General features: G+C 43.6%; 2 protein-coding genes across 2 annotated transcripts; both read left to right on the plus strand.

Annotated features, from left to right (window-relative positions):
* Positions 1 to 27877: 27877 nt before the first annotated feature.
* LOC132344717 (zinc finger protein 280B-like) lies at positions 27878 to 38936 on the plus strand. The gene is made up of 2 exons (XM_059884362.1): positions 27878 to 27987; positions 37128 to 38936. The coding sequence occupies exon 2, from the start codon at positions 37199 to 37201 to the stop codon at positions 38828 to 38830; it is 1632 nt and encodes a 543-aa protein (XP_059740345.1). The 5' UTR covers positions 27878 to 27987; positions 37128 to 37198; the 3' UTR covers positions 38831 to 38936.
* A 4322-nt stretch (positions 38937 to 43258) lies between these two features.
* On the plus strand, positions 43259 to 43786 carry LOC132344718 (testis-specific Y-encoded protein 1-like). Its single transcript, XM_059884363.1, has 2 exons — positions 43259 to 43382; positions 43455 to 43786. Exons 1-2 carry the CDS (start codon positions 43259 to 43261, stop codon positions 43784 to 43786), a joined length of 456 nt encoding a protein of 151 aa, XP_059740346.1.
* Positions 43787 to 72089: the final 28303 nt, after the last annotated feature.

A 72089-nucleotide genomic window follows, 5' to 3' on the forward strand; every position in this document is an offset into this window, starting at 1 on the left:
CCTCAAGATGCAAGGCAAATGCAAGGAAGTAGGAAAGGGGGAATTCACAGTACCACAATTATAATAGGGGACTTTAATACCCCACTCACACCTATGGATACATCAACTGAAAAGAAAATTAGCAAAGAATCATGAGCTGTAAATGTACTTTTGTGTGTTATCTGTCTTTACACTTACTATAGTGCCTCTAGTATGGCAGGAGGAGATACTATATAGTTGTCCATATTTCCTACTGTCAGGAAGTTACCTAGAACAATTGGTAGAGTTGGGAAATTGATAGAAAAGTCCTAATACAAAGATGTACCTTCTAAACTAGTGCTATCTTCCTTTTTCATAAGTGGAGAAGTACTCACCAAGAAAGTGAAATCCCAGATATCAGGTTATATGATCTCATAATGGGAATTTTCCGAAGATAGCAGTCTACATGCATATAAGTAAGTCCTGGCTCAAGCCCAGTTAATTATGCTAAATGTTAGAACATGTCTGATAGAACACATCTCCTTCAAGTCTTACACACCCTTCCTAAATTAATATCTTGAATTTCTGAGCTATGACTCTCTACTTGGTATAGTATCATAGGCTGAGGCTTTAAGGTTGTAAAAGCTCATAGAGGACAGAGACCACATTAATTTATTACATTTGGAAATATCTCCTCAAGGCCTGCAGCCAGGTCTGGGGCAGCTGCCATCACCCTAAATGTCCAGAAGCTAGATCTGAAATCTGCCCTCCATTCTCCTCTCCAACTTCCTCCATCTTATCACCAACCTGTGGTGTTGTCTGTCCCTTACCCTGGAAAGATACTTTGTTCTTACAGTCTTCATCATCTTCCTTGAGTGCCTACCCATTGCCTATATTTCATACTGTCTGCTGATTGAATGAACACAATTTATGAATGGAAAGCAGAGGCTGAAGACAGGCCTGCACAGAAGCTTCTGAAGTTACCTAGTGGGAATCTGCATTGACATGTGGCTACGTTGAGTGTTATTACTGACTTGAATCCTGTTCACTTGGTCATCTGGGAAATGCACATTTTCAGTCTGAAACTGGCACAAAAGGCTTTTTTTTTTTTTCTTATTTCATTTTTGTGTACACCTTCTCTATAGTGTCCTATATCTGGTACTGTTACCTCCAAATATTCCCAGTTGAATGTGCCTTGGGCCTGATATGCACATATTCCGTCTTTTAGGCTTAGCTAAGATGGGAGGTTCAGAGGTCTTGTTGACACAATTTCTCAAATTGGTAGAGGACTTACAATCTACAATCTTTATCCATTACCAGGACACGTCCTTTGAAGGGCTGCAGGTGTTAACAATGAACTTGCCTGGACCCGTGCTTTTGTGGCCCTAATGGACCTTCATAGAACTGAGGACCATTTGATTATCCTTAGGCACTTCAGTTTGGACTGGATTTTATCCTTTTGTTTGTTTTTTAAGCAGATGTATACTTTGCAAGCTAGAGTTGGTCTTGTGGGGTTCTCACAAATCCAGAGGACTGGCAGTAAGACTGGTGGCCATAGATAAGAATTTTTGCCATGGAAAGGTGACCTCATCATACCTGCAAACCCTCTGTGGGAAAGGCCCAGGTGGCTCCAACCATTTACAGGAGACCTTGTGATCCTGTAAGCTCCCCAATGGCTAGTGCAGCCTATTGTCTTGGTTAGGGGAGGTTAACGGAGGCATGATTACCATAATGTGCCTGCTTTGTGTCATCACTAAAGTAATAGGCAGAAATTGTTCTAGATAACATCCCTTTGCAATGACCATTCCTCAGGATTGGTGAGGTCCTGTCATCAGGTTTCAGAAGGAAATCAGTGTGAAGGATTAAAGGATCATACTATAAGTTTTTGACAAGGTCATGCTGACTTGCTGATGTGTGTACTTTCTTCTACAACTTTCTGTAAATTATGCCCCTTCCATTATTTCCTAGGGGATATTTACCCATATAATGGAAAGAATGGCCATCCTTGCTGAATCTCTGAAGAAACAGTTAAAAATCTTAGGGGGCATTAGGAATCTGTGAGGATTATCAATTGATGGGTAAGAAAGTTCTTTACCATTTTCATTTCGCTGAGAACCTAAGTAAGTTTGGTGAGTATCATTAAGTCCGACTCTTCCTGATCCCATGGATTGCAGCATGACAGGCTTCCCTGTCAATCACCAACTCATAGAGCCTGCTCAAACCCATAACCACTGATTCCCTGATGCCACCATGCATTTCATCTTCTGTCGTCACCCTCTCCTCCAGCCTTCAATCTTTCTCAGCATCAGGTTCTTTCCCAATGAGTCAGCCTTTCATTTCAGGTGGCCAAAATATCCAGGATCCAGTTCCAGCATCAGCCCTTCCAATCAATATACTGAACTGATTTCCTTTAGAATTGACTCCTTTCATTTCCTTGCAGTCCAAGGGACTCTCAAGTGTTTTCTCTAACACCACATATCAATAGCATCGATTCCTTGGAGGTCAAGATTCTTTAGGTCCAATTCTCATCTCTTTACATAGTTTTGACTAGACTGACCTTTGTCTGCTTTATAATGTGCTGTCCAGCCTGGTTGTAACTTTTCTTCTAAGGAGAAAGCATATTTTAATTTCCTGAACAGAGTCACCATCTTCAGTGATTTTGGAACCTGCTCCCCCCAAATAGTTTCTCACTGTTTCCATTGGTTTCCCATCTTTATGTCACGAAGTGATGGGACCAGATGCCATGAATCTCATTTTGAATGTTGAGTTTTAAGTCACCTTAATCACTCTCCTCTTTTACTTTCCTCAAGAGACTCCGTAGCTCTTTCCATGTTCTGCCACATGAATCGTGTCATCTGCATATCTGATGTTATTGATATTTCTCCCAGCAAAGTTGATTCCAAACCCTGTTGCATTCAGTCTGGCATTTTGTGTGATGAACTCTTCATGTAAGTTCAATAAAGAGGTTGACAGTACAGCCTTGAAATATTCCTTTCCCAACTCAGAACCTGTCTGTTGTTCCATTTCCTTTTCTGACTGTTGCTTCTTGAGCTGCATACAGATTTATCAGGAGGCATATAACATACTCTAGTAGTCCCATGTTTAGAAGAATTTAAAATGTTTTGTTGTGATCTACACAAACAAGTCTTTGGCATAGTCAAAAAGGAGTAGATTTTTTTTGGTGCTCTCTGGCTTTTTTTTTTTTCTTTTTTTTTTTTTGTATCAAATATTTTATTTTATTTATTTTTTTATTTATTTTTAAAAGAAAATCCATCCTGAACCCTCCTCCCTCCTCCCTCCCGATACCATCCCTCTGGGTCATCCCAGTGCACCAGTCCCAAGCATCCAGCATCGCGCATTGAACCTGGACTGGCATCTCATTTCATACATGACATTTCACATGTTTCAATGCCATTCTCCCAAATCTTCCCACCCTCTCCCTCTCCCACGGAGTCCATAAGCCTGTTCTATACATCAGTGTCTCTTTTGCTGTCTCGTATACAGGGTTATCGTAACCATCTTTCTAAATTCCGTATATATGCGTTAGTATACTGTATTGGTGTTTGTCCTTCTGGCTTACTTCACTCTGTATAATAGGCTCCAGTTTCATCCACCTCATTAGAACTGATTCAAATGTATTCTTTTTGATGGCTGAGTAATACTCCATTGTGTATATTTACCACAGCTTTCTTATCCATTCATCTGCTGATGGACATCTAGGTTGTTTCCATGTCCTGGCTATTATAAACAGTGCTGCGATGAACATTGGGGTACACGTGTCTCTTTCCCTTCTGGTTTCCTCAGTGTGTATGCCCAGCAGTGGGATTGCTGGATCATAAGGCAGTTCTATTTCCAGTTGTTTAAGGAATCTCCACACTGTTCTCCATAGTGGCTGTACTAGTTTGCATTCCCACCAACAGTGTAAGAGGGTTCCCTTTTCTCCACACCCTCTCCAGCATTTATTATTTGTAGACTTTTGGATCGCAGCCATTCTGACTGGTGTGAAATGGTATCTCATAGTGGTTTTGATTTGCATTTCTCTGATAATGAGTGATGTTGAGCATCTTTTCATGTGTTTGTTGGCCATCTGTATGTCTTCTTTGGAGAAATGTCTATTTAGTTCTTTGGCCCATTTTTTGATTGGGTCATTTATTTTTCTGGAGTTGAGCTGGAGGAGTTGCTTGTATATTTTTGAGATTAGTTGTTTGTCGGTTGCTTCATTTGCTATTATTTTCTCCCATTCTGAAGGCTGTCTTTTTACCTTGCTAATAGTTTCCTTTGTTGTGCAGAAGGTTTTAAGTTTAATTAGGTCCCATTTGTTTATTTTTGCTTTGATTTCCAATATTCTGGAAGGTGGGTCATAGAGGATCCTGCTGTGATGTATGTCAGAGAGTGTTTTGCCTATGTTGTCCTCTAGGAGTTTTATAGTTTCTGGTCTTACGTTGAGATCTTTAATCCATTTTGAGTTTATTTTTGTATATGGTGTTAGAAAGTGTTCTAGTTTCATTCTTTTACAAGTGGTTGACCAGATTTCCCAGCACCACTTGTTAAAGAGATTGTCTTTAATCCATTGTATATTCTTGCCTCCTTTGTCAAAGATAAGGTGTCCATATGTGCGTGGATTTATCTCTGGGCTTTCTATTTTGTTCCATTGATCTATATTTCTGTCTTTGTGCCAGTACCATACTGTCTTGATAACTGTGGCTTTGTAGTAGAGCCTGAAGTCAGGTAGGTTGATTCCTCCAGTTCCATTCTTCTTTCTCAAGATCGCTTTGGCTATTCGAGTTTTTTTGTATTTCCATACAAATTGTGAAATTATTTGTTCTAGCTCTGTGAAGAATACTGTTGGCAGCTTGATAGGGATTGCATTGAATCTATAAATTGCTTTGGGTAGTATACTCATTTTCACTATATTGATTCTTCCAATCCATGAACATGGTATATTTCTCCATCTATTAGTGTCCTCTTTGATTTCTTTCACCAGTGTTTTATAGTTTTATATATATAGGTCTTTAGTTTCTTTAGGTAGATATATTCCTAAGTATTTTATTCTTTCCGTTGCAATGGTGAATGGAATTGTTTCCATAATTTCTCTTTCTGTTTTCTCATTATTAGTGTATAGGAATGCAAGGGATTTCTGTGTGTTGATTTTATATCCTGCAACTTTACTATAATCATTGATTAGTTCTAGTAATTTTCTGGTGGAGTCTTTAGGGTTTTCTATGTAGAGGATCATGTCATCTGCAAACAGTGAGAGTTTTACTTCTTCTTTTCCAATTTGGATTCCTTTTATTTCTTTTTCTGCTGTGATTGCTGTGGCCAAAACTTCCAAAACTATGTTGAATAGTAATGGTGAAAGTGGGCACCCTTGTCTTGTTCCTGACTTTAGAGGAAATGCTTTCAATTTTTCACCATTGAGGATAATGTTCGCTGTGGGTTTGTCATATATAGCTTTTATTATGTTGAGGTATGTTCCTTCTATTCCTGCTTTCTGGAGAGTTTTTATCATAAATGGGTGTTGAATTTTGTCAAAGGCTTTCTCTGCATCTTTTGAGATAATCATATGGTTTTTGTTTTTCAATTTGTTAATGTGGTGTATTACATTGATTGATTTGCGGATATTGAAGAATCCTTTCATCCCTGGGATAAAGCCCACTTGGTCATGGTGTATGATCTTTTTAATATGTTGTTGAATTCTGATTGCTAGAATTTTGTTTAGGATTTTTGCATCTATGTTCATCAGTGATATTGGCCTGTAGTTTTCTTTTTTTGTTTGGGATCTTTGTCAGGTTTTGGTATTAGGGTGATGGTAGCCTCATAGAATGAGTTTGGAATGAGCAGCTCAAGTGATGAGGTGTTTGGTGAGCGCCAATGCTGCGACTTATCGCCTCCCCGCCACTCGGTTATCTGGGTATAAAACCGGCGCACCTTCTCAGGCAGATGTTAACCGTCCAGACCCCCAAGATGTTTTAGTTAGCAAAGAAGCCTGCTTACAGTTTTATAGATAATGTCTCTCTGGGGCTGCGATTGCCCCCTTCCGGCTCTGGCTGCCTGTCACCAGAGGGGGAAGGTCTGCAGCCGGCTATCTCTGATCAATTCTTTGTTCCGTGCGCGGGCCTGGCGGTGTCTTAGGTTGGGGCTGGCTTTTCACGTGGTAGATATCCCACAGTCTGGTTTGCTCGCCCAAATAATTTTGCTCAGATAGTGCTCAGGGTATTCAGGCCAGATTCTTACTCTAAGCGATGCAGCCCGTGCTGCACCTCCCTGTCCAGCCCCGCTTGTTAATGGCGCGTGCAGGCGTCTACGCTGCTTCTCCGCTGGGGGAGTTACCGTAGGACTCGCAATCTTCGAGTTTTAATTGTTTATTTATTTTTTCTTCCTGTTATGTTGCCCTCTGTGCTTCCAAAGCTCGGCACAGATTCGGCAGTGAGAAGGTTTCCTGGTGTTTGGAAACTTCTCTCTTTTTAAGACTCCCTTCCCGGGACGGAACTCCGTCCCTCCCTCTTTTGTCTCTTTTTTTGTCTTTTATATTTTTTCCTACCTCCTTTCGAAGAGTTGGATTGCTTTTCTGGGTGCCTGATGTCCTCTGCCGGCATTCAGAAATTGTTTTGTGGAATTTAGTCGACGTTTAAATGCTCTTTTAATGAATTTGTGGGGGAGAAAGTGTTCTCCCCGTCCTACTCCTCCGCCATATTGGCTCCTCCTCCTCTGGCTTTTTTGATAACCCAATGGGTGTTGGTAATTTGATCTCAGGTTCTTCTGACCTTTCTAAATCCAGCTTGAACATCTGGAAGCTCATGGTTCACATTCTATTGAAGCCTGGCTTTGGGCATTTTGAGCAGTACTTTGCGAATGTGTGAGATGAGTGAAGTTAAGTAGTAGTTTGCACACTCGATGGATTGCCTTTTATTGCGGTTGGAATGAAAACTGAACTTTTCCAGTGGTCTGGCCACAGCTGTGTCTTCCAAATCTGCTGGCATATAGAGGGCAGCACACTCACAACATCATCTTTTAGAATTTGAAAGAGCTCAACTGAATTCCACCACCTCCACGAGCTTTGTTTGTAGTTATGCTTCTAAAGTCCGACTTGACTTTGCATTCCAGGACGTCTGGCTCTAGGTGAGTGATCACACCATTGTGCTTAACTGGATCATGCAGATCTTTTGTGCATATTTCATCTGTGTATTCTTCCCTCCTCTTCTTAATAGCTTCTGCTTCTGTTACATCCGTACCATTTCTGTCCTTTATTGTGCCCCTCTTTGCATGAAATGTGCCCTTGGTATCTCTGATTTTCTCGAAGAGATCTGTAGGATTTCCCATTCTATTTATTTCCTGTATGAACTGGTATTGATAACTGAGGAAGGTTTAATCTCTCCTTGCTATTCTTTGGGACTCTGCATTCAAATGGGTATTGTTTTCATTTTCACGTTTTTGTTTAGCGTCTTTGGTCTTTTCAGATCTTTGTAAGGCCTTATCACTTTGTTATTTTGCATTTCTTTTATATGGGAATGGTCTTTATCCCTGATTCCTGTACAATGTCACACCTCCACCCATAGGTCTTCAGGCACTCTGTCTATCAGATAGAATCCCCTGAATCTATTTATCACTTCCACTGTATAATCATAAGCGTTTTGATTTTGCACCTGTAAAATATGCTAATCCCCTATTTCATGCAGAGAAATCGTCACCCAGACTTTTTTCAAAGAAATACAGAGAACTCTTTTTGTTATTAAGGAAATACATGAAATATAGCTGTACCTATTTGATGTTTTAGCTCAGATATCAATTTCTGATTCATTGAAAATTCTCTATTTCATGTGTACAGCTCAGTTCAGTTTAGTTCAGTCACTCAGTCATGTCTGACTCTTTGCGACCCCATGAATTGCAGTATGCCAGGCTTCCCTATCCATCAGCATCTCCCGGAGTTCATTCTAACTCACTTCCATCGAGTCAGTGATGCCGTCCAACCGTCTCATACTCTGTCATCCCCTTTTCCTTCTGTCCCCAATCTCTCCCATCATCAGAGTCTTTTCCAATGAGTCAACTCTTCCCATGAGGTGGCCAAAGTACTAGAGTTTCAGCTGTAGCATCAGTCCTTTCAAAGAAATCCCAGGGCTGATCTCCTTCCAAATGCACTGGTTGGATCCCCTTGCAGTCCAAGGGACTCTCAAGAGTCTTCTCCAACACCACAGATCAAAAGCATCAATTCTTCAGTGCTCAGCAATCTTCACAGTCCAACTCTCACATCCATATATGAAGACTGGAAAAACCATAGCCTTGACTAGACGAACCTTTCTTGGCAAAGTAATGTCTCTGCTTTTGAATATGCTATCTAGCTTGGTCATAACTTTTCTTCCAAGGAGTAAACGTGTTTTAATTTCATGGCTGCAGTCATCATCTGCAGTGATTTTGCAGCCCCCAAAAATAAAGTCTGACACTGTTTCCACTGTTTCACCATCTATTTCCCATGAAGTGATGGAACCAGATGCCATGATCTTCGTTGACTTAATGTTGAGCTTTAAGCCAACTTTTTCACTCTCCTCTTTCACTTTCTTCTAGAGGCTTTTTAGTTCCTCTTCTCTGCCATAAGGGTGGTGTCATCTGTATATCTGAGGTTATTGATATTTCTCCCAGAAATCTTGATTCCAGCTTGCACTTCTTCCAGCCCACTGTTTCACATGATGCACTCTGCATGTAATTTAAATAAGCAGGGTGACAATATATAGGCTTGCGATCCTCCTTTTCCTAATTGGAACCAGTCTGTTGTTCCATGTCCAGTTCTAAGTGTTTTTTCCTAACCTGCATATAGGTTTCATGTGTACAAATCTAGAAAAAGTTTCATATGTGAATAGTCGAGATTTCATATTTCATATGAGAACATTTCTCCCCAGATTGTTAAATGTGAAATACACAGAATTCCAAGTCTCATATCAGAAGACCTTCATTCAAGCTTTCTTGATGGAAATATACAGAATTTCAGAGCTCAAGCATGAAAATCTGTGGGAAAATTCTACATTTCTTGTAGGAGAATGAATGCACTTTTTTCAAATGTGAAGTAGACAGTATTCAATATTTCATGAAGGAAAGACAGCACAAAGATTTTCAAATGAGAAATATGAAAAAATTCCATATCTCATGTGAGAAATCCTGTGACCATATTTTGATATGTGAAATAGACATTTTCATATTTCCTGTCAAAGAATCTGCATCCTGATTTTCATATCTCTAATGTGAAAAATTCCACATTTTAATAAGAAAATATTGTATGTATACTTTCATGTGAGATGTACAGAGAATTCCACATTTCAAGTTGGAAAAATTGTCCCCAGATTTGTATATGTGACTAATAGAGAATTTTATATTTCACATTCTGGAATATACATCTAGATTTTCAAATGTGAAACTGAGAATTTCATCTTTTATGAAGGACTATGTCATTTCAGATGTCTGTACTTGAAACAGATAATACCTTCATCAAGAGGCGCCTTAATTCCTATTATTCTTCTGTCATTTGGGTGTTGTCATCTGGATAACTAAGTTATCATATCGCCCACATAAATTTTGTGTCTAGCTTGAGATTCATCTAGGATTTTATTTTTTCATGAGGTCCTCTGCACAGAAGTCAAATAACCAGGGCAACACTAGATAGCTTTGACTTATTCCTTTCCCGATTTTGAATCACTTCATTGTCCCGTGTCCAGGTCTAACTGTTGCAAATTTAATAGCGTACACATTTCCCAGGAGACAGGTAAGGAATTCTGATGTTTTTTCTCTAAGAATTTTCCAAAATTACTTTTCTTTTTCAATGGTTTGTGTGTGATTCACAGTGTCCAAGTCATTAGCAGAAACAATTAAGCAGATATAGATGATTGTATAGTCTATACATCAATTTATGTGTACCTGTTATGACTGAATCACTAACTACACATTTCTGTGTTTTTTTGTTTGTTTATTTTTTGGTCATTGTTGTTATTGTTGTTTTCTCTCTTTATCAAGTAGTCAAGTACCAAGTAGTCAAGTCAAGTATGAACTTGCCAACTTATTCTACAGGAATTAAATTATGCCCATGGCAGTCTCTGACCCTTGAGACTCGCTGAATGGAATTAAGCTTTGAGATTTGAAATCAGACATCGGTACTCTGGGAAAATGTCAGGAACATTCAAAATATAGCTAGATATATTAAAGTGCTGACTTTTTGAGCCCAGTTATGCTATTATATTTTATGTGGAATGTTCTGCATTTCTTCATGCTGATGACAATTTATCATTAAGAGAAATTTTCTAGGGGGAAAACAACAGCAACAACAAATGTGCTTGATTGCATGTTGGAAGTCAAAGTAATACCAGTTACGTGTGTACGTAAGCAACGTCCCATCAAACAGAGTAATTCATGTCCACTAATGTTTCATGTTTTGCTGTCAAGGAAAAAGAATAATAGAGCTTTCCAGGAAACACTGAGAAGTTCAAAGAAGGCAGAAATGTAGAAGGATATGAAATGCACCTCTCTCAATGTATAGATCAGAAGTAACACTTCTACATGGTCAATAGTTTTCCCAGAGCATCAGATAAATACTAGCAGAAGACCCTAGTCCCCAGAGTGTTCCATGTGGGTTTCAGACATACCTGGGTGGGAAGGAATTAAGATGGGAAAAGAAGTATAAGAGGAAGCAAAACAAAACCTGAGCCTTGTGGTGGGAGATGGAGAAGCAGGGAAGAGATTTCCAGAATGAGGCAAGCCCCTTCAGTAAAGGGTAAATTGCTTTGGACTGAAAGGAAGCAAGGTAAGACAGCTGATGAAATATTATTTATATAGAGCAAAAGTTACACAGATAATGTGTGTCGTGGCTCTATATGGCCCAAACTGCAATGCAGCTCAACCAGTGTGCATGGGGTCTGGAAGCTGGACACAGGATTTAGAGTGCCATCCTGGGAGAGGACTGTTGTTGGCTATGTGGAGATGGCCTGAAGGAGAAAGGGTGACAGAGAATGAGATGGCTGGATTGCATCACCAATGCAATGGACACGAACTTGGGCAAACTTCAGGAAATGGTGAGGGACAGGGAGGTCTGGCACACTGTGGTCCATGGAGTTGCAGATACAACTGGGCAAATGAACAACAACAATTTCTTGAGATAAAGCTGTTCCAGGGGGAGTAGAAGAGGAAAACATTTGTGAGAACAATGGAAGCGCCAAGTTCTCCCCTAGAGACGGAGGAAGTGGGAAGAGTCTGGCCACCTGGATTAGTGCTCTCCTGAAAGGTGTGCCTTCTGGCCACCTTGTAGAGTCCACTTCTCACACAGCCCTGATCTGTAGTCAGCAGGCACCAGCATGTGTCCTGAGGGCCTGACCTCCTACTGGGTACCAGGTTCTCGGTTGGTGTGAGATGCCCAGCCCTGTTGGTGGATGCTCAGGCTGACCACATGTCACTCCACAGCCACAAGCCCAAGGGAGCTTCCTCCTTGACCACAGCAATGGACCTGAACTGGACTCAGCCTTGGGGTTGTCTATGGAAGGAAAGGTGGGAAAGGTCATGTCTGTCTTTTGTTTGTTTTCTATTGTTGGCCAGCCAGTGCAGCTTGCAGGATCTTAGTTCCCCAACTATGTATAGAATCCATGCCCTCAGCAGTGAAAGTGCAGAGTCCTAACCACTCCAGGACTACCAGAGAGTTCCTAGTAGGTCATTTCTTGAGCGTGGCAGATGGCCCAGAAGTCTGACGTTGGCTGCTGAGAGGCAGCCTTCTATGGGTGAGGCTTGGGTGAAGTCACAAAACATCCCTCTCTCCCTGATCTCTGGGAGCCCTATGACCATGGCCCATATCATAGAAACTTCTGGAGGTAGAGAGAACTGAAGGACGACATACCCCCTCCCCACTCATATTCCTTTCCTGGCTACAGACCCAAAGGCCTTCCAATAAATTCATCTGCTCTCAACCCATCTACAGAAAGCATGCTGTCCTCCTTCCTGGAAACCTTCCCTGAAGAAAAGGTTGAAATCATGTCCTCTGCTTCTTCCTAACATAACATGTGAAGGCTTTTCTGTACATCCAGTGTTAAGCTTATGCTAGACAGCTATGGGTTTTCTTCCTTTTTTTTTTTATTTTTTGTTAAAACACATACTCCCCTTCACAACCAGGATGGTTTGAGCACAGGCCTTGCTCTGTTCTCAAGGCTCTGTCCCTCACAGTCTAGGAGAGAAGTAAAGAAAGTTGGGGCCAGAACGAGAGTTGGGTGGGGACTTTTAGCAGCAGTGGTCTGCAAGAAGGGGTCCACAGGAGCAGGCTGTGTCCTGGAAAATCTGGGTGGGTGGGCATTTGTTGATGTTTAGAAGTCACCTGGGAGCTGAGTCATCACCTGCATACTCCCCACCTGTCCTTGAGGTGAGCCCTCTCCAGGGACTCCTGATCTAAAGAACGCATTAATGTACTAAGGTGGCCACAAGATATACAAGAGACCTAAACAACAGGAAATTGTTTTCTCCCAGTTCTGGAGGCTAGAAGTCCAGGATCAAGGTGTTGACAGTGTGGTTTCTCGGGAGATCTCTTTCCCTGATGCACAAACAGCTGCATTCTTGTGTCCTCCTGTCCCTTTATGTCCATGCATCCTTGATGTCTTGTGTGTCCTAATTTCCTTTTTTTTTTTTTTTTTCTGGCCATGCTGCTTCACTTCTGGGTCTTAGTTTCCAGTCCAGGGATTGAAATGGGGCCCTTGGCCGTGAAAATTCTGAGCCCTAACCACTGGCCTTGCAGGGAATTCTGCTCTCTCTTTTTATGTAGAGAACCATCAGATTGGACTAGGGCTTACCCTAGTGCCTTCGTTGAGTTTAACTACCTTGTTAAGAATATCATCTACAAATATAGTCACATTCCAAAGTGTAGGGGGATAGGACTTCTACAGATAATTTTTTAAATGAATTAATTTATTTGATGGCACCAATTGTTAGTTGTGGCATGTGGGGTCTTTGGACTTCCTGGCAGCACGTGGGATCTAGTTCCCTGACCAGGGACCGAAGTCCAGCCCCCTGCACTGGGAGTGGAGAGCTTTAGCCACTGGATCATTGGGAAAGTCCCCTCAACATATGGATTTTGTAGGACACAATGAAGCCCAAAACAGGGTTGATGGTAGGGTGATGTGCCTGGCTACACATTGTGGTGTAGTTTCACGTTGCACCCTACCTGCTCCTTACAAATATCTGAGACGCTTAGTAACGTTGACTCCCTGGTCCCATTCCTGGAGATACTTATTCTGTGGGTATGGAGTAAGATCGGCAAAATCAACCAGAACTTTTCAAAATCAATCAGTACTTTTCAAAACTCTCTAGTACTCACTGTTTAATATGGACACCTTAAGCAGCCTAGGCAACACCTGGAGTTTGTGAGAAACTCAAGACTCTCAGGCCCCACTCACAACTGTTGGACGAGAATATGTTTTTACACAAGACACGTAGGGAAATCCTTAGATTCACTGAGGGTTACAAAGCACAGCCCAGGAGATTTGCAAGTGTGGCCCAAACTGAGAAGTTTGGATCCAGATCTCTGAGCTTTGCTTATACCCTAACTTCCTTTAGTACGAAGGACATCCAGAAGCCCCAGGACAGAGTGTGGAGGTCCTAGAATCTCTGAAGAGTGGTGGGGAGGATGAAGCTCCCAGCTCAAGGTACAACATCTGATTGGTTTATTGAATTACCAATAACACGCTTCTCCCAAGGCAGGTGCTCAGTGTGTCACATGAAGAAAAAATTAATTCCTGACCCTCAACCCTCAGGGTCTCCTGAAGGAGTAAATTCTTGGATATTTTAAGCATGTTTTTACTGTTGTTTGGGTTCCCCTTGTGCCTCAGCTGGTAAAGAATCTGCCTGCAATGTGGGAGACCTGAGTTTGATCCCTGGGTTGGGAAAATCCCCTGGAGACAGGAAAGGCTATCCAGTCCAGTATTCTAGCCTGGACGATTCCATGGACTGTATATAGTCCATGGGGTCAGGAAGGGTCAGACACGACTGAGGAACTTTCACTTTCACTGTTGTGGTTTAGTTGCTAAGTTGTGTCTGAGTCTTTTGTGACCCCATAGACTGTAGCCTGCCAGGCCCCTCTGTCCATGGTATTTCCCAGGCAAGAATACTGGACTGGGTTGCCATTTCTTCCTCCAGGAGATCTTTCCAACCCTTTCATTGAAACCAGGTCTTCTGCATTAACAGGTGGATTCTTAACTGCTGAACCACCAGAGATCAATCTTTCCCAAAGTATTGGATGATTTTACACCCTGGGACTCACGTCACATCAGAATCAAGTGAGGCAAACATTGAACTTTCAGATGCCCAGGCCCCCTCCTCAGGCAATTTTAGTTTCTTAGGTATGATATGCAGCCCTGGAATCTCTATGTTTAATAATGTCCCAGGTGATTCTGAGATTTGAACAATCTTTAGAAGCATATGAAAATGAAAGTGTTAGTCATCCAGTTGTGTTTGACTCTTTGCAAACCCATGGATAGTAGTTCCCCAGGCTCCTCTATCCATGGAATTCTCGAGGCAAGCATACTGAAGTGGATAGCCATTCCCTTCTCCAGGAGATCTTCCTGAACCAGGGATCAAACTCCAGTCTCCTCTACTGCAGGCAGACTTTTTACTGTCTGAGCCATTAGGGAAGCCTAGAAGCATAAATATGTAGTCAACATTTTCCTTCCTTTCCCCTAAGTTTTTGCAAACATTTTAAAATTGACATCCAAAATGTTTTTATTGTAAGTGTAAACACAGCAAAGGATGTACCTTTGGGCATACAATAAAAATAAACCCTTTAAGTAATCAAACTAGGAATTCCCTGGCAAACCAGCGTTTACTGCTCAATGCTATCACTCTGGTGATCTGGGTTCAGTCCCCGGTCAGGAAACTAAGATCCTGCAGGAAGTCTCATGGTGTATCCATAAATAAATAAAACTGTTAATATCATGCTTACAAATACATCCAGAAGAATGTAAAGAGCATAGAGTTCAAAAATATATATATTTTTATTCATTTATTTGGCTGCCTCGAGTCTTAGTCATGGCATGCAGGATCCTTTGTCCTTTCTACTGCCCTCTGGTATATGGGATCTTAACCACCATGTATTAAACGCACATTCCCTAAATTGGAAGGCAGATTCTCAACCCATGGACCACGAGGGAAGTCCCTAGCCTTGGGTTTTGATACTCACCAACATTGCAGAAGGCCATGGCAAGGCAATCCAGCATTTTTGCCTGGAGAAGTCCATGGATAGAGGAGCCTGGCTGGCTACAGTCTATGGGGTCGCAAGAAGTCAGACACAACTGAGCAACTAGGCACAGCACTCACCATCAACCGTCTTAAAAGAGTCTAAAACGAGCTCTTTCTAATGGTCAGTTCTGTATTTTTTTCCCCTGCTTCATTGAGATGTAATGGACACATATTGTGTAAATTTAAGGTGAACACATGTTGATTTGATAAGAACAGTGTTTTTGATGTTATATCTGGTTACAACACTTGAGATCACGTTCATCAGTGAAGTTCATTTTTGTTCTAATTCAGTGACTCTGTTACCTTATAAGGAATGGAAATACACATATTTCTACTCTGAAACCCTCCCTCCCTCTATGTATCTGTGTGCACAGGGTTGTAAAGGCAGTGGGAAGGAAAGCTTGAGATATAATCTTGGTGGTGCAAAGGGGAAGGAGAGAGAAGACGGGGAGTGAGTGAGGAAGGCAGAAGGATGGGGACCAGGGTGTGACCTGACACCCCTGACCTGGTTTAAGAAAGCATGAGCCCCTGCCTAGAAAAAGCTCCTGGGGTTCAGCATGAAGATCCACAGTGAGGACCCCTGAAATCCAGCAGGTGCTGAGTCTTCAAGTGCAGATCATTTGGGAGTAAGCTTGCTTTCTGCTCTCCTCACCATGCCCACCCGCCCCCAACCCACCACCCTTGCTCCCAGAAGAGGACAGGGGTTTGCTGTTTGCAGCTGGAGAATTTTCTGGTATTGGAGGTGAACCCCTGATTTTTCCATTCCTGATACCAGCCCGAGCTCTGTTGGAATAGCTATGTGGACCACCTTCCCCTGCCCTTAAGCTATTGAATCCCAAATAACTAAAGATGCAGATAAACTGGAGATAAGATGGTGGGCCTCTGGATGCCAGAGAGGGAAGTGGGGACTCTCACCACCCTGAGACCTGGAAAACAGCCCCTGGGTGGGGCCCTGCAGCCGCACCCACATTCTTTCCTCTCTTTAACAATTTGGTAGAAAGGTTTCTAGTTGAAAGATCCCATGGGGAAAAACTGGCTCAGAAACCTGATTGGAGCACCATTTGGATACTATGGATTGGATTAGAATGGGCTTTCAAAGGCTTGGAATCTCCTGATCCAGCCTCACTGAGAAAAGGCTTTTGGAGAGCCAGGTAGGAGTTTCATGGACACTGGACACAGGAAGCAGTGCTGATATTTCCAGAGAAATCTTTCTGGGGCGTGGAGACAGAGATACTCCAGCTTCATCCTCCAGTGGGACTCAGAATAAGAAGTGTTTAGCTGCACTGAGTCAACTGGACTTCAGGAGCTGGTGAGCCATGGGGTTTGGAATGCTTCATTTTGTTCTCTACAGCCATGAGTGTGCAAAATTGCTCTGTAAAGGCCTAGAGAGTAAACGGGCATTAAGCGCCAATGCAGTCTCTGCCATTAGCAGAGTGAAATAGCCTCGGGTACCCACTCCAGTGTTCTTGCCGGGAGAATCCCAGGGACAGGGGAACCTGGTGGGCTGCTGTCTATGGGGCCACACAGAGTCGGACACGACTGAAGTGACTTAGCAGCAGCAGCAGCAGCAAATGATCATGGCTGTGTTCCAATAAAACTTTATTTGTGACACTGAAATTTAGATATCCTATAATTTTCACATATCGCAAAATATTCCTTTGTTTGCCCCCAAATTAAAAAAACGTAAAAATATTAAATATATTTTTAAAAGTTAAAAAAAAAACCAAAAAACTAAAACCTAAAAATCATTCTTAGCTTGCTCGTTGGGAGAAAAAGCAAACAGGAAGCAAGCCAATTTGTATTCCTGTTTAAACCATTTGCCTATATAATGCAGCTAGCATCCCATTAGTGACTTGTGACATGAATTTAGTAGGCTGGATTCTGCTTATGAAAAACAGAAATTTCCATTAAATCTAAGATGACATCAGCTGTAAAATACAGCATTATTCCTTTTCTTTTTTTTTTTTTCTGCCACACCCAGTGGCATGTGGGATCATAGGTCTCTGACAGGGATTGAAGCCATGACCCTGGCCTGGAAGTGAGGAGTCTTAAATACTGGATCACCAGGGAAGTCCCACAGAATTATTTTTCATACCACTATAAAATATACACATATATACATATGTATGTGAGTGTGTTCAGTTGCTTCAGTAATGTTTGACTCCTTGCAACACTATGGACTTGGAGAAGGCAATGGCACCCCACTCCAGTACTCTTGCCTGGAAAATCTCATGGACGGAGGACCCTGGTGGGCTGCAGTCCATGGGGTCGCTGGGAGTCGGGCACGACTGAGCGAGTTCACTTTCACTTTTCACTTTCATGCATTGGAGAAGGAAATGGCAACCCACTCGTGTTCTTGCCTGGAGAATCCCAGGGACAGTGGAGCCTGGTGGGCTGCTGTCTCTGGGGTCGCACAGAGTCGGACACGACTGAAGCCACTTAGTAGCAGCAGCAGCAGCAGCAACGCTATGGACTGTAGCCCACCCGGCTCCTTTGTCCATAGGATTCTTCAGGCAGGAATACTGCAGTGGGTTGCCATGCCCTCCTCCAGGGGGTCGTCCTGACCCAGAGATGGAACTTGCATCTCTTACATCTTTTGCATTGTCAGGAGAGACCTTTACCCCTAGGGCTATCATTTATACACAACCAAACAAACTATAATATGCTGCTGATGAAATGTGATCTGGTATCAGAAATGGTCAAATGTAAACTGTAGAATGTCCCTTAATGTCAATGAAACATGTTAACAGCATGGAAGCTATCAACAAATGTATTATATGGAGAGAAATTGTGTTACAAACCTTTTATTTCAATGACCACTACTGCCCCTGTCAGCATCCAACTACATACTGGCTGACTTTCTCCCTTGCATGATACTTTTAATTCATTAAGATTTGGAATTCATTAAATGCTTGGAGAAATTGCTTGTCAGCTTCTTTGCTAAGATCAAGTGTAAGAACCTGGGGAGCCAGGAATTAGTGGGTCAAGCCTGTGGTACAGATAAAAGATTGTATTCATAACAGCTACTGTTTATTTATGCAGCAGACATGTAGCACTGACAGACACCAGAACTTGTTCTAGAAACAACAATACAGCAACCCAATAGCTCTGGAGTTGAATATGGCATGTGAGTTGGGGGAGGCTGTGATTTCTGACATCAGGGTCAGGGAAGCCTGGCAGAGAAACTGTGGACTGAAGCAGGTCAGGAGTTGGGTGACAGTACTTGAGACAGTGTCCAAGGCAGGGGGAGTAGCAGAAGTCCTGAGAAGGCCCTGTCCTCTCTCCTTGGTACCCTTGGGAGATTGGGTCTGGGAACCCTGCACCCACAGATACCAGAATCCATGGATGCTCAAGTTCCTTATATAAAATGGTATAGTCTTTGCACGTAACTTAAGGGGATGCTCCCACATGCTTTAAATCATCTCCACATTCCTTGTAATACCTAATACAATGCCAATGCTGTGTAAATAGTTTCAAGTACAATGTACATGCTATATATATACACATATATGTATATGCATATACATGTATGTGTATATATGCATATGTATGTATTTTGTATGTATGTATGTGTGTGTGTGTATGTATGTGTATATATAGTTGCCAGCATGAGGCAGGTTCAAGTTTTGCTATGAGAACTTTCTGGAATTTTTTTTTTTTTTGATCCATGTATAGAGTCTGGAGCCTTCTGGACTCAGAGAATGGAGGGAGTGAGGGGCACCCCCAAGGGACAGCTGGGGGCTCTTTTGGACATTTTATGTTGGTCAGCATTTCTGAGTGAGATTGGAGATCTATAAGCAAAGTGGTGCCTACCAGCTCTCCTGTAGAGTTTAACAGGAGCACTGGGGCCACTATGGGGAGACAAGGCAAAAGTAGGGTCTGGAGAAGGAAGTTTAAAATGATCATGTCACTTAACTGAGTTTGAGATGTTTCCTTATGTCTAAGGGTGTTAATAGTTATCTCAATGTTTCAGCTGATGATTAAATCAGGTACTAATTTTGTCTTTTGGAAGAAATATAATCATCACCACTTATCTGCAGAGAATAAGTTCCAAGACCCCCGGTGGACATCTGTAACCACACATAGTATCAAACCCTATATACACAATGGTTTTTTCTATACAAACATACCTGTGATGCAGTTTATTTTATAAAAGAACAGTAAGAGATTGGCAACTTCCTAATAATAACAGGAAAGTGAAAGTGAAGTTGCTCAGTCGTGTCCAACTCTTTGCAACCTGATGGACTGCAGCTTACTATGCTCCTCTGTGATGGGATTTCCCAGGCAAGAATTCTGGATTGGGTTGCCATTTCCTTCTCCAGGGATGGAACCCAGGTCTCCTGAATTGTAGCAGACACTTTACCATCTGAGCCACCAGGGAAGGTGTAATAATAACATAGAACAATTATAACAACATATTTTTATAACAGTTTTGTGAATGTAGTCTCTATGTAAAATATATTACTGAACTAATTTCGTGATTTTTTTTTTCACCCTAACTATGCACTATGCTCTGTGGCCATACCTTTTGCAGTTTGCAGTTTGACAGCAAAACTAACCCAGATTTCTTTTCTCTGCTTCACATTCACCACAGATATTAGCAACCTCAGCATACTTTTTTTTCTTTTTATATCAAATTGAGAACTTTGATCTTTTCACTTAAAGGTAGCACTTAAAGGATTCTCTCTGGCATGTCTAAATAACCAACATCACTCCACTTATGGTTTGGGGCCATTATTGAGTAAAATAAGGGTGACTTGGTCACAAGCTCTGTGACATCTCAACAGTCATTGTGGTAACCGAGTGACAAATGGGTGAGATGTGCAGGACTAAGTTCGATTCACATTTCTGGGCAGGAGGAAGCAGGATGGTGTGAGATTCCAATCCTACTCCTCAGAATGACATGCAATTTAAAACTTATGAGTTATGTATTTCTGGAGTTTTCCATTTAATATTTTCAGTGAACAACTGAGGGTTAACTGAAACCACAGAAAGTGACACCTGAGATCAGAGGGGATGACCTTGTTCTGTGGTTGCCTTTAGGTGGAAAATACACTGGAAGTGGCCACTTGAAGCCAAAAGTGATTGTAAAATGGCCCATCTCTTCCTGTGTGAGGAAGCACAAGCACGACCACAACCCGAGACAAAGACCGCAGGGTCCAAACCCAGAGATGAGGATAATGATGATGCTGAGGTCATCTTTGTTGGAGTGCAGCATGTCAATGAGGATGCTGAAACTCTCTTTGTCAGAGTGATTTCAAGTTCAAAGCCAGTCATTTCTAACATTTTGAACAGAGTGACCAGGGATGCATCTTCAAGAAGAAAGAAGGGCCACGTGAGTCCAGATCCCTCCTGCACATTGCAACCTGCAAATCTCAGGACCCCAGCATCAGAACCAGTGGCTGTATCATTAGCTTCTCAGTCTGAATGGGGAGGAAAAAACAGTCCTGTTATTTTCGAGCCTTCATCTAAACCTGATTATAAAACGAGCTCTCTGGAAGCTGTGCTTCACAATTCAGAATTGCTCTCTCTGCGGCCTCATTGTCTATCTGGAGCTAGTCTCTCAATAGCAGGCAAGGATGAAAGTCCTCTTAATTCAAAGCAATGTCCCACTTCAGATGTAAAATGTAACAGTGGGAATCCCAAAAGACCCAAACTCAGCAATGGAATCCCAGGGGGACCTGCCTCCACCATGGCCCCTGTAGGTATTTCTCCTACAAAGGACACGATTATGACCTTGGAAGGTCTCCTGACCTCACCGAGCCATGTTCACCGCGGGGCATCATTTTCACAGACTCACGCAAATGACCAGGCATGCTTCAGTCTTATGGATCCAGACAGAACATGTAGTTGGAGGGGCTGGAGAAAACGGACTTTTTGACTCTTGCAAGTCAGAGCAAGACTGTTGATCCCATGAAAGGAAATCTGATCATGTTACTTGATGACTTTTACTATGGACAGCATACAAGAGATGGGCAGTCAGAACAGAAGACTCACACAGTCTTTAAATGCCTCAGTTGCTTGAGAGTTCTAAAAAATGTCAAGTTTATGACCCATGTGAGGAACCATCTGGACCTGGAGAGGCAGAAGGGTGACAGCTGGGAAATCCACACTACCTGCCAGCACTGCCACCACCAGTTTCCCACCCTGTTCCAGTTGCAGTGTCACATTGAAAGTGTCCATGCTTCCCGGGAGCCCTCCACGGTCTGTTATATCTGTGAATTGTCCTTCAAAACAGATCAGGTTCTCTTATAGCACATGAAGGACAGTCACAAACCTGGCAAAATGCCCTATGTGTGCCGTGTTTGCAATTACAGACTGTCAGCCTTGGCCAATGTAGAGGTACGTTTTAGAATATGGCATGGAAACATGAACAATTTGCTTTGTCTGTTTTGCTTCGAAATTTTCAAACTGGTGACATCCTTCATAAATCACACTTGGAGGCACTGAAATAAGAGGGTCTTTCCATATTCCAAGTGCTGGCTACAGTGTTTGAAAATGAAGGAAAAGACAGAGCACCAAACAAAGAATCATCAGTCTTTCAAAAAGCCAGAGCAATTGTGAGGGTTGCCTCCTGAAACAGAGGTCATGATCCAAACTTCAGTTCAGCTGGGACTGAGAGAGACAGCATCCATCATTGTGAGGAACACTGACTCCCAAGTGTCACCCAGAAAAACTACAAAGAAGATTGACTACAAACACAAAATATTCCAGACGTGTTGCAGCAAGGGATCTGGCTAAAAATTAAGTTCTACCCACCTCCAGAAATTCAAAAAAGCCCTATTGAGGTTCAGCCAGCTGTACATAGAGACCCTGCCTGGCTTTTGTTGTTCAGTTTCTCAGTCGTGTCTGACTCCCTGTGACCCTATGAACTTCAGTATGCCAGCTTCCCTGTCCATCACCATTTCCCAAAGCTTGCTCAAACTCGTTCCGTTGGGTTGCTGATGCCATCCAACCATCGTGTCCTCTGTCATACCTTCTGCTCCTGCCTTCAATAGTTCCCAGTATCAGGTTTGTTTGTTTGTTTGTTTTTTTTTCCCAATGAGTTGACTCTTCCCATCAGGAGGCCAAAGTATTGGACATTCAGCATCAGTTCTTCCACTGAATATTCAGGGTTGATTTCCCTTAGGATTGACTGGTTGGATCTCCTTGCAGTCCAAGGGACTCTCAAGAGTCTTGTCCAACATCACAGTTCAAAAGTGTCCAGTCTTTGGTGCTCAGGCTTCTTTATGGTCCAACTCTCACATCCATACATGACTACTGGAAGAACCATAGCCTTGACTCCACTGACCTTTGTTGGCAAAGTAATGTCTCTGCTTTTTAATATGCCATCTAGGTTTGTCATAGCTTTTATTCCAAGGAGCAAGCATCTTTTAAATTCGTGGCTGCAGTCACCATCTGCAGTGATTTTGGAGCTCAAGAAAATAAAGTCTGTCACTGATTCTTTGTTTCCTCGTCTATTTGCCATGAAGTGATGAGACCTTTGACTGTGTGGACCACAACAAACTCTGGAAAATTCTTAAAGAGATGGGAATACCAGACCATCTGACATGCCTTTTGAGAAATCTGTATGCAGGTCAAGAAGCAACCGTTAGAACTGGACATGGAACAAGAGACTGGTTCTGAATAGGGAAAGGAGTATGTCAAGATTGTGTACTGTTGCCCTACTTATTTAACTTATATGCAGAGTACATCATTAAAAATGCTGGGCTGGATGAAGCACAATCTGGAATCAAGATTTCTGGGAGAAATAGCGACAACCTCAGACATGCAGATGCTGCCACACTAATAACAGAAAATGAAGATCCTCTTGATGACAGGGAAAGAGGAGAGTGAAAAGGCAGGCTTAAAACTCAATATTCAAAAAATGAACATTGTGACATCTGGTCCCATCACTTCATGGCAAACAAATGGAGAAAAAGTGAAAATAACAGCAGATCTTATTTTCTTGAACTCCAAAATCACTGTGGATGGTGAATGTAACCACAAAATTAAAAGTAGCTAGCTCCTTGGAAGAAAAGCTATGACAAACATAGATAGCATTAAAAAAAAGCAAAGGCATCACTCTGCTGACCAAAGTTGTTATAGTCAAAGCTACAGTGGCTCAGACAGTAAGGAATTCACTTGTAATGTGGGAGACCTGGGTTTGACCATGGGAAGGACATCTCTGTAGTCCAGTAGTAAGACTCAGTGCTCCCCAATTAGGGAGTCCAAATTCATTCCCTGGTCAGGGCATTAGATCCCACATACTGCTGCTAAAAATACTGCATGTGACAGTTAAAAATCCTGCCTCCCACATGCTACAGTGAAGACTGAAGAGTCCTTGTGCTGGAACTAAAACCAAGCACAGCCAAGTAAATGAATAAATATTTGAAAGAAAGAAAGACAAAGATATGAGAATTCCCTGGTGGTTCAGTGGTTAGGACTTGATGCTTTCACTGCCAATGGCCAGGGTTCAACACCCTGGTTATGGAACTAAGATCCCACAGGTTCCATGGCATGGCCAAACAAAACCCTAGAAAGATAAATACGGAGGAAATAACTCCCAAAGTTTGAAAATGAAGCAATATAACTTCACCCAGGCTGAGGATAGATTAAGGATTGCCAGGAACCCAAAGTGCAAAAGTGGCGCCTCTGTAATTCACTACTGCTTCTAAGTCACTTCAGTCGTGTTTGACTCTGTGCAACCCCATAGGTCGCACAGCCCACCAGGTTCCCCCATCCTTGGGAACACTGGAGTGGGTTGCCATTTCCTTCTCCAATGCATGAAAGAGAAAAGTGAAAGTGAAGTCGCTCAGTCATGTCAGATTCTTAGGGATCCCATGGACTGCAGCCTGCCAGGCTCCTCTGAGCATGGGGTTTTCCAGGCAAGAGTACTGGAGTGGGGTGCCATTACCTTCTCCATCTGTAACTCACAAGCTTCTTTAATATTGTGGTTTAGGCTCCTCCTACTCCTGCTTCTGAACCTGAATAACTTACTGGTCCTGAGAGAAATTGTTATGGGAAAAATAAAATACTTAAGCTGAATGATATTGAAAACAGAAAATTTCTGAGATGGAGATAAAGCAGTTTCATGTGTTAATGTGCATTACATTTGAAAAGAAGAAAGGTTGGCAAAACAATGATCTAAGTCAGTGCTATTCCCAGAAGTTTCTGCAGCAATAGAAAACTTTTAAATAATTGTTACATGTATGCCCTAATAAGGACAACAAGCTTTTCACATATATAAATGCGTATGTTTCTCTTCTCTGAGGTTACCTGTTTATATCCTTTATCTGAATTTTCAGATGGAGTGTTCATCTGGTAGGATTTTTTTTTTGGCTTTGCTGTGAGGATTAAGGGATTTAGATCTTCAACCAGGGATGGAATCTCTGCCCCCTGCAGTGGAAGCACAAAGCCCTAACAACCAGATCACTAGGGAATTCTCAATGAATATGTTTTCTATGTCCTTGTCTAATATGCCACTTTGGAGATGTTAAAATGTAGCTAGTGTGACTGAGGTATTAAATCTTTGTGTGTGTTCAGCAGCTTCAGTCCTGTCTGACTCTTTGTGACCTCATCAGTGTAGCCTGCCAGGCTCCTCTCTCCATGGGATTACCCAGGCAATAATATGGGCAGGGGTCGCCATTTCCCTTTCCAGGGGATCTTCCTGAACCTGGGTGTCTTTTACATCTCCTGCATTGGGAGGCAAGTTCTTTACCACTAGCACCACCTGGGAAACCTCTTAAGTCTTTACTTTAATTTAATTAAATTAATTTAAAATGAAAAGATATGGCTAGAAGAACCAGATCTTCCTTATAAATGAGTTTCAATTAATTTGTATACTCAGTAACTTGTGTTTCTCTTAGATATTTTCCTCAAGATGAGAGTCCATGCCCCTCCCCAAGTGTAGGCTGGGTTTAGTGACTTGTTTCTAAAGAACAGAATATGTCAGAGGGAAGGAGATAACTTTATAGCAGAGGAACTAGTGGTAAGTCATATTGATAGTATGAATCCTTGATGGGAAGTGATAAGAAAGATATTTTGCCTTGGAGGTATAGTTCTAAAAATATATAAACCCCAGTGCAACCAGGAGAAACATATCAAACCCATATTGAGAGTCATTGTGCAAAATGCCTGTCCCTGAAGGACTCCTGAGAATTGTCAAAAGTCATGTAAAGCAAGGAAAGTTTAGGAAACTGCTATAGACCAGAGTAAACTAAGGGAGGTATCTGTAGCTTTTGGCTATATATCCTCATGCAGTTCAGTATCCTGTATGGGAATATGAAACTGGAAAAGAACATTTTTGGAAAAGCTGGTAAAATTTGCATAAAACCTGGAACTTAGTTAAAGGTACCCTACTGAAAGATGCTGGAATAATTGTGAGGCTTAATGGAGGTCATTTCACAGATATATATTTTAGACATTGCAAGTATTTTGTCTACATCACACCCTCTTCATTTTGACTTCACTGGAATGGAAATCTAAAGTATGGTACACTTAACTGAATTGAAATCTTCAAATACAAAGGATCAATAATATTTATATTGTGTGATCTGACCATATGCAATCATGAGAAATTGACAAAGAAACATCTTTTAAAATGCCATTCATTTGGAAAATATCACTAACTACATTAATCCATAATATATATCTCCATGGAATTTTCAGGCAAGACTACTGGAGCAGATTGCCATTATTTTCTCCAGGGGAATCTTCCTGACCCAGGATCGAACCCAGGCCTCTTGTGTCTCCTGCATTGGCTGGAAAGTTCTTTCCCAGTTGAGGTACCAGGGAAGCCCATACAATATATAATCTTTGTCTTAAGAAGAGAATATTAGGATATACTTGAAGTGAATGATAATGAACAAACTATGCAGCAAAAATTGTGAGACACAGTTAAAGTTGTATGGAGAAACGATGGAAACAGTGACAGACTTTATTTTCCTGGGGTCCAAAATGATTGTGGGTGGTGACTGCAGCCACAGAATTAAAAGATATTTGCTCCTTGGAAGAAAAGCTATGACAAACCTGGACAGCATATTAAAACACAGAGACATTACTTTGCTGACAAAGTCCATCTGGTCACAGCTATGGTTTTTCCAGCAGTCATGTATGGATGTGACAGTTGGATCATAAAGAAGGCTGAGTGCCAAAGAATTGATGCTCTTGATCTGTGGTGTTGGCGAAGACTCTTGAGAGTCCCTTGGACAGCAAGATTCAGCAGTCAATCGTAAAGGAAATCAACTCTGAATATTCACTGGAAGGACTGATGCTGAAGCTGAAGATCCAATAGTTTGGCCACCTGATGTGAAAAGCCAACTCATTGGAAAAGACCTTGATGCTGGGAAAGACTGAGGGCAGGAAGAAGTGGGCAGCAAAGGATGAGATGGTTGGATAGTATCACCAACTAAATGGACATGAGTCTGAGCAAACTCCAGGAGATAGTGAAGGACAGCGAAGCCTGGTGTGCTGCGTGCAGTGCATGGGGTTGCAAAGAGTCCTACATGATTGACAGACTGAACAACAACAACAACAAATTAAAGTAAACTTATAGCATTACATATAAGAGAAATAAGAGTTACAAATAACTATCTCAAAAAGTTGTAAAGATGCGCAACAGAACAAACTTATAGCGATAAGAAGGAATGCAATTAATAAAGAATGAAAAATGAATATAATAGAGAAGAAAATATTGTAACAAAACCAAGACTTTATTCCCCCATATGACTACTAGGAGACTTCCAGCAGAACAGAGCATTTTAAAAAGACTCTGTAAAGGGCCCAAAAAGAACTATTTTAGGCTTTGCGAATATGATCTTTGACGATTGATCAAGTTTTCAGTCATAGACAATAACCAAAGGAACTGGCAAGTCCCTGTTTCAACTTTAAGGACACCAAAAATTGAACTTCACACAATTTTCACGTCAGAAAATAATATGCTTTTCGGTTTTCCTCAGCCATTAAAAAGTGTAGGCTCTAAAATTAAAAAAAAAGAAAAAGAAGTAAAGCTCATTCTCAGCTCACTAGGCTGCTGCTAAGTCGCTTCAGTCCCGTCTGACTCTGTGCGACCCCATAGACAGCAGCCCACTAGGCTCCTCTGTCCCTGGGATTCTCCAGGCAGGAATACTGGAGTGGGTTGCCCTTCCCTTCTCCAATGCATGAAAGTGAAAAGTGAAAGTGAAATTGCTCAGTCGTGCCCGACTCTTAGCGACCGCATGCGCTGCAGCCTACCAGGCTCCTCCGTCCATGGGATTTTCCAGGCAAGAGTACTGGAGTGGGTTGCCGTTGTCTTCTCGGCTCAGCTCACTCTAGCTGTGCAAAATCGGGGGCAGGCTGCCCTGCATTGAGCAAAATGGAATTCCAAGAGAAGGGGCTTCAAGATCCAGGTGTACGGTCAAGTTTCTTAAGCAAGGGGCAGGTCACCCCTGAGGGCTGTGAGTGCTAGACACCATCATTGAAGTCCCCTGGTAGACTCGGAGGTCGTTCTCAGCCCTGTGCCCTGGCGACTGTGCAATCTATTTTCTTTTTTCCCCTTTGGTGAGCTGCGCAATCTTGACAGACCCAAGACACTTCAGATTCAGGTTTAGCCTGACTACGCCCCCAGCAGTTGCCTCCAGAGGGGGCCACCGCGCGCGCATGCGCGGAACTCGGCCTAGCGGCCAATCCGATTGCAGGCGTCAACACCTGGCAACCAATCGTCCTTGGCAGCGGACACGCCGGCAGTTGAAGCGGCGTCCCAGGCCTGAGGAGGCATTGTTCCCTCGGGCCTGCCTCCTCAGACTTAACCCAGGGACTGTTTTGGTGCAGGTGAGCTGCCGGCAGTTCTGGCATCGCCGCCCACGGGGACCGGTAAGGACTGGGGCCTGGTGCGGTCAAAGCGGTGCCAGAGTGCCCAGGGAAGGGTTTCTCAGATCCCCAATCTGGCGGGGCCTTGCTCGGCGGGACGGCCTCTGAGGGCCAAGGGAGCTTGAGGCCGGGCCTACAGGCCCCAGGCCCCTTTCGCCCTCTCCCCTCTCTAGTCTGGGTGTGAGCAGCTCTCCAGCAGCCTTCCTGTCCTAGGGGTGGGACAAGCCAGCTCGCGGAAAGGGCCTGTCATGCCCCCAGCCCCCCGCCCCTCCCAGGTCTCCTGTGGAACTTAATATATTTAAACACACACACATATACAAATCTTCACGCGGGTTTATGACTCGGGCCCAACCCGGTTCTGCAACCAGACACAGTCAGGCGGGCACAGCAAAAAAAAAAAAAAAAATCAATCTAGTGGCCTCTCCACTGCCGCGGCGCTTTGGTCGTTTTCCTGTTTGCTCTGCCTCTCCTCGGACTCCAGGGCTGCCCCTGTCCCTGGGGGCCCCGAGATTCAGGCCTTTGGTTCGGAAAGGTGGCAGATGAGGTATTTGTTTGTTTGTTTGTTTGTTTGTTTGTTTGTTACTGAGAGAAGGGAGGTGGGAGGAAGAAGCTCAGGGAAGAGGAGTTCAATCACTTGCTCTGGTTGAGTGTGAGACACCTGGTCAGCATCTGTAGGGTAGGACCAGGTAGGGCCTGGGGGATAGAATGTTTCAGGAAGAGGTGACTCACCCTGACCTTTCCCTCTGCCCGACCCCAGGATGTGACCTTCTCCTGCCTGGGAAGGGCACTCAGGTTTTCAATGTGCCCCTGAGGTAAGGTGACAGACATTTTTACAATAAGGAACAAAGTTGTGTCTTTCTTGCCTTCCGTTTTTCTCCTTTCATTCATGGGCTGACATGTTGCTGTGGAGAGAGAGTTCTCCTGGGGATTAGCTGACCCTGATTGCGGGTGGTGACTTCAGGGCAATCATGGTTTCAGGTCACTCTGAAGCTCTCTGAGTTGAAACATTAAAAGCAGGCCGGGAGGCTACTGGCTTGCTTTCTCCTGCATTCTTGAAAGAAAAAAAAAGTAAGAGCACCATGGGTTTTAAGCTGTGTAGAGCTGACTCCTACCACTTGGTGAGGCTAAAATGGGGCAATGCACACATCCTAAGGTTTTAGCTACAAAAGCAAAGTAATGAAGGTATGGGAATTCCCTTGTGGCCTGGAGATTAGGATTCTTGGCTTTCACTGCAGTGGTCTGGATTTAACTTCTGGTCAGGGAACTGGGACCCCACAAGCCAAGCAGCACGGCCAAATGAATAAAGTGGTTCATTCAAAGAAAATGTGTTGTGATTTAACATGTTTACATGGGATTACTTGCTCATTTTTGCACCTGTAAGAGCTTTATTTCATTAAGTAATTGAACTCCACTGGATGGGGGTGGGGGAGCATCTGAGTTCATTTCATGCCAGTAAACAAGATGATAGGTAGCTTTATGCCCAGCAACTTGTGCCTACAGCTCTGTTGCATAGTTATCTATTGCTAGTACAGCTTTGAACTTGACAGCATGTTTGGTTTTGGTCACAATATGTGGCTTCATAGGATATTAGTTCCCCAACCAGGGATCGAACACAGGATCCTGGCAGTGAGAGGGCTGAGTCCTAATCAAACCACTGGACTGCCAGGCAACTCCTATTTTTAGGTGTTTTGGTTTGTTTTGTGTTTTTTAAGTTTTACCATATTTATAGGAGAACTCTTCTGTGTGTAAGTATGATGTGAATGATATTATACCTCGAACTGTTTGTGTTGTACATATTATCTCAAAATTGAATAGTTTGAAAAAACTTACACTTGATATCTATTGGTCTAGAATCCAGTTGGGTAGTTTAGCCTCAGGGTCCCTCCTGAGGTGGTAGTCAAGCTTTTATCTGGTTTGGCAACCTCTGAAAACTTGGCTTATTGAATGTAAGTTCTCTCACTTGGCTGTACTCATGAGGCCTCAGTTCCTCCTTCTGTGGGCCTCTCCAAGGGGCTGCTCGTGTGGAGGCTGCTGTCTTTTCCCAGAATGAGTGATTCAGGAAAGAACTTGCACCCATGATAAAGTGCAGTCTTTTTTCAGACGTTACACATCTTCACTTCTGTATTTGCTTAGTCTCACAGGTCAACCCTGTGATAGTTTGAGAGAGAACTACATAGGGATGGGAATATCAGGACATGTGATTCACAGGGTCATCTTGAAGGCTGGTGACCATACCCATTAATCCACCATGACAGCCTTTCTGCATATGATCTCAGTCTTGTTACTGTGAGCAAATTATTTGGCTTGTGTTCACTTCTTGTGTGCTGCTGCTTCTGCTGCTAAGTCACTTCAGTCATGTCTGACTCTGTGCAATCCCATAGACAGCAGCCCACCAGGGTCCCCCAGCCCTGGGATTCTCCAGGCAAGAACACTGGAGTGGGTTGGCATTTCCTTCTCCAATTCCTGAGAGTGAAAAGTGAAAGTGAAGTCTCTTAGCCCTGTCTGACTCTTCGAAAACCCCAGGACTGTGGCCTACCAGGCTCCTCCGTCCATGGGATTTTCCAGGCAAGAGTACTGGTGTGGGTTGCCATTTTCTACTCAATTCTTGTTTATTCAGTGATATTCTAGCAAGTCTCTTCTTTGTCCTGGATTAAGTTTTCTGTTTCTCTGGACGGTTCCCATCAGCAAACAGACTGACTATAATGTCACCTCTCATTAAAAATTTGTCTTTTGTGACACATCCTGCTTCTGCTTTTTTTTATTTTATGTTTTCTTATTATGGACTTCTGCAGAGTTGTTTGTAGAATTTTTTATCTCCATTTCTCTCATTTTCCTTTAAATCCACTCTTGTCAAGGTCACCAGTGAATTCCAAATGTTTAACTCAGTGGTCAATTTTTATTTTTTTTTATTTTTAAAAATTTTTATTATTATTATTATTATTTTAAATTTACAATATTGTATTGGTTTTGCCATATCAACATGAACCCATCATGGGTGTACACGTATTCCCCATCCTGAACCCTCCTCCCACCTCCCACCCCATACCATTCCTCTGGGTCATCCCAGTGCAGCAGCCCCAAGCCTCCTGTATCCTGCATTCAACCTGGACTGGTGATTCATTTCGAATATGATATTATACATGTTTTAATGCCATTCTCCCAAATCATTCTCCCCTCCCTCTCCCACACAGTCCAAAACACTATACATCTGTGTCTCTTTTGCTGTCTTGCATACAGTGTTGTTGTTACATCATTCTAAATTCCATATATATGTGTTAGTATACTGTATTGGTGTTTTTCTTTCTGGCTTACTTCAGTCTTTATAATAGGCTCCAGTTTAATTCACCTCATTAGAACTGATTCAAATGTATTCTTTTAAATGGCTGAGTAATACTCCATTGTTTATACGTACCATGGCTTTCTGATTCATTCATCTGCTGATGGTCATCTAGGCTGCTTCCATGTCCTGGCTATTAGAAACAGTGCTGCGATGAACATTGGGGTACACATGTCTCTTTCAATTCTGGTTTCCTCAGTGTGTGTGCCCAGCAGTGGGATCACTGGGTTGTATGGCAGTTCTATTTCCAGGTTTTTTTTTTTCTTATTTTTTTTAAGGAATCTCCACACTGTTCTCCATAGTGGCTGTATTAATTTGCATTCCCATCAATAGTGTAGGAGGGTTCCCTTTTCTCCACACCCTCTCCAGCATGTATTGCTTGTAGACTTTTGAATTGCAGTCATTCTGACTGGCATAACATGGTACCTCATTGTGGATTTTGATTTGCATTTCTCTGATAATGAGTGATTGTTGAGCATTTTTTCATGTGTTTGTTAGCCATCTGTATGTCTTCTTTGGAGAAATGTATATTTAGTTCTTTGGCCCATTTTTTGATTGGGATGTTTATTTTTCTGGAATTGAGCTGCAGGAGTTGCTTGTATATTTTTGAGATTAGCTGTTTGTCAGTTTCTTCATGTGCTATTATTTTCTCCCATTCTGAAGGCTGCCTTTTCACCTTGCTTATAGTTTCCTTTGTTGTGCTGAAGCTTTTAAGTTTAATTAGGTCCCATTTGTTTATTTTTGCTTTGACTTCCAATATTCTGGGATGTGGGTCATAGAGAATCCCGCTGTGATGTATGTCAGCGAGTGTTTTGCCTATGTTCTCCTCTAGGAGTTTTATAATTTCTGGTCTTATGTTTAGATCTTTAATCCATTTTGAGTTTATTTTTGTGTATGGTGTTAAAAAGTGTTCTGCTACTGCTGCTAAGTCACTTCAGTCGTGTCCGACTCTGTGCGACCCCATAGACGGCAGCCCACCAAGCTCCACAGGCCCTGGGATTCTCCAGGCAAGAACACTGGAGTTGGTTGCCATTTTCTTCTCCAGTGCATGAAAGTGAAAAGTGAAAGTGAAATCACTCAGTCATGGCTGACCCTTAGCGACCCCATGAACTGCAGCCTTCCAGGCTCCTCTGTCCATGGTATTTTCCAGGCAAGAGTACTGGAGTCAGGTGCCATTGCCTTCTCCAAAAAGTGTTCTGCTTTCATTCTTTTACAAGTGATTGACAAGTTTTCCAGCACCACTTGTTAAAGAGATCGTCTTTTCTCCATTGTATATTCTTGCCTCCTTTGTCAAAGATAAGGTGTCCATAGGTGTGTGGGTTTACCTCTGGGCTTTCTGTTTTTTTTTCCATTGATCTATATTTCTGTCTCTGTGCCAGTACCATATTGTCTTGATGATTGTGGCTTTGTAGTAGAGCCTGAGGTTGTTATTTTATTTAATTTATTGGCAGCCTTTATTAGAGCAGTTCATTTCCTCCTCCCTGGGAAAAAAAAAATGTTTCATTTGGATTATAGAATGCTTGTCTTTCCTGCTTCTCTTCTATGTACAGTTCTTCCAGATACAATGTGTGACCTTTGTGTCTGGCTTTATTCAGATGCCATGTTTTCTTTTCAAATATTTATTTATCTAGCTATGTGGCATGTGGGATCTTAGTTCCTAGCCCAGGGATGGAACCTGTGCAGAGTCTTAAACACTGGATCTCCAGGAAAGTCCCCTAGTTTGTGTATTTTCAAGATTCATCCATTTCTTGGCTGTATAGCAGCACATTTTTTTTTATGGCTGAATATGGTATAACAATATGGTATGTGGCTTACCTGTGGTCCATTGTGAGCATATACCACCATTTATTTATCCATTCATCAACTAATGGATAATATTTGGATGGTGTATTCTTTGTGGCTATTGTGAATAATGTTGCTGTGAACACTGTTTTTGCATGGACTCAACATTTTCATTTTTTATGGATATATACAAAAGAGTGAAATTTCTGGATCATATGGCTACTCTATATTAATTTTTGAGGTACTGACAAACCACTTTTCCAAAGTGATTGTACTATTTTACAGCAATTACATCAACAATATATGAAGATTCCTTTTCTCCACATCCTCTGCAGCACTTGTTATTATTCCTCTTTTTGATTACAGCCAACCTAATGGTAGGAGAAGGCAATGGCATCCCACTCCAGTACTCTTGCCTGGAAAATCCCATGGATGGAGTAGCCTGGTGGGCTACAGTCCATGGGGTCACTAAGAGTCAGACACGGCTGAGCGACTTCACTTTCACTTTTCACTTTCATGCATCGGAGAAGGAAATGACAACCCACTCAAGTGTTCTTACCTGGAGAATCCCAGGGACAGGGGAGCCTGGTGGGCTGCCGTCTATGGGGTCGCACAGAGTCAGACAGGACTGAAGCGACTTAGCAGCAGCAGCAACCTAATAGGTGTGAAGTAGTATCTCACTGAGACTGATTTACATTTTGTTACGGGCTTCCTTGGTGGCTCAGAAGGTAAGATGTCTGCCTGCAATGCAGGAGACCTGGGTTCGATTCCTGGGTTGGGAAGATCCTCTGGAGAAGGAAATGACAATCCACTCCAGCATTCTTGCCTGGAAAATCCCATGGATGGAGGAGCGTTATAGGCTACCATCCATGGGGTCGCAAAGAGTCAGACATGACTGAGTGACTTCACTTTCTTTCACTTTCAATCATGTTAAGCAGTATTTTTTGTGATTGTTGGCCATTTGCATATCATATTTGGTGAAAAGTCCATTCAAATTATTTTCCTGGTTGTTAGATTTTTTTTTTAATTGTTGTAAAAAAACCAAACATCTAACTTAAATTTTTACCATTTTAACCATTTTTACATGCTAAGTATTTCACACAATTTCATCAGCCTTTTTGGAGAAAGAAATGGCAGCCCACTCCAGTATTCTTGCCTGGAGAATCCCATCGACAAAGGAGCCTGGTGGGCTACAGTCCATGGGGACACAATGAGTCATACACGACTGAGCAACTCACACAAGTACACACACACACACACACACACACACACAGTCACAGTGTTGTTGTGTTGTTGTTGTTGTCATTTTTTTAGCTGTTCTATGCAGCTTAAATGACAGTTTCCTGGTTGAGAATCATACCCAGGCCCCTGATAGGAAAGTTTGGAGTCCTAACCTCTGAAATATCATGGAATTCCTTATCACATTGCTATGAAATAGATCTCTACACCTTTTCATCTTGCAAAATTGAAACTCTGTACCCATCACCTGTCCCATTAAACAACAACTCCTCTTTTCTTCCCTGTTTCCATGGACCCTGGACTCCATCATTCCACTTTGTTCCTTTCTATTGCTTGACTATATTAGATATTTCGTATAAGTGGAAACATACACTTTTGTCTTTTTTATGACTGGCTTATTTCCTTTGGCTTGATGTCTTAAGTGATCATGAAGTTGTAGCTTGGGGCAGAATTTCCTTTATATGGCTTAATAATGTTCCATTATATGTATGTATCACATTTGATAGATGTTTAGATGCTTCCACCTCTTAGTTGTTGTGATTAGTGCTGCTTTGAGCATGGCTATGCAAATATCTCAAGACCCCATGTTAACTTCTTTTGAATTTATATTCAGAAGTGGAATTGATGAATCATGTGGTAGTTCTATTTTTAATTTTTTGAGGAGGCTTTAGACTGTTTTCTGTAGCAGTTGCACCATTTTAAAATCTATCCATAACACACAAGGTCCAGTTTCTGTACATACTTGCCAAGAGTTTTCCTTTCCTTTCCTTCCTTTTACCTTTCCTTTCCTTCATATGTAAACACACACACATGCACGAACAATTTTTTTCATATCCTTTCCCATTACTGTTTATCACAAATTATGAATATAGTTCCTTGTGCTACACAGTAGGATCTTTTTTTATCTATTCTATATATTAACATTATAGTTTGCATCTGCTAGTCACCAGCTCCCAGTCTATGCCTCTCCCACCCTTCCTCTCTTGGTAATCAATAGTCTGCTCACTATGTCTGTGAGTCTGTTTCTGTTTCACAGATAAGTTCATTTGTGTTATAGTTTATAGTCCACATGTAAGTGATACCATATGATATTTGTCTTTCTCTTTCTGACATCCTAAGTATTATTTTTAATGCTAATGTAGAGTCAAGTGTTTACTTGACTTCATTTTCAGAACATTTGTTGCTACTGTATAGAAATGTGATTGACTTTTAAAATATTTATCTTATATTCTTCAAGCTTTTTATTAATTCTAATACCTGTGGTTTCTTTGGGATTTTCTATATATAAAAGTATGGTATCTCCAATATACTTTGACTTTTTCCTTTCCATTCTGAAGGCTGTTTTTTTTGTTTGTTTGTTTGTTTTAAGCAACAACAACAATTCCTTTTTCTTACCTGATTGCTCTGGTTATAGAACTGCCAGTATAATATTGAACCAAAGTGTGGAATAGACTTCCTTATGTTGTTCCCAATCTTATAGGGAAAGCTTTCAGTGTTTCATTATTAAGTATGATTTAGTTGTGGGTCGTTTATAGGTACCCTTTGAGAAAGTTCCCTTCTGTTCTTAGTTATTAAGTGGTTTACTTTAACCCCTATTATGAAAAGGTGCTAGATTCAGGGAAATGCTTTTTCTGCAGGCAGATGTGTTTTTTGTCCTTTATTGTGTTAAAATGGCATAATGTCGATTGACTTTCATATAATGAACCAACTTTGCATACCTCCATAAATCCCACGTGATCATGGTATATAATCTTTTTTATATGTTGTTAGGTTTTGTTTGCAAGTATTTTGTTGAGGACTCTTGCATCTGTATTCATACAGAATATCCGTTGTGTGTGTGTGTGTGTGTGTGTGTGTGTGTGTGTGTTTGATGTCTCTGTCTGATATTGGTATTAGAGAAATACTGTCATGACTTTGCCTGATATGTGGGGAAGAGAAATGTGGAATGAAGGATGAAGCATTGTTGGATTTAAGTTTAGTCAGGATTAGAGGGAGAAATTTAGGATGTATAAGTGTGGCTTTGGGGGTGAGATTATCAAGAGAGTTCATTCTCAATTTTCTAGGCCTGTGTTAAGTGCTTGACATTGAATTATGCTGTTTGTTAACTGTGTATAGATACTTTATATTTGAATTTGCTACCTATTTTCTGTATTAACATTTATGAAATTAGTATGTGTGAATCAGTTGTAATGTGCATTTAAGATAACTTTTTTTCCAATTTTACTACAAAACAAGATGCCATTAAATAGCTGACGCTTTTTAAAAAGAGCTTAACCTTAAGTCTAAGAAATAAGCATGTTTGTCTTTAAGGTGCGGAAACACATTTAAAAGTTATAAATTTGCCCAAAAAGATGCAGCTGGTGTGTGATTAACTTAGAATTCCAGCTTAATCTTCTTTGACTCCAAAGTCCATGTTTCTAAACACTGTACAATAGTGCAGTTGTAAAAATACTCATGCTTTACATGTGATTTCTCCTAATGATCAGTGGTGGTATTCGGTTTTTTCTTTTTCTTTCTTTTTTTTTTTTTACTTAGAAGAGATTAAAATCAACATGGAACAAAGCTATTATTCTTGAGTCATGTAGACTTGTAGTCATAGGTTATTCATCTTTCATTTAGTCTCTTTGATGCTCAGTATCTTTATTTGTAAGATAAGGGTGTTTATAACTACCATAGAGTTTTGGAGATAACCAAATAGCACATTTTTCTGTACTTAACTAATATGTAGTATATTTATACCTAGGTGGCAGTTTATTTAAAGGAAGCACTGGGACTTGTGGTCACACCCTCCAAGAACAAAAAAGTATTTAAAATATGGAACCACCATGGATGTCATGTGAAGAAGAACAAGAGCCAGAACCACAGAAAAGCGAGGGAGAAACCAAACTAGTAAATGATGAAGATGCTGAACTCATCTTGGTTGGAGTGGAACATGTACATGAGGATGATGATGTGATCTTTGTTGGGATGACCTCAAATTCAAAACCAGTCATTTCAAACATACTGAACAGAGTTACCCCAGGTTCTTGTTCAAGGAGAAATAGGTATGGTCACTTCAGGAAAGATAATGCTCAGAAATTACAGCCTGTTAGTCATGTGACTCCTACATCAGAAGCAAAGACTGTCTTGCCACTTTCTGTCTCTGAATCAAGATCAACAGATAGTCCTATCATTATTGAGCCTTTGTCCAAAGCGGATTCTAAAAATATTTCACCACAAATAATGCCTAATAGCTTTTCAGAGTTATGTTCTCCTTTGATTACCTTCACAAGTTCATTGCAGCATCCAGTAGAAACAGCAGTTTCTGCAGGAGATATGGATAAAAGTCCTCGTGTATCAAAGCGAGTTTCCACTTCTGAAACAAATAGCACAAGTCCCAAAAGGCCTACACTCAGTGATGGAGTTATAGGAGAACATTCTTTAGCTTTGTCCCTTTCAGGTACTTTTCATACAGTGACTACTCAGCAAAGCACACCAGACAGTGTTCATAACTCATTAAGCCATGTTCAGAGTGGAGAACCTTGTCCAACAGCTTTTCCAAAGGACAATGTTCATTGCAAGCCTGTAAGTCCTTTAGGGGGAAATGTATTGACAAAAACTGACTTTCCAAGTGTATCAAGTCAAAATAAGTTTGCTGATCCCACAGAAGGCAATCTGATTGTGTTACTTCGTGACTTCTACTATGGACAGCATATAGGAGATGGGCAGCCAGAACCAAAAACTCACACAGCCTTTAAATGCCACAGCTGCTTGAAGGTTCTAAAAAATGTTGAGTTTATGAATCACATGAAGCACCATTTGGAACTTGAGAGGCTGAGAGGTGACAGCTGGAAATACCACACCACCTGCCAGCACTGCCACCGCCAGTTTCCTACGCCCTTCCAGCTGCAGTGTCATATTGAAAGTGTCCACACTTCCCAGGAGCCCTGCACAGTCTGTAAAATCTGTGAATTGTCCTTTGAGGCAGATCAGATTCTCTTACAGCACATGAAAGATAATCATAAGCCTGGTGAAATGCCCTATGTATGCCAGGTTTGCAGTTACAGATCATCATTCTTTGCAGATGTGGATGCACATTTCAGAGCATACCATGGTAACACTAAGAACTTACTTTGCCCCTTTTGTCTCCAAATTTTTAAAACTGAAGCACTATACATATGTCATTATAGACAGCACTGGGCAAAGCGTTTTCACCAGTGTTCCAAATGTCGGCTACAATTTTTAACTTGTAAAGAGAAAAGGGAGCACAAGACCCAGTGTCATCAAATGTTTAAGAAGCCTAAGCAGCTAGAAGGATTACCTCCTGAAACAAAAGTTGTTATTCAGGTATCACTGGAACCCCTTCAACCAGGATTGGTGGAAGTAGCATCCATTACTGTGAACGCATCTGATTCTGAACCATCACCCCCCAAATCTAAAAGTAGGAGGTCAAAAAAACCCGGTTAATTCTACTTTAAGTAAGTCTGAAGCAAGTATTTCAAAGTTATAAACTCCATTAAAAACAAAAAATTCAACTATAGCATTATTCAATAATAAATACAGAGAAACCAATGCGTAATTTATGTATTTTTGTTTTAAATACATGAAGTATAGTTTTGTTTGAATATTGAGATGTTATTTAAAAATATGTTACCTCTTTTTCATACAGTTGTCTTAGCACTAAAAAGTATGTGTGCGTGTGTGTGAGAGAGAGAGAGAGAGAACGAGAGAGGTGGCGAAAGGAAAAGTAACAGCCTATTTTGGTATTTCATGTTATTTGTAAGTTTGAAAGCTCTGCTATACGTATAATCTGTAGAGTGTTTTAGCAACGTAATTTTCAACTGTTTTCATGCCTTGACTATCTCAATATTAACTATATAGCCAGATTGGAATGGCTTTGTTATTGTATGTTCCCTTGTGCTGCTGAACTCTCCGAAGTGCCTCTGTTGTGCTGATCTACGATAACCTGGCTCCAAAAGCCTGGTGTGGAGAAGTTGATGGAGAAGCTATGATGTGAGTTGGGACCAGACATGGGATTTAGTCAGTGGAGAGCTGTGGCTTCTTGTCCCATTGGAGGAAGAGGTATGCATTCCCTCCAGGCATGGAGCCAAGGCAGAAGGAACACTGTCTCAGAGTGTCTTTACCTAGCCCAGGGACATCTCAAGGAAGCCAACCATTTAAATGCCTGTGTTTGGTGAGAGGCCCCTGCAAGCATCAAGCAGCCCCTGTGTTATCATTGACTGCAGTTGGGGAAGCAGAGATAGTTAATAGAATGAGGCATGGTTCCTGTGGACCTCCTGTTGAGTGATCAAAAGGGGAATTTGATTCATTCCATCCCCTTTCCCATTTGGCTAGCCTTTAGTCACAGTGAAGTAGCCATATCTGTCTCAGTCACAAAAGTAAAGCAAGTTAAGATTCCCAAGTAAAAAAGCCTTGACATCCAGTTTGATTTGTACTGGACCCATAGTTTTAACTGAAAAGGATCAAACACAGGGAATCTGTTCAGTTTATGAATTGGGCTAAATTTAGTTCTCTTACCCTTAAGCTACAATGGAGTTGTGTGAGAATAGTAAATGTAGTGGATACAGAGGGTCCAGGGTGATTAAACCCTCTACAGAACTTTTCCTTACCTTTTCCAGTTACATGTATCTTACCCTAGTTGAACATGTGAAGATTTCAGTTTTGTATCTTATCTTGCCTTGAACACGAATGTATTGCAGTTAACAGCTAATTCTTTGTGTGGGTAATTTCCCATTTTATCAAACTAATACTGATTTTCAGTCTTTCTTGACACCGTCTGATGTGCAGGAATTGTCTCATTTATTTGTGTAATTATCACGTCATAGAATTATTATCCTTCCTCTACTCTATCCAGCTATCTAGTCTGTGATTATACTTGTGGAAACCTTTTTTCTTGCGGTCTCCAAGAGCTCTTTCACAGACCTGCAGGGTACCCTCTAAATATTGGTTCCTGAACATCAGCACACTTGGCTTCCTCTGTGTGTTCCTGGAGTTGAGTCTCCTCCTGGAGTTGAATGCCATACTTTCTCCACTTCTGGCACAGTTACCTAGCAATCTCTGTGCACCATTCAAGGAAACTGGGATCCTGGCTGTATACCTATGCCAGGAGAAATCTCTCCATTTCCTCTTCCTTTCTCCTCCTCTTTGTCTCTCCCCACTATTTTTCCCCCTCCACAATTTATTTAAATGCTCTAAGCTTTCACAGAACCCTGGAAAGTGGTAATCACCAAGGTATTAGCATACATCTCAGAACGGAAGAGGAAGGACTACAGATGACTAAACTAGAGTAAGCCTATTGTCTCCATTTTAGGTAATTTCTTGAGTGTAAATTCAAATACAAATAGATTGTATTTATTTATTCAATGCTTCATTGATTGGTTTGCACTTTGAATATATTACTAGGCCTTTCCAGTTAATTTTCTTGGGCCAAAGCACTTTGCAAAGTGTCAGCTTAAACCACTTTTAGGTGTATAAAGTGTGTGTGTGTGTGTGTGTGTGTGTGTGTGTGTTCTGATCTTATGTGAGAACTCTATGTATAAATAAATGTACAGACTATTGCATTCTTATCTCCTTTATTCTATTTCTATAGTAAAAATATGAAATGTTTTCTTTATATGTTTTTATTGTTGCTTAGTATTTTGAACACAGTTACTGTTGTTTGCTCTGAAGTATGCTCCTAAGGAGTACAAGTTGTATTAATAAATATTTGGCAATAGCCAAATAAAAAGGTCCCAGTGATATGGTCCCTGACTACTTCCTCTCTTCCATTCTCTGTCGTTTTACTCTACTATTTTCCCCACTGGTGCCCTGTTTTTGACAACACTGGCCTTGCTTTTCCTTAAGCAAATACATTTCTTCCCAATCCAAAAACTTTGCAACTGCTGTTCTTCTGGAAATGCTCTTCCCCTAGGCCTGCATGGCTTGCTACCTCCCTTGTTTGAGCTTCACCAGTGGTGTTCAAATCACACAATGAAATCCTCAACCCCCTCCATTTCCTCCTCCTCCTTAAAGGCACTTTAAGTCTCTACTCTCTGCTTACCTCTCCAGCCTAAATTTCCTACTTTACACACACACACACACACACACACACACACACACACACACACACACACACAAACTGAGAAGAGATAATAACATCAGGGCTTTGCTTCTTATAATTAGCTTGAGTCAGTTTCTGTGCCTGCAAATAAAATATAGTTAATAGTGAGTTGAGTTCTTTCAGGAGCTTCCTCTATTTTTCTGTTGATACCTCTGTATTTTTTTCAGGCAATGACACTTTGTTTTGTTTACAAATGTATTGAATATCTGTCAAGATCACTATTTTGTTATTGCCCTTTGTGAATTCCTTGTCTACTTTGCTTGTTCTTTCAGGTAAAATTTATTGTTTTATTAATGTTGCCAAAACATTCTAAGTAAAATTACTATTTATAGAAATAAAATGTTTTTTACAAAAATATTTCTGCTGTCCATATTTTTACAAATAACATGGCATATTTCTATTTTTTTTTCATAATCTTATTGTGTTTGCCACAAATTCTAAACACTGATGTGTAAATGGGTTTTCTTGTTCTTAGTACCATCAAGGGCAATGAGGATATGGCTTAATGAATTTCTATTTCTGTTTTTAGATTTTAAAGAGAATTGTTTTATTGGGAAGTTTACAATATCTGTTGAGACATTTCCTTTTCTATCTTTCTCCCTTCCTTTCCTTTTCTTCCTTTCTTCCCCTGACTCTCTTCCTCTTTCTTTCCTTCCTTTTCATTCCCCAGGGTTTTGCTTGACTGGATCTTTCCTGAAACAAAAGTAATTCCACTCAGATTTGAACATTATCGTTTCAGAACCACATTCCATTTCTCATTTCTAGTACTGGAATTAACCTCCTCTTCCCCTTATTAGATTGCCACAGTTGTATCAGTGTTCCTGATTTTGTTTTTCCAAGAAGCAGCTCTTGTTTTCTTAAATACATTAAAAAAAAAAAAAAAAAGTCGGATCTCAGGTTAGTGCAAATCACTCAGGAGGAGAAGGGCTTGCCTTCACGGGAAGGATAAGCTTCTTGTATGAGTGCTGGTGTCCAGACAGTGGCAAAGGGGAACAGCACCACTTAAAGAGACAGAGACTCATATACACCAGCCCTGGTACATACATAGAAGGATTGCCCAAAACAGTGCTATGCCAGAAGCAGAGATAAAGAAACACAGAGTGAGCTCTGTACCCTAAGGCTCTGGTGTCCCTGAACAATGGGGATCAACTGTTGCAAACCGTCGGGTTTTTCCCCACTCCGCTAGCATCTGGACAGCAACAGGTACTCTGTCCCATGGAGAAAAGTATCCAGCCACTTGGAGCCCCTGTGTACGATTTGGATACTCAGGGAGAGCTCTCGGTTATTGAAGGTCCTGTGGGACACAGGAGTGTGTTGTTCAGATTGCGGAGCAGGAATCCGTGGTTGAAATTTCCAAATGCAGGTCAATGACAGCACCTGGGGTAGCGGCAGATGCAAAATCTGCTATCTCCCTAAAGCAGAATCTGGCCACGTGGTGGAGCTGGAGCCCAGGAACCGCGGAAGATGTCCTCCGGTCTAGGGGCATGTCCATAAGGGTGCCGTCCAGTACCCTCTCAGCCATTGGTCTAGATTTGGGCCAGCAGCATGTGCGTGGCTCACAGCCTAGGGCAGTGCCTGTTTGGCTGATGTACCAGAGCCTGTTCACCCCGTCCTGGGCTGACCACCACCCCTTTCTTCAGCCTCAGTCCACCACAGACACACCAACCACTGCCTCCCGACCATGCCTCTCACTCCCCACCCCGAAAAAGCAAGTTGGCCCCACAGGTTTTTTGCAGCCTGGGCCGCCATTGCACACCACTTGCTTTGGTGCTCTTATGTCCCATCCTTTCATATCTGACCCAGCCTGGGTTCATGGTCAGGGCCAAGAAGAGCACGAGAGGTGGTCAGAGGAATGTCGGAGTGTCCTGGGACCCCAGACCTTCTTAATTGTGAGCCCGGGTGCTCATGGGGATGGGGCCCTGAAGCCTGCCCTTGTGATGCTGTGCATGGCTGCGACCTTGCAGCCACCAGTTGTCACACCAGGCGAAGATGCCACTCTCTTCAGTGTGGAGGCAGCAGGGGACCTGCTGGACAGGACCTCTGCCCTGGTGGACAGAGACATGGCGCAGATCAGGCGGATGTTCCAGCTGCTTGTGGAAGACATCATGGAGGAGGTGGAGGTTTTGGCTGATGAGAAGCAGCAACAGGGGTCCTCCCAAGACTTGGATGAGAAGATATTAGAGGAACAAGGCCAGCAACGGCCGGGAGGCCTGAATGAACTTCTGGCGCTAGATGCGCTTTGGGCTCTGGCCACCCTGCAAGTGGAACTGAGCTCTGACCATGAGAAAAACTGCAGGGCCTAAGTTTAGTTCATGTGCAAGAGCCATCAGAGGAGGAAGTGTGACTTGGCTCAGAGGAGTGCCATTATCCAGGGCATCCCTGGCTTCTGGGTCAAAGTGGTATCCTTTCTGCTGCTCCTTGGGGTCTGCTGCTCAGGAGGAGGAGGAGGTGCAGGGGCAGGAGCAGGAGGATGGGTGGGGGCGAGGGCGCAGGATGCGTGCTGGTGGACCCTGAAGGAAGTGTGGTACTGGGCAATTGGCAGGCTCCACAGGTACAGCTGAGTAGAGTTCAGGCAGGGCCTCACCTGTGAGTGTTGCAGTCATGACTTTGTGTGTCTACTTCAGGCCTGCATCTGAGGAGGAGCAGCTCCGAAGCCTCTAAGTCAGGAATGACCAGAGTCAGTACCCTAGAGCAGCCTCAGCAGACAGTTATTATAAATGTGGATGATCCCAAAAATAACTGACATGGGAGTCACACACACACACACATAAACATACACAAACACACACCAACTCCTTTGCTTTCGGACATGATTTGTTACAACGACTGCAAGTTGTTTGACCACGTAAGCAATGACATGCCACTACTCAGCATACACAAGTCTGGAGAAGAGTAGGGATCAGAAACAGCCCCTTCTTGGGGAATGCAGACCACCTCAGATACAGAACACCACAAGGAACCCAGAGCCATGAGCGTGCCTGATGGTATGGCAGGGCCTGAGGACAACCGTGGTGGCTGGGCAAGCAGAAGTGCCCAGAATCCTTGACGATGACTGTTCCAGTGTCCTTCCACCCCAGACTAGGGCTGATGTTCCTGGCTCTTCTTGGCCTAGTATGTGGCTAATATGGCTCCTTAACCTAAAGCAGATTATGAACCACCTTCAAGTTTCTGTCATCATCAGCGACCAAGATAAAGACTTTCTCAGCTACCTGATCAATTTGCAGGTCAGTGAGGGAGACTGAAGATGGGTGGGTATGGGACTTGGTGGGGAGTGGGAGGATCATGTTATCCATGTTCCTACACTGTGAGAGTTTGGAGAGGCTTCGTGGAAGCTGTTAATGGGAGGCAAGCTGAGGTCCCTAGAAGCTTGCACCTTTCTCTTCTCCCTGTCCTCGCAGGTACAGGTGCGAGCCATCCCTGGTCCCACAGCAAGTTGATCTTTTCCTTTAGGTATAACCCCTACTTTTTGAACACAGTGATCATTAAGGAGTATTACCTTGACATCACTGATAAAACGTGGCTCCTGGGGTGATGAGTGTGGGTGTGCAAGGGTGTGCATGATTCACCTGAGGGATCCGCACCTGTCTCCCCTGTCTTTCTTCAGGGTAAAGGGCACATCATTCCACACCAGTCCATTGGTTCTGGGACTTTGAACAGGGAGGACCCAGCTGCAGGCTGGTCACCAGGAACCTTAATTTTCTCAACTGGTTGTCAGGCCACAACTGCCCAGAATCAAACAGGGTTGTTGAGGTGGACTAGTTTTGGTCCTGCATACAGTTGACGCTTGATGTTGGAGTTCTTGGCTGCTCATGGGAAGGTTCAGGTCCTGGTCAGCCCAGAGGTGACATTCCTTGTGTTGCCACCAGATAATCAGCTAAGACGAGTAGGGTGATCCCCTGAAGTACTACCCCAGCAGGGAAGATTCTGCCGTGAGTGGTAACTGACAGAGACACATGTGGTAAAGGGTCTGGAGGTGGGCCGTGAAGGGACAGCCATGTTGGAGTCGTGACACTGTCCTTTCCCAAATGGGGATGCTCAGGCTCATGCAAGCTGGCTGAGGAGCATGAATTTGGGCCATGCATATAGCAGGTCGCCTGCTGAGGCTAGGGCCTGAGCATTCAGTGTGTCTGTGAGTGAAACAAGTCTCCCTCAAATCAGTTGTGGTTGTAGCATAAGACTCCTAGGTGATACTACTATAGGCAGGGTGAAGTAAGTTTCTTTTTCAGAATCATCCTGTTGTGGGTCCTCCCATCTTCTGGCCTCCTGTTGCTCACTGAGTTTGACATTGCTTGGGCCCTTCATTCCTGTCCCTTAACCTGGGAAGGTCTATCATTGAAAGGGCATCCTGTCTGGGATCCCAGTGCACCTGTGTGCTGACTTTGGGTTCTTCTGTGAATTTCCACATGCACCGCTTGGTGGCTCACAAGCACCACACATGCTGCGCTGGAAGCGGCTTCAGGCTACCTTGGGAAAATATGAAAGAGCTCGTGGAGGAGGTGAACAGGAAAGAGCTCGTGGAGGACATGAACAGGGAGCCACAAGGGCAGGGCATGGTGCCCACCGACTACATCCCTGATATTGCAGAGACCACCCACCCTTAGACTGGGGACACCTCATGCCTCCACTTATGGTAACTAGGCTCCTCCTCTCCTGTCACCTTCATCTCTGTGTCTTCCCTGGGCTACACACACAAACACACACACTCACAAACACAGCCGACATAGGCACATGCGTGTATACACACACATGCTTGGCACGGAGACACAAACACAATCAGGGAACACGGGCTTCTGAAACACATGAGTTTCCTGTTTGCATTTGTGTTCCTGTGCCGAGCATTTGTGTGTATACATGTGTGTGCTTGTGTCGGCTGTGTTTATGTGTGTGTGTGTGTGTGTGTGTGTGTGTGTGTGTGTGTGTGTCTGGCCCAGGGCAGACACAGAGATGAAGGAGACAGGAGAGGAGGTGCCAAGCAACCAAAAGAGGAGGCACGAGGCGTCCCCAGTCTAAGGGTGGTCGGTCGCCGTATCTCTGCAGTACCCTGTACAGGATGGGAACGGGGAAAGGATGGCCAGTGATAACTCCAGACCGTGGCTCCAGAAATCTGCAATTAGACCAAATATAAGACAAGCTCACCATTTCTACTGTGTTGTTGTGTGTGTTTGGACCGGGAAGAGGGGATGCATGGCCTGAGGATTCACCCAGGACAAATCAGGTGGGGTAGGGCTTTGAGACCACTGGCTTTGGAGCCCTCAGCCTGTGGTCACATGGGCCGGCCTTTGGAAATGGTGGATGTGGCTATGGCAGGACTGGGATGGTGAGGAGGCTAAGGTCCTGCAGAAAAGGGCAGAGACCTGAAGGAGAAAGAGCCACAGATTGTCTGCTGCACTGGAGACTTGTTCCACACACGTAAGGAGAACTGGAAAGGTCCTGGGCTGTACTGCCCAGGATCAGCCCAAAAGCCAGCATGCTATGTCCATGAGAGTGGCACACACTGACACAATGTGACACAAAATGGAAGATAAGGTAAGGCAGGCTGTCTGTGCAAAATGACAGGCCTCCTAGGAGAGACAGGATGTGAGCGTGGCATGCCTCCAGGCACTTCCAGCCTCCCTGGCAGTGCAGGTAGGCAAAGAAAGTGCAGGGCCTAGTGTACGTGTGTGGCCCTCCGCTGGGTTGTGCCTGTGAGGGAGGGAACAGGGAGGAAGCAAGGGTGGTGGGCTTATTGCATGTCCCAAGGGAACTCAGGGGAGGGGAGATGGGGAAGCCCCTGGGGGTAATTTGAAGCCTGCTGGTTTTCAGGGTCCAGGGTCTAGGCAATAGCGGTCCTGCCAAAGATACCCCATGGTGTGTGCTGAAAGTCCTGACGTGAATTCCTTCTTTCCTCTAGGGTCATGCCCCTGGCTCTGGGGTCTAGAGGGGTAAAGGTGTGCATCTGCATCTGAGAGAGGATTGTGGCTCTCTCTCTGGAGCAGATTCTCTGATTTTGTCATAGGGGATTTGCACCAGGTGACACTCAGTGGGACCCTGCCTTCCAGGTGACTGTCTTGGATGTCTTTGGGCCCAACCAGGGACAGGCTTCTTTGGCACTTTGGCTGTTAGGAAAGCAGATATACCTGATTGTATGAAGACCTACCTGGGCCTAATGAGAGCAACTGAAAGGGAGTCTTGGCATTTAGTCAATCAGTGATGTCTGGGTGGTTCTAACACAGTTGGTGCTAAGTTACAGAGTCAGAAGTGCAACCTGAGATGAGCAAGTGAAAGAAAATAACCAGGACAAAGAAAGTTGGGTGCTTACCAAAGTTCATGTTCCTGGAGAAGAAAGCGTGTACTTCTGCATATGTGCAAATTTCCTCTCAGGGATGTTACTGTGTACATGCACATGCACACAAAGAACCACCTGCCAGTACGTTTATGAGTATGAGCTGTCGGAAGTGACCTAACCAGGTAATGGGAGTTGAATAGCAAAGCATGAACGTCATAGGGAAAGACTCCACCTAGACTCCAGCCAGCAGAAGCACTGAAGCCAGTGTACCAGTCTCTGTTATCCCACCGAGCAAGCAAGTTCTAAGTGGAATCAGAATGGTGCACCAAGGATGCCTGGCAGAAAGGAGAGGCAGGAGGAAAGTGCCTGTGGGCGACCAGTGAGAGTTCAAAGATTCCAAGACACAGAACAATCAGCAACCTCAGACAAAGAAGCCAAAGTGGGTGACCACACAACCCCTTGACCACCCGGCTACAAGGGCCGTTCTGTCCTTCTGAAGTGCCAGGCATACTTTCCCTGACATTGCCATGAGCATGAGTAAGGTTTGCCTTTTTTGTGTGCTTTCAGTGATGGACCAGAAGTGCAGCATAAGGACCTGCTACCTGCAGAGTCTTCCAGTTTGAAACATCACTAATTGAACTCTTTGCAGAACACATATATTGGTATCAGGACTACAGGATGGATGGCTTAGCTTGATCCTCTTACTGCTCCTGGCCCCACAGGCTTGGGCAACTAGGCAGGCTTGGGTGTGTTCTCACATGGAGAACAGAACCACATTTGCTGTGAACCACCTCAGGAGATCCCATGCATGCAAAGGTCATGCAGAGAAGACCTGACAGGCAAAGGTGGATCAGGACTCGAGGGATTACCTGGACCTGCTCAAGCATCTGCCCGAAACCAAAATCTGTCTCTACTGTTTACTATATTATGCCTTTCACCAATTATTTTGACATTAACAGGGGGCTCTCCCCGACCACCTTTCTCTGAAGAAAATCAACGTAAGGCTCTAGTTAATAAGTCTCCTGGGCTTGAAAGGAACATTTTAATTCTAACCCCTCTGTTACTATTTTGGCTTCCTTGGCAGGTTTATCTACACTCTTGTAACTAATGCACATGATTGTTCACAACACCCCAAGCATAATATTTGAGTAAAAAAAAAAAAAAAAACTTTATTAGAATAATACTGCATTGTTGAGCCAATGTTTCCTCCCGAATTTCCTTGTCCTTTACCCAATTTGCGCCTGGGAGGATATTAGCTAATATAGTTGGTATGCAAGAAAAACAAGCAGTAGCCTTGGTATTAGCAACATAAGACCCTTGAGTTAATAAGTACTTTCTTTGTTGTAACCCACTGCACCTTTGCTTCATAAGAATGTAACTCTGTTTCCTGAGGGGGACTACAGACTGGAAAGATAAAGGGAAAGTAGGTTTTCAGGTTGACCAACATTTATCAAGAAAGAGTCACAAAATGTTAACAGGCCATGGGGCCAGAAGATAATGTACATAACATAAGACCCTTGTTTGTGAAAGCTTTGCAAAAAATGTCCTGGTTTCGATAAAGGTAAAACTGATGGAATGTTGAGCTGATTCTGCATGACTTTGTATCTTTCACTTCTGGAAATATGTAACTCAGAGTATAAAAGCCCCTTTTGAAAATAAAGCTGCAAGACCCGTTTCACCTAAGCTGGGTCTCCCCTGTGTCATTCTGTCTCTCTTCTCTCTCTCTCTCTTTCTCTCTCTCTCTTTTTCTCAGCCAGATTCCCTAGAGCACAGAGGCTCTCTGAGTTCACTTTTTTGCCCAGGCTTCTAACACCCAATCGAGAAGGTGCTCTGCAACTTCGCTCCATCGAGAGGGTGCCTGTGACCTCCATGAACACAGCAAGTGCTGTGTCAAGGGCTTTATTGCCTTTCTGTGTAAACCAAGGAATATCAGCCTCTTTTTCTCTCCTTTACGTTCTCTCTTTTTGCCCGGGCTTCTAACACCCGATCGAGAAGGTGCTCTGCAACTTTGCTCCATCGAGAGGGTGCCTGTGACCTCCATGAACACAGCAAGTGCTGTGTCAGGGGCTTTATTGCCTTTCTGTGTAAACCAAGGAGTATCAGCCTCTTTTTCTCTCCTTTACTTTCTCTCTTGCTGAGGGTATCCCTGAATCCTGCTGGGGCTGGACCCCAGCAAGTGGCGCCCAGAACAGGAACCTGAAGTTAAGTCTCCCCATTGTCCAGTTTTGGGGCGGCTAGGACTCCACTTAGGGTGCTGCAAACCACTTTGCATAAGATAGGTAGGGTGAGGAAGAGTGGGTAGTGTTGAATCTTTCCTTGAAGACAGAAATCACTGACACGGGTAACAACAAATCAAAAGAACAACAACCCTTTATAGGAGTAATCTTGCAATTGTTAAATAAAAGAGGAATTAAAGTTAAGAAGGCTAGTATTCAATCCTTTTTTACATTTGTACAAGAGCAATGTCTTTGATTTCCAGAAGAGGGCACTGATAACCTAGATACCTGGGAAAATGTAGGGAAACAGGTAAAAATTTATTACACTTTGCATTGCCCAGAAAAGGTAACCACTGACACCCTTTCTCTTTTTAATATGATTAAGGATGCTTTAGATCATGCTCATAAATCTGAAGAGTAAATAATTTGAGACCATAATGTCGGGCGGTTAGGATTGTACCTGCCTAACTGCCAGCAGGGTGAAGAGGGTACAGAATGAATAAGAATATTATCTAGAAAAATAGGTTTCTCTGCATCTAAGAATAGACAAATGTTTATTGAAGTATTACTTCACATGTTGGCCAATAGAGGCATTAAAAAAACCACAGGAAGACTGTCTAAATTTCTATGTTTGTTTTATACTTTGCATAGGCCAGAAAATATTCCTTTAGATGCGTTTGCTCTGTGAAACATGATTAGAAATGTCCTGGACCCTTGTCATGAGGCTGTTAGACAGCCCATATGGGAGGCTATAGCGGTCGGTGGTGGGTCTCCACTTTTGCGCAGATCATATTTTCTGCCATTGATGAACAGGAGGGGGCTTACAGGACCCTACGGTCAGGCGCCCTGGTGAGCCCCCTCCCCCTCTGCACAAACCTTTAAAGACTTATCTACCACTTTCTGATTTAAGGTGATCGCCGCCACCTTCCGTTTGCGCCTCCCAAAGCCTGCAAAGGTCTTGTCTAAAGCTGAAGAAGATAGAAAGTGTTTTGCACAACAGAACTATTAAAGCATACGCATACACAATATGCAGAGCATACTCCTTGGAGAAAACCCCTCAGGGGGGCCTCACCCAGGCTAGGAGAGAAGCGGAATGGTAAGGGGTTTTAACAACAATATTAACCCCGGACATGCTGGTTACTCCAATTGCAACGGGAGTGGCTGGCCCCCTACCTGAGGGTATTGTACGATTTGTGCTTGGGCGTAGCTCGCTGTCTTTTCAAGGAATTTCACTGGTGCCTGTTGTAGTAGGTTCTGATTAAATTGGGGAAATTAAAGTTTTGATCTTGCCACTTACCAAAACTGTGCAAATTAATAAAGGTCAAAGAATAACACAGCTTTTGCTTTTAAGTTATTATCAGAAAGGTAAAAAACTTGACTTCTCAAGCTAGAGGCCACAGAGTATTTGGATCTAGTGATCTAGCTTTTTGGGTTCAGGAAATTATAGCTTCTAGGCCTTCAAAAGACCTTTTAATTCAAGGAAATGAAATAGGGTTGTTAGATACTGGAGCAGACGTCTCTACCATTGCTGGACTTTAACCTTTAGAAGGGACAATTTTAGTTTTCACAGATGATTCCTCTAACGTTAAAGCAGACACAATTATTGATAAAATATCCCATGTTCAGGTAACTGAAGAGACATCTGTCCAGAGAGCTGAGTTATGAACAGTTATTTGGGCTCTTCAACATTTAAGAGACCACACCTTCAATTTTTTGACTGACTCCCAATATATTGTAGGGTTGTTTCCTCATATAGGGACTGTTAATATTCAAAAAAAAAAAAAAAAAACTACTATATTCTCCTTGTTATCTGATTTACAGAAAAAGATTAAACACAGAGATAACAAATATTTTGTGGGACATATTAGAGCCCATTCTGGCTTGTCTGGCCCTTTACATGAAGGAAATGCTTTGGCAGATGCATTGACTAAATTAATTGCTTTAAACTTACAGAAAAAGATGGACAAAGCCAAAAATTCTCACAAAATTCACCATCAAAATGCAGCTGGTTTAAGGTATGAATTTCATATCCCTAAAAGAAACAGCCAGACAAAGAGTTAAGTTATGTTCAAATTGCCCACTATTTAATCCATATCCACCGTTAGGAGTAAATCTCCGAGGCCTTAAGCCTAATGCTCTCTGGCAAATTGATGTAACCCTATCCCGACCAAAAAATGAGTCTACTTATTTTATTTTAGCTTGCCTAGCCTCTCCCTATGTTTTTCTCTTCACTAATGACTCCAAAGGACTTAATATACAAATAAATTATTCAGGTGGACCTAACATAGTATCTTGTGAACAATGTATGCTCTCATCTTGTTTGAACCCTCAATATAATGTTTGCTCCTCTGCAGTGTTGCAAAGTCCACCCTATCTTATAGTGCCGGTGACTGTAATCACTTATTGGTATGATAACTGCAGTCTTGCTGTGTTGCAACGATTACAAGATTTGATGTGATCGTGAAGGTTTGTGAACTTGCTTTTCTTGAGAATATCAGCTTTAATAACTGCAATTACCTCTGTCACTGTGGCGTCAATATCATTGACTCAAAAAGTGCATACTGCTCAATATTTTAATATTATGTCTAAAATTGCCTGGAAAAATCCCATGGACAGAGGAGCCTGGTAGGCTACAGTCCATGGCATCACAAAGAGTCGGACACGACTGAGCGACTTCACGTTCACATTCACATTCATGTCTAAAAATGGCTCTTTAGCTTTGTCAGGAAGTTATAGATAGGAAACTAGAAATGGAGGTAGATGCCCTGAAGTTGTAATGCATATTGGGACTGAATTACAGGCATTAAAGAAAAATTGTCATTGTCCTATCATGCCAACTACCTGTGGATTTTTGTAACACCCCTGAAAGTAAACGAGACAGATTATAACTGGGAGAAAATTAGAAATCATATTTCGGGGGTATGGAATAGCTCCAGCATTAGTGTAGATTTAGGAAAACTTCACACTAAGATAAAGACCATGGGACATTCCCGATTGGATTTTACTGCCACAGGAGCAGCAAATGACCATTTTTCATACATTTTCAAACCTTATTTCAGGAAAACAACATTCTGTCTACGATTTTTAGCTATGCCGCTGTGGCCACTCTAATTCTGCTTCTCATAATTATTCTTCCTTGTATTGTCAGAACTCTTTGTCAGAGTACTCAGAAGCTCGCGACTGAGTTACATCTGGCTGTTTTAAAAAATACAAAAAGAGAGATGTCAGGAGCCACAACGGGAGATCCCACCCATGACAAAGGTCATGCGGAGAAGATCTGACAGGCAAAGGCAGATCAGGACTCGAGGGATTGCCTGGACCTGCTAAACCATCTGTCCCGAAACCAAAATCTGTCTGTCTACTGTTTATTATATCATGCCTTTCACCAATTCTTTTGACATTAACAGGGGGCTCTCCCCGACCACCTTTCTCTGAAGAAAATCAATTTAAGGCTCTAGTTAATAGTTCTCCTGGGCTTGAAAGGAACATTTTAATTCTAACCCCTCTGTTACTATTTAAGCTTGCTTGGCAGTTTTATCCACACTCTTGTAACTAACGTACATGATTGTTCACAACACCCCAAGCCTAACCTTCGAGTTATTAAAAAAAAAAAAAAAAAAGCTTTATTAGAATAATACTGCATTGTTGAGCCAATGTTTGTTGCCAAGTTTCCTTGTCCTTTACCCAGTGTGCAGCCGGAAGTGCCTTAGCTAGTATAGTTGGTATGCAAGAAAAACAAGCAGTAGCCTTGGTATTAGCAACATAAAACCCTTGAGTTAATAAGTACTTTCTTTGTTGTAACCCACTGCACCTTTGCTTCATGAGAATGTAACTCTGTTTCCTGAGGGGGACTGCAAACTGGAAAGATAAAGGGAAATCAGGTTTTCTGGTTGACCAAACTTTATCAAGAAAGAGTCACAAAATGTTAACAGGCCACAGGGCCAGAAGATAATGTACATAACATAAGACCCTTTTTTTGGGGAAAGTTATGCAGAAAATGTCCTGGTTTCATTAAAGGTAAAACTGATGGAATGTTGAGCTGATTCTGCATGACTTTGTATCTTTCACTCCTGGAAATGTGTAACTCGGGGTATAAAAGCCCCTTTTGAAAATAAAGCTGCAGACCCATTTCACCTAAGCTGAGTCTCCCCGAGACATTCTTTCTTTCTCTTTCTCTCTTTTTCTCAGGCAGATTCCCGTGAGCACAGAGGCTCTCTGAGTTCACTTTTTTGCCTGGGCATCTAAAACCCAATAGAGAAGGCGCTCTGCATCTTCGCTCCATTTAGAGGGCGCCTGTGGCCTCTGTGAACACAGCAAGTCCTGTGTAAGGGGTTTATTGGCTTTCTGTGTAAACCAGGGAATATCAGCCTCTTTTTCTCTCCTTTACTTTTCTCTCTTGCTGACACCATTTTTCCTGAGGGTATCCCTGAATGGTGCTGGGGCTGGACACCGGCACAAGTTGAAAGGGCCTCGATAGTGTAAATGGGTAGCCATGCATGTCTCTGGCACCGGTGGGTCGTGGAACTTAAAGGGGAGCTGTCCTTACCGTCTGCCTGGCAGGTTTTCAAGTGATGTTCATGGAGTTCCCTTATGCCAGGAGAGCATGCCCCATTTCTCAATCTGTGCCAAGAGTGGCCAAGCCACCTCAGGCCTGTGCAGCATTCACATCCGTCCAGCAAAGGAAGGAAGGTCCAAGCCCCTTCTGCAGTTCAGCATTGACCACCGACTGTTGGCTTTCAAGTTTGAGAAAGAACTATCTGAACGCGTGGACTAAAAAAATTGGATCTCCCATTGGTGCAACTCACTAAGAAGGAGAAGAGCTTGCCTTCACGCCATGGATTAGCTTCTCATATGAGCACTGGTGTCCAGAGAGTGCCAGACAGCAACAGCACAACATGGAGAGACGGAGACACACAGACACCAGCCCTTGGTACACACATAGAAAGATTGCCCAAAACAGTGCTGTACCAGAAGCAGAGATAAAGAGACACAGATTGAGCTCTGTACCCTAAGACTCTGGTGTCCCTGAACAGTGAAAATCAACTGTAGCAAACAGTGGGGTTTTTCCCTACTTCTCTAGCATCCGGACAGCAACAGGTTCTCTATCCCATGGAGAAAAGTATCCAGGCACGTGGCGCCCCTGCTTAACCTTTGGATACTCAGGGAGAGTTCCCAGTTATTAACGGGCCCGAGGGACACGGGAGTGTGTTGTTTGGACTGTGGAGCAGGAACCTGTGGTTGGAATTTCCAGAGCCTGATCAATGACTGCGCCTGGGCTAGTGGCAGATGCAAAACCCACTACCCCCCTGGAGCAGAATATTTCACATCGGTGGGCTGGAGCCCAGGGACCGTCAAAGATGCCGTCTGGTCTAGGAACATGTCCATAAGGGTGCCGCCCACCACACTCTCAGCCTTTGCACTAATTTGGGCCAGCAGCCAGAGAATGGCTCATAGCCTTGTGCCCCGCCTATTTGGCTGATCTCCCCAGGGCCCTTTCACTATGTCCTGTGCTGTCTGCCAACCCATTCTTCAGCCTCAGTCCACCCTACACACACCAGCCCCACCTCCCTACCATCCCCCTCACTCCGTGCGCCCAAAGAGCTAGTGGGTCCCACAGGATTACTGCAGCCTGATCCGCATTTGTGCACCACTTGTTGTGCTATTATGACCCATCCCTTTGTATCTGCCCCAGCCTGGGTTCGCGACCAGGGCCGAGAGGAGCGTCAGAGGCGTTCAGAGGAATGCAGGAGTGTCCTGGGGCCCCAGGCCATCTTAGTTGTAAGCCCTGGTGTTCAGGGTGCTGGGGCCCATGGCCTGCCTTCCTGATGCTTTTCGTGGCTGGGACCTTGGAGCTACCAGTTGTAATGCCAGGTAAAGAGGCCACCCTCTTCAGGTTGGAGGCGGTGGAAGACACTGAGCCCCTGGTGGATGGAGATGCAGCGGGTATTGGGCAGGGGGTCCAGCTGCCTGTAGAATACATCATGGAGGAGGTGGAAATTCTGGCAGATGAAGAGCAGCAATAGGGGTCCTCCCAGGAGCTGAAGAGAAGATGGTGGAGGAACAGGGCCAGGAAAGGCCTGGGAGATCGACTGAGCTTCCGGGGCAAGATGAATTGCAGGCACTGGCCACCCTGAAGGTGGAACTGAGGTCTGAGCATGAGAAAAACTGTGGGGCCTACTTTCGGTGCATGAGCAAGAACCATCAGAGGAGGAAGCCTGACTTGGCTCGGAGGAGCGCCATTTTGCAGGGCATCCCTTGCTTCTGGGCCATAGCTGTATCCTTTCTGCTGCTCCTTGGAGTCCACTGCTCAGGAGGAGGAGGAGCAGGAAACTTTTCCCTCCTCCCTACCCTGGCAGGTGCAGTTGCAGAGCCATCCATGGTCCCACTGCAAGGTGATCTTCTCCTTTCAGGACCACCCCTACTTCTTGAGCACGGTGATCACTACGTATGGTTACCTTGACATTGTTTGTAAAACATGGCTCCCGGGGTGAAGAGTGTGGGTGTGCAAGGGTGTGGATGATCCACCTGTGGGATCCGCACCCATCTCCCCTGTCTTCTGCAGGGTATAGGGCAGGTCATTCAACTCCTGTCGACTGATTCTGGGGCTTCAAACGGGGAGAACCCTGCCACAGGCTGGACACTAGGAGCCTTAACTTTCTCAGCTGATTGTCAGGCCAAAACTGCCCAGAATCGAACAGGATTGTTGAGGAGTGGTGGTTTGAGACCTGCACAGTTAATGATTAATTATGGAATTCTTGGTTGCTGGTTCACCTTACTCTTTGTGCCAGCAGATCATCAGCAAAGATGTGTGGAATGATCCCCTGAAATAGTACCCTGGGGAGGAAGGTTCTTCCATGAGCGTAACTGACGGAAACATATGTGGAGAGGAGGTGTGGAGGTGGGCCCTGAAGGGAGAGTCGTGTAGTATCTAGGACACTGTCCTTTCCCATGGGGATGCTCAGACTCATGCAAGCTGGCTGTGGAGCCTGAATTTGGGTCGGACATGTGCAGGTGACCTCCTGAGACTGTGGATTTGGGGATTCGGTGTGTCCATGAGTGAAGCAAGTGTACCTCAAATTAGCTGTGGTTGCAGTGCCAAAGTCCAGGTGATACAATTAGAGGGAGGGTGAATTAAGTATCTTTTTTCAGAATCATTGTTCCATGGGTCCTGCCATCCCCTGGCTCCTGTTACTCACTGAGTTTGAGATTGCTTGGGCACTTCACTCCTTCCCCTTACCCTGGGAAGGCATATCATTGAAAGGGTGTCCACTCCAGGCTCCCAGTGCACCTCTGTGCTGACTTTGGGATCTTCTGTGAATTTCCACAGTCACCACTCGGCATCTCACCACCACCATACACGCTGCACTGGAAGCAGCTTCAAGCTGCCTTGGGAAAATATGGAAGAGTTCGTATAGCCAGATAAGAATGGCTTTGTTATGGTATGGTCCCTTGTGGTGCTGAACTCTCTGAAGTGTCTCTGTTTTGCTGATCTAGGGCCCTGGCTCCAAAAGCCTGGTGTGGAGAAGTTGATGGAGAAGCTATGATGTGAGTTGGGACCAGACATGGGATTTAGTCAATGCAGAGCTGTGGCTCCTTGTCCCTTTGGAGGAAGAGGTATGCATTCACTCCAGCCATGGAGCCAAGGCAGAAGGAACACTGTCTCAGAGTGTCTTTACCTAGCCCAGGGACATCTCAAGGAAGCCAACCATTTAAATGCCTGTGTTTGGTGAGAGGCCCCTGCAAGCATCAAGCAGGCCCTGTGTTATCATTGACTGCAGTTGGAGAAGCAGAGATAGTTAAGAGAATGGGACCTGGTGCCTGTGGACCTCCTGTTGAGTGATCAAAAGGGGAATTGGATTCATTCCATCCCCTTTCCCATTTGGCTAGCCTTTAGTCACAGTGAAGTAGCCATATCTGTCTCAGTCACTGTAATAAAGCCAGTTAAGATTCCCAAGTAAAAAAGCCTTGACATCCAGTTTGATTTGCACTGGACCCATAGTTTTAACTGAAAAGGATCAAACACAGGGAATCTGTTCAGTTTATGAATTGGGCTAAATTTAGTTCTCTTATCCTTAGGCTACAATGGAGTTGTCTGAGAATAGTAAATGTAGTGGATACAAAGGGTCCAGGGTGATTAAACCCTCTATAGAACCTTTCCTTACCTTTCCCAGTTACATGTATCTTACCCTAGTTGAACATGTGAAGATTTCACTTTTGTATCTTATCTTGCCTTGAACACGAATGTATTGCAGTTAACAGCTAATTCTTTGTGTGTGTAATTTACCATTTTATCAAACTAATACTGATTTTCAGTCTTACTTGACACAGTCTGATGTGCAGGAATTTTCTCGTTTATTTCAGTAATTATCAGGTGATAGAGTTATTATCCTTCCTCTACTCTATCCAACTATCTAGTCTGTGATTATACTTGTGGAAACCTTTTTTCTGGGGGTCTCCAAGAGCTCTTTCACAGACCTGTGGTGTACCCTCTAAGTACTGGTTCCTGAACAACAGCACACTTGTCTTCCTCTGTGGGTTCCTGGAGTTGAGTCTCCTCCTCGAGTTGAATACCATACCTTCTCCACTTTTGGCACAGGTACCTAGCAATCTCTGTGCACCATTCAAGGAACCTGGGATCCTGGCTGTATATCTATGCCAGGAGAAATCTCTCCGTTTCCTCTTCCTTTCTCCTCCTCTTTGTCTCTCCCCACTCTTTTGTTTTCCCCCTCCGCAATTTATTTAAATGCTCTAAGCTTTCACAAAATGCTGGAAAGTGGTAATCACCAAGGTGTTAGCATCCGTCTCAGACATGAAGTGGATGGACTACAGATGACTAAGCTGTAGTAAGTTTATTGTCTCCATTTTAGGTAATTTCCTGAGTGTAAATTCAAATACAAGTAGATTGTATTTATTTATTCAATGCTTCATTGATTGATTTGCACTTTGAATATATTACTAAGCCTTTCCAGTTAATTTGCTTGGGCCCACGCACTTTGCTAAATGTCAGCTTAAACCACTTTTAGGTGTATAAAGTGTGTGTGTGTGTGTGTGTGTGTGTGTGTTTGTGTCCTGGTCTCAGGTGAAAACTCTATGTATAAATAAATGTACAGACTATTGCATTCTTATCTCCTTTATTCTATTTCTATAGTAAAAATATGAAATGTTTTCTTTATATGTTTTTATTGTTGCTTAGTATTTTGAATACAGTTACTGTTGTTTGCTCTGAAGTATGCTCCTAAGGAGTACAAGTTGTATTTATTGCCAAATAAAAAGGTCCCAGTGATATGGTCCCTGACTACTTCCTCTCTTCCATTCTCTGTCGTTCTACTCTACTATTTTCCCCACTGGTGCCCTGTTTTTGACAACACTGGCCTTGCTTTTCCTTAAGCAAATACATTTCTTCACAACCCAAAAACTTTGCAACTGCTGTTCTTCTGGAAATGCTCTTCCCCTAGGCCTGCATGGCTTGCTACCTCCCTTGTTTGAGCTTCACCAGTGCTGTTCAAATCACACAATGAAATCCTCAACCCTCTTCATTTCCTCCTCCTCCTTAAAGGCACTTTAAGTCTCTACCCTCTTCTTACCTCTCCAGCCTAAATTTCCTACTTTACACACACACACACACACACACACACACACACACACACACACACACACACACACATACACACACAGAAACTGAGAAGAGATAATAACATCAGGGCTTTGCTTCTTAGAATTAACTTGAGTCAGTTTCTGTGCCTGAAAATAAAATATGGTTAATAGCGAGTTGAGTTCTTTCAGGAGCTTCCTCTGTTTTTCTGTTGATATCTCTGTATTTTTTTCAGGCAATGACACTTTCTTTTGTTTACAAATGTTTGAATATCTGTCAAGATCACTATTTTGTAATTGCTTTTGGGAATTTCCATGGTCTACTTTGCTTGTTCTTTCAGGTAAAATTTATTGTTTTATTAATGTTGCCAAAACATTCTAAGTAAAATTACTATTTATAGAAATAGAATGTTTTTTTACAAAAATATTTCTGCTGTCCATATTTTTACAAATAACATGGCATATTTCTATTTCTATTTTTTTAAATAATCATAGTGTGTTTGCCAGAAATTCTAAACAGTGATGTGTAAATGGGTTTTTTTCTTCTTAGTACCATCAAGTGCAATGAGGCTACGGCTTAATGAATTTCTATTTCTGTTTTTAGATTTTAAAGAGAATTGTTTTATTGGAGAGTTTACAACATCTGTTGAGACATTTCCTTTTCTTTCTTTTCCCTTCCTTTCCTTTTCTTCCTTTCTTCCCCTGACTCTCTTCCTCTTTCTTTCTTTCCCTTTCTTTCCCCAGGTTTTTGCTTTACTGGATCTTTCCTGAAACAAAAGTAATTCCATTCAGACTTGAACATTATCCTTTGAACATTATCCTTTCAGAACCACATTCCGTTTCTCATTTCTAGTATTGGAATTAACCTCCTCTTCCCCTTATTAGATTGCCACAGTTGTATCAGTGTTTCTGATTTTGTTTTTCCAAGAAGCAGCTCTTGTTTTATTATCCCAACAAGATTTATTTTTGTTGTTTTCTATTTTTGTTTCAATTCATATATACCTTCTACTTTCTTTAGACTTTTTCCTTATAACCTTGTATTTTAAAAGCTTTCTTTACAAATTTTCATGGAAATATATTTGATTTACAATGTTGTGTTTCAGATGTATATCACAGTGATTTAATTATACAGATACATATCTATTCTTTTTTAGGTTCTTTTCCAATGTAGGTTATTACATGATGCAGAGTCTTTCTTTCTTTTTTTTAAATAGATGGTTTAGGGCTTGACCTAACTTTATTTAAATAGCAAATTTTATCTAAATCCCAAATATTTCTATGTGTACATTTTTTAAACTAATATTTCATTCTCTACGATTTTTTGGCAAGTTAATTCCAAAGATTTCACTCTTTGCAGGCTGAATGTTTTAATTTATAGTTTACTGAGAATTAAGTTTTCCTTGGAGCTCTGAGGGTATATGTGTATATACACTGACATGTCTATATACACATCCTTTTCAGATTACTAAATTTTTTTTAGAATATATAAATGTATTTTAAAAGCTATTTTCTGTTTGTATGGTAAAAACATGAAATGCTTTAATTCTAAAAATTTGTTTCCCAAATGAATATAGTATAAAAAGTAAAGGTATAGTATAAAACTGTTCCTTTGAGAATAATCCGTACTAACAGAACTTGGAAATGTTAAAAAATTATTCATAACACTTACTAAAAGTGGTAAGAAAAACTTTATTCAAAGTAAGAGTACTACAGCTGGGTCTTATAATACGGGAGAGACATTGAGCTTAAGTCTGACTCCAGTAGGGACACAACTAGGATTTATAGCTACGGAACAGGGTGGGTCCATGGGATTGCAAACAGAGACTGGGAGACTGCAATGAACAACAACAACAGAGTGGGTGTCAGTGAATGGAAACTTATTAAGAGGGCCATAAGGGTGAGGGTGGATTCTGGTTCAACTGAGAAGATCATTGCTGAGGCTAGGCAAGGCTGATAAGATATTGAGGTGAGTGATAAGGAATTTGATCTGATACTGAGGGTGGTCAGATCAAGGGTGAGGTATGTTTTCTAAACTGAACTAGCAGATTCTGACGTAGATTGGACTAAATGGGCAGGCACCCCGGGATAAATACACGGCCCAAGGTTGGCAGTGCATTAATGAACTACTGCTACATAACAAATTACCCCAAACTAACAGCTTAAAACAATATTATCTCATACTGCTGCTGAAAGGAATCCAGGAGTAATTCAGTTGAGTGTTCTGGCTCAGGGTTTCATGAGATTGTCATTATCTGAAGCCTTGACATGGGCTGGTGGATTTCCTTCCAAGATGGCTTCCTCACATAGCTGTTGAAACCAGTTTCCATGCTGGCTATTGGGAGAAAGCCTCAGTTCTTTCACATGGGCCTCTCTACTAGGTTACATGAGTGTTGTCAAGATACTACTAAACTGGCTTCTAGAGTGATCCAAGAGGATGAGCAAGGAGGCTGCAGTGTCTTTTATGACCTAGTCTCAGACACTTCATTTTCATTTCTACAATATTCTAACATTAGAAGTGAGCCACTAAGTCCAGCCCACATGTGAAGGGGAGTATAAAGATCCACCCTTGAAAGAAAGGAGTTGTGGACATCCTTTAAAACCACGTGGTACCCACATGGCCACAAAATTGTTTACATACTTGTATGTCCAAAATGCTTTTTCTTGCCAATGCTTTCAAATAATTTATGCATTGTAACATTAAGTTGTAGTTCAGGACCTTGTCATCTAAGTCAGTTTCACATATGGATCAGGGTCTACTTGTGCAATATCTCACGTGTTCAGTCGCTCAGTTGTGTTCTACTCTTTGTGACCCGATAGACTGCAGCACGCTAGGCTTCTTTGTCCACCATCAACTCCAGGAGCTTGCTCAAACTCAAGTCCATTGAGTAGGTGATGCCATCCAACCATTTCATCCTCTGCTGTCCCCTTCTCCTGCCTTCAATATTTCCCCCATTAGGCTCTTTTCCAATGGGTCAGTTCTTCACATCAGGTAGCCAAATTATTGGAACTGCAGCTTCAGCATCAGTCCTTCCAATGAATATGCAGGACTGATTTACTTTAGGATTGCCTGGTTTGATCTCCTTGTAGTTCACTAGACTCTCAAGTCTTCTCAAACACATCAGATCAAATTATACAAGTGTAATTCCTCTAGATCTGATGATCTGTGTACAAAAGAGTTGAGTTAATCTGCTCACTTTCACAACCAACATACAGTGCTGGGTCAGGCATAGATAACCTTTATAGACACTCCAGTTCCAGAAAGGGCAGGGGAGTGGGAGTCAATAGTAGAAGTTCTGAAATCCCACGGGTTCTTATTGGCAGTCCTTTGATTAGGATTTAAGGCCTGGAAACTTCCTAGGCTTCAGTCTCTGAATTTTTAATTCTGCCCTCTGATATGATTCCATTGCATGAAAGGTGGCTAGTATATGGTTACAGTGAAACAGTCTCCCTAGCCTGCTTCCTGCTTGTCAAAGGTAGAAGTCCAGAGCTCTCTTATTTTGTACTATTTCTAGTCCTTTCAGTCCAAGCTGAACATATATATATGTTATCTTAAAATCTTGGTGTGCCTCCTGATAATCTTACTGGTGTTCATGGCAAAGCACCCACTCTAAAGCCACAATCACACGTTTTCATAAAAAGTCCTCCTCTGTCTTGGTTTTCTACTGAGATAGCTGAGAGATAACACCCTGAAACTTGGTAGAAGTCTTATTGTATGACTGAAATGATCTCTGAGTGACACCCCTAAACTCTTTGGAGGGCATTGGCCTGCCTAAATAATGTCATGAAGCATCCCCTTCCAGCTTTCTGAGGCTTAACAAAGAATTTTACAGTCACACTCATCTTTAGACAACCTTTATTTAAAAAAAAATAATAAGAATGACCTATAGGTGATGTAAAATGTTATATTTAGACCATCTTATCTCAGTGCCCTGGAAATGACCTTGCTTGAGAGCCATTTATTTTAGCATCTTCTGTCATCTTAAAAGACTGGAATATTTCCAAATCAGCAAGTTCTGTCTTATTTTTTAAATAGTCCTTCTCTTATTTATTTATTTTTTTAATTTCCCTTCATATTTTACTATAGGCAGCAAGAAGAAACCAGGAAGCACTTTTGGCTGTTTGGCTGGAATTCTCCTTGGCTAGATATCTCAATAAATAAGATACAGTTTCTCCTTCCAGGTCATTAGGTACATTTTCTACTTTTCATAAACTGCAGGTGTAGTGGCCTTTCCTCGGCCCACTCTCTAGGCTCTTTCCCCCTGCTTCTCCTTTCTGCCAGGCATCCAGGGTGCACCACTGTGATTCCATTTAGAGTGTGTTTGCTCAGTGAGATAATGGGAATCGATTCCCTGGCTTCAGTCCTTCTGCTGGCCAGAGTCTATGTACCTTTCCCTAAGACCTTCATGTTTTCATTATCCAACTTCCATCACCTGGCCATGTCATTTCTGACAGCTCATACTCACAAGCGTACTGGCAGGGACCTCTATGTGCACACATGCGTGTGTACACAGTAACATCCCTGAGAGGAAACTTGCACATATGCAGAAATACAAGCTTTCTTCTCCAGGAACATGAATTTTGGTAAGCACCCAACTTTCTTTGTCCTGGTTGTTTTCTTTCACTTGCCCATTAATCATGTCACGTTGCACTTCCAACTCTGTGCTGCTACTGCTGCTAAGTCACTTCAGTCATGTCCAACTCTGTGTGACCCCATAGATGGCAGCCCACCAGGCTCCTCAGTTCCTGGAATTCTCCAGGCAAGAACACTGGAGTGGGTTGCCATTTCCTTCTCCAATGCATGTCTTATGTTGCTAATACCAAGGCTACTGCTTGTTTTTCTTACATACCAACTATATTAGCTAATGCACTTCCAGGTGCAAACTGGGTAAAGGACAAGGAAACTCGGAAGGAAACATTGGCTCAACAATGCAGTATTATTCTAATAACACTGTTTTATCACTCGAAGGTTATGCTTGGGGTGTTGTGAACAATCATGTGCATTAGATAAAAGAGTGTGGATAAAACTGCCAAGAAAGCTAAAACAGGAACAGAGGGGTTAGAATTAAAATGCTCCTTTCAAGCCCAGGAGACTTATTAACTAGAGCTTTAAGTTGATTTTCTTCAGAGAATGATGGTCTCGGAGAGCACCCTGTTAATGTCAGAAGAACTGATGAAAGGCATAATATAGTAAACAGCAGACACACAGATTTTGGTTTCGGGTGGATGCTTGAGCAGGTCCAGGGAATCCCTCGAGTCCTGATCCACCTTTGCCTGTCAGGTATTCTTTGCATGACCTTTGTCATGCATGGGGTCTCCCGTATTGGCTCCTGGCAAATGTGATTCTGTTCTCCATGTGCGAACACACCAAAGCCTGCCTTGTCGCCCAAGCCTGTGGGGCCGGAAGCAGTAAAAGGATCAAGCTAAGCCAACCATCCTATAATCCTGATACCAATATATGTGTTCTGCAAAGAGTACAATTAGTAATGTTTCAAACTGGAAGACTCTGCAGGTAGCAGGTCCTGATGCTGCACTTCTGGTCCATCACTGAAAGCACAGGAAAAAGGAAAGCCTAGTATGCCTGGCACTTCAGAAGGACAGAACGGCCCTTGTAGCCGGGTGGTCAAGGGGTTGTGTGGTCACCCACTTTGGCTTCTTTGTCTGAGGTTGCTGTCTGTTCTGTGTCTTGGAATCTTTGAACTCTCACTAGTCGCCCACAGGCACTTTCCTCCTGCCTCTCCTTTCTGCCAGGCATCCTTGGTGCACCATTCTGATTCCACTTAGAACTTGCTGGCTCGGTGAGATAACAGAGATTGGTACACTGGCTTCAGTGCTTCTGCTGGCTGGAGTCTAGGTGGAGTCTTTCCCTATGACGTTCATGCTTTGCTATTCAACTCCCATTACCTGGTTAGGTCACTTCCGACAGCTCATACTCATAAGCGTACTGGCAGGTGGTTCTTTGTGTGCATGTGCATGTACACAGTAACATCCCTGAGAGGAAATTTGCACATATGCAGAAGTACACGCTTTCTTCTCCAGGAACATGAACTTTGGTAAGCACCCAACTTTCTTTGTCCTGGTTATTTTCTTTCACTTGCTCATCTCAGGTTGCACTTCTGACTCTGTACCTTAGCACCAAGAGTGTTAGAACCACCCAGACTTCACTGATTGACTAAATGCCAAGACTCCCTTTCAGTTGCTCTCATTAGGCCCAGGTAGGTCTTCATACAATCAGGTATACATGCTTGCCTACACAGCCGAAGTGCCAATGAAGCCTGTCCCTGGTTGGGCCCAAAGACATCCAAGACAGTCACCTGGAAGGCAGGATCCCTCTGAGTGTCACCTGGTGCAAATCCCCTATGACAAAATCAGAGAATCTGCTCCAGAGAGAGAGCCAGAATCCTCCCTCAGAGGCAGACGCACACCTTTGCCCCTCTAAACCCCACAGTCAGGAGCATGACCCCAGAGGAAAGAAGGAATTCACGTCAGGACTTTCAGCACACACCATGGGGTATCTTTGGCAGGACCGCTATTGCCTAGACCCTGGACCTTGAAAACCAGCAGGCTTCAAATTGCCCCCAGGGTTTCCCCCTCTCCCACTCCCCCGAGTTCCCTTGGGACATGCAATAAGCCCACCACCCTTGCTTCCTCCCTGTTCCCTCCCTCACAGGCACATCCCGGCAGAGGGCCACACACGTACACTCACCCCTGCACTTTCTTTGCCTACCTGCACTGCCAGGGAGGCTGGAAGTGTCTGGAGGCATGCCACACTCACACCCTGTCTCTCCTAGGATGCCTGTCGTTTTGCACGGATAGCCTAGCTTAGCGTATCTTGCGTTTTGTGTCATATCGTGTCAGTGTGTGCCACCCTCATGGAGACAGCGTGCTGGCTTTTGGGCTGATCCTGGGCAGCACAGGCCCAGGACCTTTTCGGTTCTACTTACGTGTGTGGAACAAGTCTCCAGTGCAGCAGACAATCTGTGGCTCTTTCTCCTTCAGGTCTCTGCCCTTTTCTGCAGGACCTTAGCCTCCTCACCATCCCAGTCCTGCCGTAGCCACATCCACCATTTCCAAAGGCCTGCCCCATGTGACCGCGGACTGAGGGCTCTATAGCCAGTGGTTTCAAAGCCCTACCCCACCTGATTTGTCCTGGGTGAATCCTCAGACCATGCACCCCCTCTTCCCGGTCCAAACACACACAGCAACATGGTAGAAATGATGAGCTTGTCTTATATTTGGTCTAATTGCAGATTTCTGGAGCCACGGTCTGGAGTTATCACTGGCCATCCTTTCCCCGTTCCCATCCTGTACAGGGTACTGCAGAGATACGGTGACCAACCACCCTTAGACTGGGGACGCCTCGTGCCTCTTCTTATGGTTGCTCAGCACCTCCTCTCCTGTCGCCTTCATCTCTGTGTCTGCCCTGGGCCAGACACACACACACACACACACACACACACACACACACACACACACACACATAAACACAGCCGACACAAGCACATACATGTATACACACAGATGCTCGGCACAGGAACACAAATGCAATCAGGAAACACAGGTGTTTCAGAAGCCCGTGTTCCTGATTGTGTTTGTGTCTCCATGCCAAGCATGTGTGTGTATACACGCATGTGCTTATGTCGACTGTGTTTGTGAGTGTGTGTATGTGTTTGTGTGTGTGGCCCAGGGAAGACACACAGATAAAGGTGACAGGAGAGGAGGTGCCAAGTTACCATACGTGGAGGAATGAGGCGTCCCCAGTCTAAGGGTGGGTTGTCTCTGCAATATCAGAGATGTAGTCGGTAGGCACCATGCCCTGCTCTTGTGGTTCCCTGTTCACCTCCTCCACGAGCTCTTTCATATTTTCCCAAGGTAGCTTGAAGCCTCTTCCAGCGCAGCATGTGTGGTGCTTGTGAGCCACCAAGTGGTGCATGTGGAAATTCACAGATCCCAAAGTCAGCACGCAGGTGCACTGGGATCCCAGAGAGAATACCCTTTCAATGATAGATCTTCCCAGGTTAAGGGGCGGGAATGAAGGGCCCAGGCAATGTCAAACTCAGTGAGCAACAGGAGGCCGGGTGATGGCAGGACCCACAGCAGGATGATTCTGAAAAAGATACTTACTTCACCCTGCCTCTAGTAGTATCACCTAGGAGTCTCATGCTGCAACCACAGCTGATTTGAGGGAGACTCGTTTCACTCACGGACACACTGAATGCCCAGGCCCCAGTCTCAGCAGGCCACCTCCTACATGCATGGCCCAAATCCATGCTCCTCAGTCAGCTTGCATGAGCCTGAGCATCCACATTTGGGGAAGGACAGTGTCACGGCTCCAACATGGCTGTCCCTTCACGGCCCACCTCCAGACCCTTTACCACATGTGTCTCTGTCAGTTAGCACTCATGGAACAATCTTCCCTGCTGGGGTAGTACTTCAGGGGATCGTCCCACTCGTCTTAGCTGATGATCTGGTGGCAACACGAGGAATGTCACCTCTGGGCTGACCAGGACCCGAACCTTCCCATGAGCAGCCAAGAACTCCAACATCAATCATCAACTGTATGCAGGACCAAAACTAGTCCACCTCAACAATCCTGTTTGATTCTGGGCATTTGTGGCCTGACAACCAGTTGAGAAAATTAAGGCTCCTGGTGACCAGCCTGTGGCTGAGTCCTCCCTGTTCAAAGTCCCAGAACCAATGGACTGGTGTGGAATGATGTGCCCTTTACCCTGAAGAAAGACAGGGGAGACGGGTGTGGTGGACCCCCACAGGTGAATCATGCACACCCTTGCACACCCACACTCATCACCCCAGGAGCCACGTTTTACCAGTGATGTCAAGGTAATACTTCTTAATGATCACTGTGTTCAAGAAGTAGGGTTGGTACCGAAAGGAAAAGATCAGATTGCTGTGGGACCGGGGATGGCTCGCACCTGTACATGCTAGGATAGGCAGAAGAGAAAGGTGCAAGCTTCTAGGGACCTCAGCTTGCCTCCCATTAACAGCTTCCACGAAGCCTCTGCAAACATTCACATTGTAGGAACATGGATAACATGATCCTCTCACTCCACACCAAGTCCCATACCCACCCATCTTCAGTCTCCCTCACTGAACTTCAAGTGGATCATGTAGCTGAGAAAGTCTTTATCTTAGTCGCTGATCATGACAGAAACTTAAGGGTGGTTCATAATCTGCTTTAGGTCAAGGAGCCATATCGGCCACATGCTAAGCCAAGGAGAGCCAGGAACATCAGCCCTAGTCTGGGGTGGAAGGACACTGGAACAGGCATCATCAAGGATTCTGGGCACTTCTGCTTGCCCAGCCACCACGGTTGTCCTCAGGCCCTGCCATACCATCAGGCACGCTCATGGCTCTGGGTTCCTTGTGGTGTTCTGTATCTGAGGTGGTCTGCATTCCCCAAGAAGGGGCTGTTTCTGATCCCTACTCTTCTTCAGACCTGTGTATGCTGAGTAGTGGCATGTCATTGCTTACATGGTCAGACTTGCAGTCATTGAAACAAATCGTGTCCAAAAGCAAAGGAGTTAGTGTGTGTTTGTGTATGTGTATGTGTGTCTGTGTGTACGTGTGTGTGACTCCCAAATCTCAGTTATTTTCGGGATCATCCACATTTACAATAACTGTCTGCCAAGGCTGCTCTGGTGTACTGTCTCTGGTCATTCCTGACTTAGAGGCCTTGGAGCTGCTCCTCCTCAATTGCAGGCCTGAAGTAGACACACAAATTCATGGCAGCGACACTCAGGGGTGTGGCCCTGCCTGGACTCTACTCAGCTGTGCCTTTGGAGCCTGCCAATTGCCCAGTACCACACTTCCTACAGGGTCCATCAGCACCCATCCTGCGCCCTCGTCCCCACCATCCTCCTGCTCCTGCTTCTGCACCTCCTCCTCCTCCTGAGCAGCAGACCCCAAGAAGCAGCAGAAAGGATACCACTTTGGCCCAGAAACCAGAGATGCCCTGGATAATGGCACTCCTCTGAGCCAAGTCACACTTCCTCCTCTGATGGCTCTTGCACATGAACGAAACATAGCCCCTGCAGTTTTTCTCATGGTCAGAGCTCAGTTCCACTTGCAGGGTGGCCAGCGCCTGCAGCGCATCTAGTGCCAGAAGTTCATTGGGGCTCCCGGCAATTCCTTGCCCTGATCCTCTAACACCTTCTCCTTCAGGTCTTGCGAGGACCCCCGTTGCTGCTCCTCATCAGCCAAAACCTCCACCTCCTCCATGATGTCTTCCACAAGCAGCTGGAACACCCGCCTGATCCCCGCCACGTCTCTGTCCACCAGGGCCCCGCCATCCCCTGCCACCTCCACGATGACGTGGGTCGCATTGTCGCCTGCTGTTGCAACTGGTGGCTGCAGGGTCGCAGCCGTGCACAGCATCACAAGGGCAGGCTGCAGGGCCCCATCTCCCTGAGCATCTGGGCTCACAACTAAGTAGGTCCGGGGTCCCAAGACTCTCCCGCATTCCTCTGACCACCTCTCGTGCTATTCTTGGTCCTGGCCATGACCCCAGACTGGGTCAGATGTGAAAGGATGGGACATAAGAGCACCAAAGCAAGTGGTGTGCAATGGCGGCCCAGGCTGCAATAAACCTGTGGGACCCACTTGTTTTTTCGGGGTGGGGAGTGAGAGGTATGATCGGGAGGCAGTGGCTGGTGTGTCTGGGGTGGCCTGAGGCTGAAGAAAGGGGTGGTGGTGAGCCCAGGACCGGGTGAATAAGCTCTGGTACATCAGCCAAACAGGCAGGCCCTAGGCTGTGAGCAGCGCACATGCTGCTGGCCGAAATCTAGACCAATGGCTGAGAGGGTACAGGACGGCACACTTATGGACACACCCCTAGACCGGAGGACATCTTCCGCGGTTCCTGGGCTCCAGCTGCACCATATGGCCAGATTCTGCTCTAGGGAGCTAGCAGGTTTTGCATCTGCCACTACCCCAGGCGCTGTCATTGACCTGGATCTGGAAATTCCAACCACGGGTTCCTGCTCCACAATCTGAACAACACACTCCTGTGTCCCACAGGACCTTCAATAACTGGGAGCTCTCCATGAGTATCCAAATGATACACAGGGGCTCCAAGTGGCTGGATACTTTTCTCCATGGGATAGAGTACCTGATGCTGTCCAGATGCTAGGGGAGAAGGGAAAAACCCCACCGTTTGCAGCAGTTGATCTCTATTGTTCAGGGACACCACAGCCTTAGGGTACAGAGCTCACTTTGTGTCTCTTTATCTCTGCTTCTGGCACAGCACTGTTTGGGGCAATCCTTTTGTGTATGTACCAGGGCTGGTGTCTATGTGTCTCATGGCAATGTCAGGGAAAGAAATCCCAGAGTTTGATAAGGATAGAAAGGCCCTTGTTGCTGCATGTCCAAGGGGCTGTGGGATCACCCACCATGGCTTCTGTGTCTTGGGATTGCAGCCTGTTCTGTGTCTCAGATCCTCGGCACTCTCACTGGTCACCCCCAGGCACTTTCTTTCTGCCTCTCCTTTCTGCCAGGCATCCTGGGTGCACCACTGTAATTCCACTTAGAAATTGCTCACTCAGTGAGATAACAGGGATTGGTACCCTGGCTCCAGTGCTTCTGATGGCCAGAGTATGTACTTTCCCTATGACCTTCACGGTTTCGCTATCCAACTTCCATCACCTGGTTAGGTCAGTTTCTACACCTCATACTCACAAACATACCATCAGGTGCTTTTCATGCACATATGCACACACATGCTTGTGTACACACCAACATCCCTAAGAGGAATTGCACATATGTAGAAGTACAAACTTTCTTGTCCAGAAGCATCAAATTTGGTAAGCACCCTATTTTTTTGTCCTGGTTATTTTCTTTCACTTTCTCATTGAACATGTGAGGTTGCACTTCCAGCTCTGTGACTTAGCCTCAAAGGTTACAAAATTTTGGCATTTGCTCCTGACAGGGACCGATCTGCAAAGCATCAGGCAGGGTTGGAAATGCTCGCCCTGGAGAGCTGAATGAGCTGTGCCTGCGTTCTGCATTCTCCCATCACCTTGGACAGCTTCACAGTACCAGTCACGCTGGCCTGATCCATTGCCTGTGCATTCTTTCAGGAGACCAGAAAACAAGGACGTCTGGGCTCAGCTGACTTGGAGAACTGCTTTCTCAGTGTGTTCCTATCTAGGTCATTCCTGGTCAATGTTGTGCTCCTATTGCTAGCCTACCACCCCCAACAGTCTGAGTGAGGCCCACTGTTCTTTCTATCTGTGTAGCTTTCTGTGTTCACCTGTCTAACTGTGCCTCCAAGAGCTACCTCCCTTTAGCAGGAAAAGGCCAAAGAGATGCCCGAGCCTCCAAGGGCCCCCAGAGTCTTTGACAGGCCTGGGTTTGATCCAATGTTGTGAAGAAGGTGCACATAGATAGATGGTCTCTTCTGATACAAGGCATGAAACCCGAGCCATAATGGTAAGGTGGCATTCCTACAGGTGGTCCCTTCTGTTTATTCCTACCCAGACCCATGGAGTCCCCAAACAGATGATGATCTGGGAATCCTGC

The sequence above is a fragment of the Bos taurus genome, chromosome Y (genome assembly GCF_002263795.3).
Source record: "Bos taurus isolate L1 Dominette 01449 registration number 42190680 breed Hereford chromosome Y, ARS-UCD2.0, whole genome shotgun sequence".
NCBI lineage: Eukaryota > Metazoa > Chordata > Mammalia > Artiodactyla > Bovidae > Bos > Bos taurus.

What these genes read in the sequence shown, in the direction of transcription:
- LOC132344717 (XM_059884362.1), top strand. Translation starts at nt 37,199, where the DNA reads ATGGAACCACCATGGATGTCATGTGAAGAAGAACAAGAGCCAGAACCA.
- LOC132344718 (XM_059884363.1), top strand. Translation starts at nt 43,259, where the DNA reads ATGTCCCATCCTTTCATATCTGACCCAGCCTGGGTTCATGGTCAGGGC. An exon ending in CTTCTTAATTGTGAGCCCGG is followed by an intron (nt 43,383 to 43,454) that starts GTGCTCATGGGG and finishes TGCAGCCACCAG; the next exon opens with TTGTCACACCAGGCGAAGAT.